The following is a 64802-nucleotide window of genomic DNA, read 5'->3' on the forward strand; positions in this document are numbered from 1 at the left end:
TCAAACCTAGCAGTTGGTGAAGATTCTGCCCTTGCTCTCATAAAGCACAACGCCAATAATTCAGATGAAAAACGTTTAAGGGTAGGTAGAGAAAGATTTTTCTATTAAAAAGGGCAACAAGCATTCCATTAACCTGAGTAAAATGTCACATTTCTTACCGAAGCAAAATTGCCATGACTTGCTAAGAATTTTGCACTTGTATCCGTGGTCTTGTCTTCGCCTTAAAAAGCATTAAAATGGACGTAATTCAAATACCAGCCACTTTCTTCTTTCATCTTCTTCCATCATATGTTTTACGTTTTCAGGATTTTTAACTGTCTTATCAGGTTTTTTTTTTCCTGAACTCAGAAACTTGCAACTATTTTGTACATCTTGACATAATAAAAGAATCCCTTTAATAGCTTTAATTTGTTTCAACAGTGTTATATATCATCTAACTATAGGTAATGGGAAATGAACTATCCTATTACAAATATTTTGGAGACAAATTGTTACAATGTCTACAAAAAATATGAATTTCCTTTTAAATATTGGGAGGATATCAGAAAGTTGGACAGGTGCAAATATAGCATTAATTCAAAAAGAAGGTCAAGTCCCAAGTTTATCAAAAAAAATATTGATCGATATATTTATTGAATAAAAAGTATAAAATATTTATGATGATTTTTAGCTGAAAGAATGAAAAGTGTTTGGAAAGACTTTATAGATGAAGATCAATGTGGCCTTTTAATCTAAAAGACAATTAAAAAACAATATTAGAAATATTTTAATGTATTAGAATATTTGGAATATCATAATGAAAAAGAAACCATGTTAATATTTCTTGACACAGAGAAAGTATTTGATAATTTGAACTTGACTTTCCCCTTAAAAAATTTATACAGTATGGAATTTGGAGAAAATTTAATTACATGGGTTAAATCAATATACCACACAAATGGCACAAATTATAGTTAATTGTAAAAAAAATTAAAACCCTGTGAAATGTAGAAAGGAACAAGGTGAAAACGACCACTATTGCTGCTGTTATTCATTTTGGTTCTGAATAGAGATACAAGACAAGATGAGAGAACAGCCAGAGTGAAGCTTAAAAATAAAGTATACAAACTAAGGGCATTTGGAAACGACTTGGTTTTAATTCTAGAAAATCCTATGAAGGTAATAGACATAGAGAAGAAATGAGTAGGAAATTAATTATATATATTAATAAATTTTATATATTGAACACCAAAGGAATTTGGTGTTTTTGTTAAATTTAAATTAATGAGAAAATGAAGATTTTAACAAAAGAATAGGATGAAAGAACAAAAAGAATTAATAGTAAAAGCTGGTTTCCAAATTGAGAAAAAGTAAAATAATAAAAGTGAGATACTTTGTCATTGCTATGATAAATATGAACTATATTTTATTTCAAAATAATTATGTCAAGGTAGGGAATGAAATTAAGAAAGATTTATTAAAATGGGAAAAATTACAATTATAATTTTTGGAAGAATTTCTGTGATAAATATGAATGTATTATTTAGAATGATGTTTTTATATAAGACAATATCTGTTTTGAAAAATGATGAACCTTTTAAGCAATGCCAAAAGGATATATATCCAGATTTATATGGGAAGGTTTAAAAAAAACCCAGAAAGTTGTTTGGTATATGGATGAAACATTGGGTGTTGCTGAAAAATAAGACAATGTTAGAATTAGAAGAACATAACGTAAAGTTGGATGGCATAGGGTTTTTTTAATGATACAATGAAGTCAAAGTTATAGATTTTAAAAATAATTATGTAGAAAGTACCATACTAAGGATATGGAATAGCTATAAACCAGATTTTTTCCAAAAATACATTTATTGATCTCAGCACAAGAAGCTTTTTTTTAAGAAAGAAAACAGTGGATTTTTAAAAAGGATCAAGATCTGTTAGTATAGGAACAAACATAATTTATAATGACTGCAGAGGGATACAGTTTTCACTGGTTTTCATATGCACAATTAAGGGAAAGACTTAATGAGATAAAAAGGAATTGGAATTGAAGAACATAAGATGGAACAATGTACAAATGATGAACATGTGATTAATAACATGTATACATTTTTGTTGAGATTTCAAACAGAAAAGGAACAAATTAAAGTCAAAATGGGCTAAGAAATTTGATTCTGATATACACATGGATCAATGGGAGAGAATGTGATTAAAAGGACCAAAAATCACATTGTTTTATAATTTAAGAGATAATAAGTTGATGTACCATTGGTATATGTCACGAAACAAATTATCAAGGACATATAAAGTTACCTCTAATCAATGTTGAAAATGTGAAAAACCATGAAGGGATATTTACCACAAATGGTAGACTTGTGAAAAAAGCAAAACAAAAAACAAAAAACGGACACAAATATACAGTATATGATGATGCAAAGAATTCTAAAGATGACACCAGCTTTTAAAAAAATGGGACTTAAGAATAGCCAATTAGAATGTTTGCCACTCATAGAAGATTGATTTTATTTATGTTCACTCCAGCAAGATTATTACATGAACAACTAAAAAGAAATATTGGAATCCCACAATGAGTTTTGGATTGTGAAGATGGTAGGATTTGTAGTAATGGCAAAAATGACCTGTTTAGTCAGGGAAAGAATAATAAGCACTTTTATAAAATGTAGAAACCTTTTATACACTTTTTGCTGAAAATAGGGGGGAAAAGAAATGATTATTTCTAGATTTGCTGATTAAAATGGGTTGAATATGGGATGGAGGGGAACTATGTTATATAATGTTAAGGAGGAAGAAATGGCAGTAAGTTTGTAACTGCTTTAAGAAGATTGGAAGTTGCTTCTTTAATTTTCTGTTTTCTTCAAGTTGTATTGTTTTCTACACTTTTTTTCTTTTCTCTTTAACTTTTCTTTATATTGTTTACCTTTTATCCCTGTAAAAAAAAGTTCACATTTTTTTTAAATGAACTATTTGAAGTTGAACTCTCTTGCTTGGAAGGTTCATGTATATTTTTTGGCTTATCAGCCATTTTACAAGGCTGTGCAACTTTTGCTTTTAATGGGAACTTGGCTATTCCCATGCAAAATAAAATTTAATCAGGTAATTTCAGCAGTCAAGCCAATCATTTGTTCAGCTGATGACTATGAAGCTTATTGAAATGTAGGGAGCTTCCAGCATTGCTAGCTCCTAAACAAAAGCATTAAAAATAACAGAAAGCATGTATTCTCCAAATTGGAGAAATGAACAGCAATATGGCAAATATAGTTCCCGAATAAAGACAGGAAAATTGGGACAATGTCCTAGTTTCACATATACGCAAATGGAGTCTAAACTATGACTGAATGGAAAAAATACATTGGAGTTTCATTGAATAGCTCTAATTAAAATGTTTACCCAGCATAAACCCCTTATGAAATATGCAAATACCATTTCAGGAAGCCTTAAGGCACACCTACAGTCATTCTGACTATACTTTATAACTGACAGGTGTGGTCTTGCCCCAAGTTTCATCTGCTGCTCTGTAGAAGAAAAGCCCTATTGAAGCTCAGGCTGGGGGAAAATTGGCTAGAGCAACGTTCTCCGACCTAGTGCCCGCTTCCCCAGAAATTCTGAATTACAGCTATACAATTCAATGCATCAGAAGAATTGGAAGAGCTGCTCGTGGTGTCCTAAAAGTAGGGCAATTGTATCCAACGGATCTGGAGAATGCAAAATTGGACACAATTGTATGAAGAATCTGCCCTTCACACAGTCACTGGTCCATGACATGACAACAACCAGGCCACGCAAACAAGCGAAGGCCCATCCATGGAATGCAGGCAGCACACAAAACCATGCCCTCCTCCAGTTCACAGAAGGACCTTTCTCCATGGAACTGGTCCCTGGTGTCCAAAGGGTTGTGGACCACTGGATTAAATCATATAAAGTATTTGGGAGTATTTAGGAGGTATAGGTAGTCTTACACTTACGATCACCATTGAGCCCAAAATGCCTATTGCTAAGTGAGACAGTTGTGAAGTGAATTTTGCCTCTGTGTTACAACCTTCCTGCCAGAGTTGTTAAGTGAATCACTGCAGGTGTCAAGTTAGTAAAACTGTCGTTAAGTGAATCTGGATTCTGACTTGGCTTGTAAAAAGGTCACAAAAGGTGATCACATAACCAGAGGTGGCATTCAGCAGGTTCTGACCAGTTCTGGAGAACCGGTAGCAGAAATTTTGAGTAGTTCAGAGAACCAGCAAATGTCACCTCTGACTGGCCCCGCCCCCATTTATTCTCTGCCTCCCGAGTACCAGCTGATTGGCTGGGTCTTCTTTTGTTGCCCTGCATAGGAGAACAGAGCTGGAAAGCAGGTTAGTGGGGTGGGGAGGGAATGGGATTTTGCAGTATCCTTCCCCTGCCACACCCACCAAGCCACACCCAGAGAACTGGTAGTAAAAAAAACTTGAATCCCACCACTGCACATGACCCTAGGACACTGCAATCATAAATATGAGTCAGTGGCATCTGATTTTTGATCGTAGGACCAGGGGATGCTGCAACCATCATCAATGTGAAAAACAGTCATATGCCACTTTTTTCAACGCCACTGTTAAGGGATCACTAAATGAAGTGTTGCAAGTCAAGGACTATCTGTAGTTAGTCATCGTCCCAAGACCAGGGGCCACTCTTCTTTTGAGGGTGGGTTGTTCCACTCCTGAGAGCCTCTCTCGTTCTCTTTCGCTCTTCCTCCTCCTCCTCTCCCCGCTTCTCCCTCACATTGCTGACAAGCAGAGTTTTACCCTAACATGGAAATTTAAGCCTGGCAGGCATGGAAGTTTCACAAGTTTCAATTGTGCATAATAGGCAACTGTTACAGAGTTGTCAGAAGGAAAAATGGTAAACCCCTGCATATTTTAACAGCACATGGTGTTTATATTAAACAGAAGTATTCTGGTACTTTATGTTTCCTTACATAACATGCCTGTATTTAAAGGACAACAGTTAACATACCCACACACACACAGCAAATAGCAGACCACAATGCTGTAAGGTGCTATTAATTTATATTTAATTAGTTTAACTAATATCTAGGGGTATTTACAAATACAAATATAATTTGTCTCTGTTTTGATTGTTTTTTTCCAGCTGCATTCTTTATAAGTATAGAACTTATAACTACATGCGTCAGGTTCCCACCCCCCCACCCCCGGCCTGGAAGTAAATAAAGTCAATTGTGCCTTATCCAAAAGTTTGAAAGTGTCTTTTGGGTAGAGCTTTCAATTGAAAGAAGTTCTACCAAAACCAATTTGAGGCATTTTTATTACATCAGAGAGGTATAGCTAAGATTAAGCCACAGCACAATTGAAACCCTTTCTTCCAGAAATGTATGTGCAGCGTTGTTTTCTTGTACACTTGTATACATTAAACTGAAATAAACATTTGCATTCTTCCACCAGTTCAGAAACCCGTGAGGGTCAGTTCCTCACAATGAGGTTTGTTTCAAATGGGTAGTGGTGGTGGTGGCTGGCCAGGTTGCTTCAAAGGAAAAAGAGAGTTTGGAAAGAAGTGAGGAAATCAACGCTCATGAGTGGCAGGAAGAATGTGGCGTAACTGTGAAACCACTGCCCAGGGGCATGTGGAGTCACAACTTCTCCAGGTGACAGGTGCTGAAAGCATGAACAGGCAAAGGGCAAATCCTTCCTCTGACTGGCTGCTGAAACAACTTGGGTGTAGGAGAAAAGGCAAGAAGCATGCTTCCTTTTCCTTTTTCCGGGCCCTCCCTCTTTTGCATGTCAATAGGAAGTGAGAATGCATGCCGCACACTTCCTCCGTTTGCTTGTTCCACTTCTTTCTCTTGTAATCCAGGGGCACCCCGGTTCAAACGATGCTACACTCAGGAAACAACCATGTCAATTGAAAAGCCGATTTCAACTGATTCTAGAAAGCTGACAGGGAGGGAGGGGAATAATTTTAACAAAATAATTTTGGGAAGATGCTGAGTCAGCGCAGGGGGGTGGGTAGTCCGGCCCTGCCTACTGGAACTTCACTTCCAACTCTGGCTGTCGGCCATTTTTATTGTTAAGCCATCGAAATGCCTAACTGGTGTTCACTTTCTTAAAATGTAATCACGCTTCCTTCTTTCTTTCTCCCACACCCTCCCCCTCACCCCATGTTTCCTTTGAGCCCCAAATACAGAGGGAGTAGGGAACGAGACAGTGAGGTTTAGGACTATTTAATGTCAAGTTAAATTATTTTCTAATCCAGGGAAATATTAACTAAGATGTTCAATGCAGCATTTAAAAGCAGCTTTCAACAAAACGACTTGATCTGTTTTTAAGGCAGTATAGGCTTGGGCAAATCTAGCCTCGGGTCAGCTTGTGACAGTGAGGAAGCAGGCCAGAATGAAGCAGCATTTCAGCCCTACCTGCTTGGCATTCATATCTCAACAGTGCTGGCCCATCAGATAATTGCAATTTATGTAACCATTCTTTTATTTTCCCCCTGAAAAGTGGGAGCTCCTTATAGTGGGGTTACTAGACTACAGGTCTGGGCCTACTATTATACAGGTAGTCTTCAACTTATGACCACAATTGAGTCCAAAATTTCTGTTGCCAAGATATTTGTAAAGGCAATTTTTACCTTTCCTGCCACATTTGTTAAATGAATCATTGCAGTTGTTAAATTAGTAACAGTTATTAAGCAAATCTGACTTCCCCATTGACTTCTCTGATCAAAGGGTTGCAAAAGGTGATCACATGATCCCAGGATATTGCAACCATCGTAAATATGAACCAGTTGCCAAGCATCTGAATCAGAGGTGGTATTCAGCAGGTTCTGACCAGTTCTGGAGAACCGGTAGCGGAAATTTTGAGTTGTTTGGAGAACCAGGAAATACCACCCGACTGGAGATTTTACAGTATCCTTCCCCTGCCACACCCAAGCCATGCCCACAGAACTCGAAGTAAAAAAAATTGAATCCCACCACTGATCTGAATTTAGATCATGTGGCCATGGGGATGCTGCAACAGTCCTGTGAAAAATGATCATAAGCCACATTTTTCAGTCCCACTGTAACTTCGGTCACTTAAAAAAACTGTTGTTAAGTGGAGGACTACCTGCAATGTGTTAAGTTGTAGAAGATCCAGCAAAGGTTTCTGGAATCCAGATCTTCTCTGACGGAGAGACCATGGGATGATGTGATTGTCATAAATGTTCGCCTGTTGTCAATTGCTCGTCACGAGAATGTGATGACACAGTGACAGCTGCCACTTCAAGGATTGATCATAAACCACCTTTTTCAGCACCATTATGACTTTGAATGATCGGTAAGCGAGGACTCTCTGTAGTCTCTATGCTTCAATTATGACTTTGAATGATCAGTAAGCGAGGACTCTGTAGTCTCTATGCGTCAAAGCTGCACTGCTGCAGATCACCGATATGGCTTATACATAACTGAATTCTATCAGTGCCGCACAACACCCCCCCTCCATTAAAGCATTAAATTATTAAAGAGATATACCTCCCTTGGGGGGCACAGATAGAGCCCAGGTGGGATGTGAATATTTTAGTTACATTGCTACAATAAATCCACCTTTGCCACATATTCACTGTATTGTTTTCTTTATTCATTTGTGCTCATTTTGGTTTTTGGATTTTTATGGAAGGTATACATAAGAGGTCCCCAACTCCAGGGCCACAGACACTGTTGGGAACCTGGCCACCCAAGCAAGCAAAGCTTCATCTGCTCATGTGTGGGATCTAGGTAGCTCATAAAACCAGGCTCCCCATGGGGGGGGGGGGAACCAGGTCCCTGGTTCCCAAAAAGATTGGGGGCCACTGGTGTATACATTGAGATTATACCAAAGGGAGGTGAGTTTAGGACACTGATCATTAAAGGAACTTAGCTGTGCATCATGGGAAGCCATGGCATCTAGTAGAAGCCAAAGACAACATTCTTGCGGAGAAAAAAAAATAGTAATTCAATTGGCCATTTGATTCCAACATACCTGAAGGACCCATTAAAACTAATCAGGTATTTACAGGATAATCCTACTTGTGTCAACTTGAAAGGAAGTTCCAATAACTTAGTCCATGAGATTTCTGTATAAGAGTGAATCCTTTAATAAATACTGGGGATATATGAACATACGGCCGCCTAGTAGATTTAAGGAAGATTTCCCTCAATTTTTGAACACTGACCAACACTGATTGGAGTCTCCCATCTTAAGCATCACAGGTTGCCCATCACTGATAAAAATATGCAGAACGTAAGGTCCCAGGTAGATTTCTTGGATCACCCAGCTTTAAGAAGACAAGCTTACGATGAATATTGAACAAGTAACTAAGTACACATTGTACACGCCCAAAGATCATTCAAATAGGTTCCATCCAAAAGGATTTCTTTTCATTTTCTGGATTAGTATTAGAGAGAAAGAGATGAACAGCAAAGCCCTCCCGAGTTTCTCTGGATAACAAGACAATTGGTTAACTTGTCAACTCAGACCCACATCCCACTGAGCTCAGTCCAACTTTGCTGTCAGGAAGCTGGATATTCATTTTCCAGGACTGCAGCTGATTCTGCGGCATCTAAAAGAGAAAAAGATATTTTTTACAGATTAACAGAGGTGGAAGGGACCTTGTAGGTCATCTAGTCCAATCCCCCACACACACCCTACCTACACCATTTCTGACAGATGGCAGTCCAGTCTCTTCTTGGAAGCTCCCACAACTTCTGAAGGCAAGCTGTTTCCATTGGTCGGTTACTCTCACTGTCAGAAAATTTATCCTTTATTTCCAGGTTGAATCTCTCCTTATATATGCCATTAGGGAAGAGCTACAAACCAGTTAATCAAATGTACACCTCCATTTCCTAGACTCACACTTTGCTGCACTCTGGAGGAAGGTTAGCTGCTTTGACATTAGGGGATCACCTCCCTCTCAACTCAGCACATAACCTTCCATCCTTCCTTCCTCCCTCACTCCCTTCTTCCTCCCTTACTCCCTTCTTCCTCCCTTACTCCTTTCTTCCTCACTCCTTCCTTCCTCGTCCCTCAATCCCTTCCTCCCTCACTCCTCCCTCACTCCTTCCTCCCTTCTTCCTTCCTCACTCCTTCCTTCCTCCTCCCTCAATCCCTCCTTCCTCCCTCACTCCTTCCTTCCTCTCTCACTCCTTCCTCCCTTCTTCCTTCCTTCCTCACTCCTTCCTTCCTTCCTTCCTCACTCCTTCCTCCCCTCTTCACTCCTTCTTCACTCCTTCCTCACTCCTCCCTTCCTTATCACACATGCTCCTGCCCCAGCCTACTCTACCAAACCGTCCCAACCTGCCCCGGTTGGGAATTTGGGAGAGCCGTCCTTGCAACCCTTTCAGAGAGCATCGGGAAAAGAAGCCGGGCAGTTCGAAGACGCGACCCTTTGTCTTTGGGGCTGCAATCCACCCGCGGAGGCAAGGAGGGCAAACTTCCTCCCAGCGCCACGCGTTTAAGAGATTACGCCGGATTCTTTTATTTCACCACCACTACCACCACCACCACCCAAAAAAAAAAAAACAACAACCTCCCCGGTCTCTCGTATCCTGACGATCAAAAGTTGGGGTGGGGGGTGGGGAGAAGGCAGGCGACGAATTAGCGGCGCTGGGGAGGGAGAGAGGGAGGGAAGGGAGGCAGACCCCGGCGATTGCTTTCTCCGGGGAAGCCTCGCCCCCCTCCATTCCGTGCCGAGTAAGCCCTTTATCACGGGGTGGCACCGGCTGCGCCTGCAGCCAAACTTCGCCTGGAGGGCTGGGGAACGGCAAGCGGGCCGCGCTCAGCAGCCTCCCTCCTTTAATAGCACCCGGGCTGCTGCAGCTGCGCCGTGACCCCTTTTGTGCCGGCGCCGCTAAGCGCTTGGGAGGGGATAATGGCCTTCTCTTTGGGGTGTGAAATTGCCATGTTTATTAATTGAGCGAGACATTATTAACTCTCGCCCGCCCGCCCCTCCCTTCCCCTCCTTTCTTCGCCGTAAAACTTTTCAAAGAAACCTCCGCGCCCGGCACACGCCTCCCTCCCGGCTCATAAAATCGGCCTTCGCCTTTTTTTTTTTTTCCCTCCCCTTTCTCTTTTTCCTTCCAAAAGGGCAGCGAGCAGCTGGGAAAGAGGACGAGGCTCCGGCACTTTTCCGAGGGACGTCCCGGATGGAATTTGCTCTGGCGGCCCTGGGTAACAAACAAGGTGGGCCTGCCAAACTCTGGGCCGTTTCTTGGAGATACATAGCTTTAAGTTCCCGAGTTTCCGGGCTACGTGGTGGGGGGGCAAGAAAAATCATTTTAATCGATGCCGATTAGTGTACTAAATTTAAAGGGACAATAAAGTTATTCGAAGTCTTCTTAAACTTTAGATCCACTCCGTTGATTGTGCCTTGGCAAAATTGGTTTATCAACACAAGAATCGGAATACCGTAGAAACGCAAGATTCCCGCCTTTTTTTTTAAAGGCATATTAATGTTTGAATTGACCAGTCCTGTTCTCCAGGGACTCTTGGCTCACTACAACTGGGGGGAAAAAGACAATTTGCAGAAATCCGTTATTGGCTGGGTTGCAAAGTTGGGTTTGCCTTGTCCCTACCACCTACTACATCCTGTTCCTAGAAGCTGCGTTCACACTGCACTGTAATCTCTGCTTAATTGAATCGTGATTTAGTCAAGTCATTCAGTCATCACAAGTTACCACAACTGAGCCACACCATAGTCTCAGGAGCCGCATACATTAAACACACTAGACTAAAAAGTAGTTAACTCATGTGGAGTTTGTGGTATCATTTTAAACCTACCTTAAAAAGTAGATCTATCATGAATAGAATGGTCCCCTCACCTTATGCTGAAGATGCTTTATCCATGCCTCTAAGGCAGAGGATCTGAAGGACAGACAACTTTTTTTCTAAGAAAATAAAATCCAAGTGTATGACAATGATGACTGGAAAGTTAAAAAAAATAAAAGTCACCTTCTCCAACCAAGTCGTCGTCACCCCACCCCTCCCAATGTATATTTGCCATTTTCTGCTTCTGGTCAACTCAATTTGCAGCCCTATGAATCCCTCATTCATTGTTTTAAAGATGAACTCCATATAAATGGTAGGTTGCTCTACTGAGGCAAGGAAGAACAAAACAAGACAACTTCCTTTGATGATGATGATGATTCCAGATCTTCCTGCCTCCTACAATTGTGGCTGTAACTCTGCAATCAGGTATCCACAGTTCAACCCACATAAAGAACTAATTGCCCCATCCTGGCCATCACTTTGGCATTCAATAACATCTTGAAGATACCTCTATTTACAGTACTGAGCATGTTTCCAGTGAAATCACTGAGCTATGTTTGCAACCATACTATAGCCATTTTAGCATATCCTATTGTACATCTCCAGTGCATGTGATTAAATTAGAGTTCAGTGTATTGTCCGAATGCATGCAACCTGATTGACGGCGGAAAGTGTAAGCATATGATGTAAAGTAAGCCTAATGCAGCTTTATGTATTCAGTGGGAATGGTTGGCCCTAACTTTGTGTCTAAACAACAAGCAAGGCAACAACAACTCATCAATTTGTTTTAAATTTTAAAAATTATGAATTATATGTGCATTTTGAAGATTTGTTTTAAAGAATAGTTAGCTACCATTAGACAGTTTGATGTAGTTGTTAAAGACATCGTGCTAGAAACCTTTGTAAATTGGGGGTAACCCACTCTTTGTCAAGAAGACAGTGGGATTAGAGGACTGGAGACTAAAACATATAAAGAACTGTTGCTGGAATTGGGTATGTCTCATGTAATGAAAAGAAGGACTAGGCGTGACATGATAGCAGTGTTCCAATATCTCAGGGGTTGCCACAAAGAAGAGGGAGTCAAGCTATTTTCCAAAGCCCCTGAAGGCAGGACAAGAAGCAATGGGTGGCAACTCATCAAGGAGAGAAACAACCTAGAACTAAGGAGGCATTTCCTGGCAGAACAATTACTCAGTGGAACAGCTTGCCTTCAAAAGTTTTGAGTGTTCTAACACTACGTTTTTAAGAAGAGATTAGACAACAAATTGTCTGAAATGTATAGGGGTTCCTGCCTGAGCAGAGGGTTTGACTAAAAGACCTCCAAGATCACCTTCCAATTCTGTTATTCTATTCACTACTGAAAATCTCACCAAGAATTGTCAAGGACTAGTCCAGGCAGCGGTCAGTGAAATAAAAGTACCTCCCCTGCAAAATACCTAAATTGCCTAACAAATTCTTTCCTAATTTTATTTAAACATTTTAAAAAATTTACCTACTGGGTTCAAAACTATAGATCCAGGCAACAGCTAGCATTTAATCAGGCCCAAACAATTGTATTCCAGACAAACTAATGCAGATTATCAGCAGATAGCCCTATTCAACAAATAACCTCACTCCCAAATATTTGCAGTTAAGTGGCCATTCCTTCAAAGAATAGCCTACTACAGGATAGTGTTTCTCAACCTCCACAGTTTTAAGACGGGTGGGCTTCAACTGGGAGAATTCCCCAGCGTGGTTGAGAAGCATTGGTCTATATAGGCTAGTATGGATTAGAGGAAATAGAACAAAGACTCAAAGACTCAAAAGTCTGAACTTTTCCAGTTATTTCCTTCTGCCCACTGACTTCGAAGGAGTTTCTTCAGAAACTTCCTCCGAAGCTAAGCCAGTCGATTTAAAAATGATTCCAACGCTCTGGACTTAATTCCAAGAATTCCAAGTTTTAAGGAAAAGCTGCCTTACTGTCTGAATGATGCCGAAATACAGCGGCCACATATGAAGAAATTCCCAGCGCCGATCCTGGGCATTACTCTCTCCTCAAGCACAGAAGATATAGGACGTGCTTTTTTTCTTTCCCCTAATAAAAAGCGAGGACGCTACCAGGAATTTTTAAACACGATTGTAGAAGAATCTGAGCGTCCGAGGTTCTTGTGGTAAAGCGGCTAACAGGGGAAGCGGTTGGGAGAGCGGTTTAAACCCCCTGCTTATTTCTTTGGAAGGAAAGCCCGCTTAGTTTCCGGAGGGTGGAGTGCAGAGGACAAGAGCCAAGTCTCTAAGGCTAAGACTTTATAAATAAAGTCTTTATGTTTTGGTGAAAAGCGTCCTCCTACTTTTATACCTGCAACGTGGATGTGGGCGGTGCTTTCTCCAAGGGAGGGCGGAATTGCTGCCAAGGAAAACGACCCTCGCCTTTCAAGGGCTGTTTCCAAGATCAAGTGGGAGCCCGTGGCGCAATCCCGTAAACACATTATTTGCCGTGTGTGTGTGTGCGCGCGCGTGTAAAATGACTACGAATAAATAAAGTTGCACATTTATATAGAAAGGACTCCCCTTCACAGGGCGCATACCTGGGAGCACAGCATCCAAGATTCTCCCCCCGCCCCCATCAAAACGCATCAGGAAGAGTTTGCCTTGACTGGAGTTCTGCTTGCAAACCACAGTCGCTCCTCTCCTGGATCAGGGCCAGGCCAGGGGATCCCTTCGGTAGAAGCGCTGGGATCCAGACTGCCAGGCCACTTGCAAAGGAAGCAGTTGGAGATCCTTCAATTTCCCTCCTTGCCTCCTCATGCCCTCCCCATGCCAACGATGGAGAATCCTTTAGAGCAGGGGTCTCCAACCTCAGCCACTTTAAGACTTGTGGAATTGAAGTCCACAAGTCTTAAAATGGCCGAGGTTGGAGACCTCTGCTTTAGAGTTTCCAGCCACATTTGGGCCCAGCATAACTTAGTTTGTTCTGCATTCAGCTGGTCCTGCAGGCTGGCTCAGGTTAGCTCTGGGCTGGCAAAGTGAGTGACATTTGTTCCTTCCCTGCCCAATGAAGGTGAAGCAGGCAAAGGGGCTGAGAATAAGGCTGATAGTCTGGTACACCTGGAGAGGTTTAGTTTGAAAAACAGATGTGTTGATTATCCTTTTGAGAAAGAAGGATCAGATTAAGCCAGGACTGAAACTTTCCTGTAGTGACCATGTTCCCCCAGAATCACATATCAGGGACCAGGTATTGGGAATGTCAGGTCCAGACCAGTAACATGTCAAGCCAAAGGCCAAAACTGGGCATGGTCATCTACTTTCTTTTTTCTCCGATATTTTATTCTTCCCCACTCACTTATTGTTGGTGAACTGGAAGGGAAGTTAAAAATATTTGACTCTCGCCAGAAATTTGACAGTTTTTGGTGCTATCTGAGCTTGGTTGTTTTCTTGCAGACGTTTCATTGCCCAAACTAGGTAACATGATCAGTGCTTGCTTTAATACTGATGATGTTACCTAGTTTGGGTAATGAAACGTCTGCAAGAAAACAACCAAACTCAGAGAGCACCAAAGACTCCTTCATTTCAACCCTGGGCTACAAATATTCTTTATTGGTCCAGCTTTTGAAATCAGGCCAATCTTCATAATGGACCCACCTCAAAAATAACCAGACTGTGTTTATATGAATAATTATGCATTAAATCTTCCCCACAGAACAAGTGTGTGATTCAGTAGAACCTTGCACTTGACATATAGCTGTGCAAAGCAGATGTGGGTGTACATGTTTATTTCCACCTGATAGAGTGAAGGTTGCCACTGAACTAGGTCTTTTTAAGTGGTTGGGAATCTCTATCTCCATTTTAAAACATAATAGTTAGAAACTGGGTTTTTAATTGATCCCTAAAACTTTGCCTGTAGCAGCAACATGACTCTCAGTAATTGCGAGGGGGAAATATTAAAAACCTGCTGGGAATAGCTTTATCTCTTAATTCCTGAAGTTCATGTTTGTGGTTAAAACTCAACTAAGGTACAGCTTGGACAGTTGGCAACTCTGCTTTTCATGTATAATCAGGACTTGACTGGAGTTCATTTGTGTTGAATGTTTTATTTTTTTCCTTTATGGGAAGTTACAAGCTTTGTATTTTTTTAAGGAAAGGGAAGAAAAGAAGCTGTAATCTCTTCCAATCCATCTCCCCCTGCCTGTCATCTTGTACCTCCCAACAAAAGGAAGTGGCATAACAGCTGTTTGGTGGGCTGGGGGGGGGAACAGCAGTGTTCAAATGCGTTTGCCACTAGAAGTCTTTTTAGCTCAAATGTTCTATAATTATGCCTCCTTTATTCAATATAGCTAGGGTTAGGCTAAATGGCTTTGGTAAACCACATGAAATACTTTTTGGACTCTGAATATATGCTAATGCCTTTAAACATGATTCCCTCATATTAAATGTACAAGCTTACTCTCACTGAAACAATCTGTCCATGGAAATACTTCAGCAGGTTCCCAGTCACTGGAAAAATTGGAGTATTTTGCAGCTCAGAAATAGCATGTTAACATTTTATTTTGTTTTTCTTGCAGTCACACACACATATACACCAAACATTGGGTAATCAGAATTATCTTGGAGATTTCATCCCTCCCCCTTCTATTCTGAATGACATTACAAAGATTTCTGTTAAGGAAAGCCAGACTAATTGCTGCCAGAAAACTCTTTTCATAGGAAAGTCTGGTTTTCATAAGGCAGCTTGTGTGGGAGTAGTGGTTACATCAAAACGTGCAGGATTTTATAAAAAGTAGCTTTTTCTTAACCACCATAGGAAATGATCTTGTTTTAGTGAAAATGGCCCATGACAAAGTAGAAAAATGTAAAATAATGCAACCAAAGTTCTTCCTGGTTATGTTCCTTTCTTTAGATGCTACATAAATTGGAGGGGGTGACAGCCTTCTTCATTACTTATGAGTAGATAACTCACAGGTGCCTCCCCAAATCCCCAAGAACATATCTCCAAACATTGGTGACAAACCACCAAAATTTGTTTGTGATTCTTTCCCCCCATCTCTAGTGGAGAAAAAAGATGTTAGGCTAAGACCTAAATTTGAATTAAGAAAAAATAACCAGAAACCTACAAACTAAAGCCTATCTCATCCTCCTTGTGGCTCTGGCATTGAAATAATAATAATGTAAATTCTTAAACTGACAATGATCATCAGGAGCAATATAGGCAATGTGTGGACTAAAGGAAATGATCTGCTGTTATATTTTGTGATAGTAGCATAAAAACCAGGGGAGAGTCTAAACTTGGCAAGTTTAAGACTTGTGGACTTCGACTCCCAGAATTCCTGAGCTACCATGACTGGAGGAGGAATTATGGGAGTTGAAGTCCACAAGTCTTAAAGTTGTCAAGTTTGAAGACCCCTTGGTCTATACTGCTTGTGACTAGCCAAGACAAATATGGTCCCTTGGCCAAATATACCACACCTTGTTCTGAGACCGAAGGCAGAATTCCAGACTTGGAGGTTTGCTCAGCTCCTATTGAGATGTCATTTCATGGCATCAATTCACACATTGACACATAGACCATAAGTGCAATCAAAATAATTTCTAGCACATCTTGAAAACTAACATTGCTGGTCATCACAACAGCATGATTTCCGTTGCATGAGCATACAGATGACTTTTCACTCATTTTGGCAATAAGGGTACCTGTCCATCAAGACACTTTAAAAAAAAAAAAAAAACCACTGCAGCAGAACTAGCCAAAACATTTGGCCACCTGAGAAGAAGGGCAAATTGGCACCTGCTCTTCCCTTCAATATATAGAAGCTGGCTGGACTAAAAATAGAACCACATCTTCCTCTTTACTTGAGCTGAATGGATCTGGGTAAACCACAAGGAACACCAAATTCTGCTCCCCAACACACAGAGGAAAAACAGCTAGGAAAAGCATTAAGCAGAACTGTATTGGGATGGCAACTGTCCTTGCCAGTATCTGCTACTTAAAATAGCTGTATCATATGCCAAACACTAGAGCACGCCCTGTTCTGGTTTGCCTACTGTCAATGTCCATTTACTGGCCAAAACAGTCCCAACTCTCCAATTAAATATAAATGTATTGTTGGTGGTAGTCTTGTTTGCTATAGGCCCCAAAACAAGATATTCTCCAGGGATGCTGAATGCAATTTAGGATCCAAAGTTCATTCATTCAGTGAATTGTCTCCCTGGGCTAAATAGCAGTCTGGTGCTAATTCTCCTAGTTCCTCCCTCCAATTACTGTAAAGTGGCTTGGGTAGGTGGATATCTTGCAAAATTGCACCAGACTGAAATCCTTAGTCAAACTATCTCAGCAGGTAAGGTTGGTCACTTAACCATGACCCCACTACCTCTTTAGGTGTGAACACTTTTCCAACTGGCCAAGAAAAATAAATGGTTGGTTGTAGACAGAATCCTCCAGGGGGGGGGGGAGGTGTTTCCTTGTAGTAGGAATTTTTATAACAGAGATTAATGTATCCCTATTAGGAATTACATTGATTTGTTATGTTGAATAGATGCATTGGAATGGATTATTTGACTTTCCTCTCAAACTAGTGTTGTTCCTCCGATGTGTGGGATTACAATACCCATCAGTCCCAACCACTGTATCTGTTACAGGTAGTCCTTGATTTATGATCACAACTGAGCCCAAAATTTCTGTTAAGCGAGACATTTGTTAAATGAAATTTTGTCCCATTTTACAACCTTTGTTGCCCCAGTTGTTAAGTGAATCACTGCAGCTGATAATTAGTAACCTGGTTGTTAAGTGAATCTGGCTCCCCCACTGATTTTGTCAGAAGGTTGCAAAGGGGGATCGTGCAACCCTCCTATATATGAACCAGTTGCCAAGCATCTGAATTTTGACCACATGACCATGGGGAAGGTCGTCATTGTGAAAAACGGTCATGTCACTTTTTTCAGTGCTGTTGTAACTTTGAATGGTCGCTAAATGAACTGTTGCAAGTTCAACTACTACCTGTATTTGTACTGGCAATCATGAGGATTTGGGGGGTTTGGGAAAGGCACCAGCCAAATTAAGGCTGATTTTTTTTCACGGAAATATATCCCAGAGCAGAACCTATGAGAATTCCCCATCCCAAGAGATTCCCAATGAACTGAAGTGCCAACAATATTATTATCAGATTATTAGCGCAGTCAAAGGCTGCCACAGCCTGCATAACGGTACATTCGGGGTCATCTCAGCTAAACCTGGCAGAGTCAAGAAGTCAGGGAGAGTGAGATCTGTACCCTAAAGGTCAGAGCAGATGTGAAGGCTCTGGCTATTCCACTAAAGTTTCCAGAAAACATCCAAAGCTGTTGTAAACAGAGATACAAAAGGGGTTATAGATATATTTTAGAATGGGGAAGAGCTTTCTAAAAACAAAAAAAATATACACAGAAGCATGCTCAATCAAATAGAAAGTTGGGATTGGTGGCATTCATTACAATGGTGGGCCCACTGTTGAGCTTTAGTACCTCACCAGTTGCATAATATCCCATTTTCATTTTTTATCAGTCTTAGTAAGTGTGTCTCTAATTTGAACTGCGATTACGCAGGGATCACTCGTACACAGGTTATGCATAGAATTGCAATGGTCTAAATAGCTTAATGGGACTCAAATTAACAATCAATGAAGTATTTGGAGGCTTTAAAATAAACCCAAATATTGTTGTATTGTTATATCTGTTCAATCAAACCATAAAATAATGAGAGACCTTTGGGGAGCAGTAGTAGAGTTGAGACTAGGCATACCACTCATTCTGCCTGTAAGTTCATAATGGCCACTTTCTGGATTCTTAAGTGTTTTTTTCTATTCTCTGCACATTTTCCATCATCTGGCTGTAACCACAATATTTTGTGACATAAAATCATGACAGGCAAGAAACCATTATTTCTTGTGCTGTTGCTGATCCTTCTTACACTGAAAGTACAACAATCGACAGGGAATATGTGGGCCAGTCTGATTTTATGATCCTTCTTGAATTCTTCACTCTTTAAATTATTAATATTCCAAAATCCTAGCAGGGTTCTTACAGCCTGCTGTGAGGATTTTGAATTCAATATCTGAAATTTCCTGCCAAAACAGTTCTGATTGCAGATGATAGAAAAGGCGAGATTCTTATTCCAATCTAATCTGACAAAATCAGCTAGGAGGAAGAATGGTCTAACTTAAGATAAGTCAATTTCCTGTGTACCAAAGTTTCAGTGCTGCCTTAACGATTCTGTAAAAGAGAAAATAGGAAGGTTTCATAAGTGTTAAATGAGCATTTAAGGATGATAATCAGAGGCATCAGCAATATGTGAATTCAGTTCTAGAAAGGAACCAAGATTATGGAGCATTACTCGTTTGATCTTTGTACAGTACTTGCTATTTTAATATCACAAGCTTTAATACTGTCCAAGAATTGTTGCCCGCATAAAAGGCAGCTTTAAATCACATCTTCTGCAACAGCACAGGCTAGAATGGGGTCCAAAAAGTAATGGCAACGTTTTAAAAACAGATTTTTACATATTAATATTCCTTTTCATATTTTCTAAGTGCACAAAGCATTTCACAGCTCAGTTATGCTTCCAATTATCACATCGTTGTTAGTAAGTTGCATTATTTCAGCCACTTCCCGCTCCATGCATATTGCAGGTGATGGTCTGAAAGGGATTAAATTCACGTAAGAGATTTCACAGTGAAGACATGGTTTAACTTAATCTTCTTTGACTTCCAAATGCCAGGGACCATGCCTTTGAAAATTACAGCAACTGTAGATGCCCTATTGGAAGAGCTAAATGGTGAAGACAAATCATCTTGTAGAAGGTCCATCTATGTGGTGGCGAAGAGTTGACCCCAAGCCAATAGCACAAAATCAGTTGTAATCAATGCCTTTGAAACAGTCAATAAGGAGGTGGTATGTTAATCACAGAGAGGCATCTTGTATATAATATCCCAGTTTTGAAGCAATAATAAGCGGATACCATTCCATTAACCTATACAGCGGCTTTCCCCAGCCTGTCATCATCAAGTCATATGATCACATCATCAATTAGAAAGGTCAATAGTCTAGGATGATGGAACTGTAATCCAATCTGAATCCAGAGACATGAAGCTGGGAAAACCAACTATGTATACTTAGAGAATTTACCCTAAGTACGATTTCCTTCCATATGTCATGAACTGCCTGGCCATTCAAATCAACCTTAGAAGCCCTATTTGGTATTGCTCCCATCCACCGAGTTAAGGCGGAAGATGTCAAAAAGCCAGCCCATCTGTCTCTAGTGCTTCATATATGTTATTCTCCCAATGGGATTCTATCTCTATTTTCTTTCTATAACCAAGTAAATATTTCTCAAAAAGTCCATGCTATACATATATTGTGCTGCATTTGTTGGAGACGGCATCTTGCTGTTATTATTGATAATTATTTCCTTTTGTACTAATCACTTAGAATTTTGATGACTTGTATTGGTTTCATGCAAGCTGCTCTGGGAATCTATCACCCAGGAAACACGGTGTAACTTTTCTAAAGTACACAGAATATACGATGATGGAAAACCATGCTATAAAAGCACAGAGAAGGTACAGTGTAAAAGTGAAGCTAGAGACTAAGACTGAGGTTGACTTGTGAATATACCTTTTTTAAAAAAAACTGGTCTTCCCCTTCTGAAGCTTGCAGGGGGATTAGTCATAAAGTAATAGATTCAAAAATTATTTCATGAAATAGGATATTAAGCTTTTCCTAATAAGGAGGAGGGAGGCGGCAGAGAAATACCAGCCTAGATTAATGTTAAAGGGAAATTAAATAAAGATATGTAGTAAAAGGATGTGAATGCCTTTAGAAGGGTGTGTTACAATTTTACAGAGGGACACATTTTGCTATGAATTTCACTCCACTTTACTTCCAGAAGTTTCAAAACCAAAACTTTGTCTTTTAATTATGGATGTTCTGATTCATTTCCTAAAACCAGCTCCTGTCTTTACTTGTCAGTTTTAAACTCCCAACTCATCCCTTTGACAGTGTTTCAGAAGTCTTGGAAGATCAAAGGAGGAAAACAAGGCTTCCTCTCAAATATTGTAACCTAACAATGCAAACCACTGAGAAACAATGACTAAACTGACATTGCTTGCCTTCCAGTAGCTGCTTAATATGTAGGCCCAAGAACTCTGACTAGAAATGGCCCTCATGCCTGGCATCTGAGGGGTTTAGTTGTTTTTAAAAAGCCATTCTTGCATGCGTGGAAACTATTGACAAATAAGGCCAGAGCCATGGTGGCACAGTGGTTAGAATGCAGTACTGCAGGCTAACTCTGCCAACTGCCAGGAGTTCAATCCTGACCAACTCAAGTTCGACTCATTTTGACTCAGCCTTCCATCCTTCCGAGGTCGGTAAAAAGAGGACCCAGATTGTTGGGGGCAATATGCTGACTCTGTAAAAACGGCTTAGAGGGGGCTATAAAGCATTGTGAAGCGTAATTTAAGTGTTATTGCTATTTCTACTTCACAAAGAGGAAAAGGAACGAATAAAGGTGTGCTATGGGCAAGTTGTGCTTTCAGATTGCAGGCCCGGGGGAGGGGAGATGCTTTCCACCATGTGATAATGTATTTTATGGAAAAATTGATCAGGTTTGAGGCATATCCCAACATTAAACAGTATTTTTAAACCTGACCTAAAGACTTTATATCCCAAATCCCTGGGGATATTATACAGATATGTTTTATGTAACTGCATAGCTCCATAAATGGAAGCAGTGTAGTGATTATAATGTTAAAGTAGGACTAAATAGAACCACATTGAAATCTCCACTGAGTAAACTTGAGCCAATAATTTACTTTTCACTCTAATCTAATCTCAAAGGCTTATGCCAATGATAAAATGGCAGATCAACTATGTTTACATATCTGGCTATTTTATGAAATAAATAAACCCAAACATTTATTCATGGAGTTTGTCTAAATTTGGCTAATATATTTAGAAAATAAGTTTAAATCTTATGGTCATGCAATGCAGTTTGTTTTACCACCTAACTTCAGAACCAGAACTGAAAGAAGTACGCTGAAATTGAGAATTACAAAAGTACATTTTTCAGTAGACAGGGTACAAAGATATCTTAAAAGGAGGGTACCAGCCCAAGAGCAAACCAATCTTGGTCTGATCCAAAATTTCATTTTCAAAGCAACAATAAACAAGTTCAGATCATTCATTCCTTATGTTTTTAACGACTATTCCAATATTACAAATGCAAGTTAAGCATTATTTGTTTCACGATGAGGAGAAGGCTTTCTGTGGTTGACATTCTTCTCTAAGAAATGACATTCTCAAATCCTGCCTTAAGTCAAGGAGAACAAGTCCACATAGATTCCCAGTTTGCTGACCACTTTTTCTACCACAAGAAGCTTGAGTTTGATGTGGTGTTCTCTGACCGGAAGTGATAAAATTCATAGGAAGATCTAAACCACTGGATTTATTTAATCTCTGTTTTCTCTCTCTCCTCTTCCACTCCCCACTGCAGTAGATCTAGATTTGAGAAATTCTGCTAAACTGACTATCGCAGCTGATATGGAGAACAAGTTGAGCCTCCTTTCAAGCTTGTATCAATGAGAAAAGATCATTTTTAGCAGACTATATTTATATACTGAGGCGGCAGAAGGGAAGTGATCCGCATATTGTTCATGTCCCCAAGTGTCATAAATTGCCCCCCTTCACCAGTGACACAGTGAAGCTGAACCTCACTGTCTGGTTTTCTCTTTCCTTTTCCTGGGCCCCTCCCTCATTTGCTGAGGCTGGGGGTTGATAAAAGCAGGCAGTGAGAGAGAGAAAGCCTTTGATTGAAATGGCGTATGCCAAGCGGATGGAAGCCAGTGAGGGACAAAAGCGCCCTGAATCCATGGCCACCCAAGCAATTATTCCTCCACGCTGAAGGTGGATTAGTGCTATGGAGGAAAACAGCATATGTTTGGCCTGGGGCAACTCTCCCCTGACTGGCTGGGGAGAATGAGAGCCAGGAAAAGAGGCTGAACCTGGAATATCAGGAGAAGGCCAGGCAGGGAGGGGAGGGGAGGAGAGAGAAAGAGAGGCCAGGATTCAACCTCCCTCTGACACTGACGGGAAGCCGGGGTAATCAGTCGGTTCTGAATCTCTCTCTCTCCGCAGGAGCTGAATCTGAATCATGGAACCAAGGAACCTTGCCATGCTTCTGCCTAGCTCTAGGGCAACCCTGCAGTAATCAAAAGCCAACCTTGCCTTTTTTAAAAGAAAACAGAACAGTGATAATGCTTAATTCTGGGAGGGGGTGGGCCTTTTGATTGCTTTTCCATGGTGGAGGAAGGGCGGCTCCATGCATGACGTTAAATTCATGTTTTTGGCATGCCCTGAGCGCTTCTGCCGGTCTTTGTATAAAGGTCTTGTCTGTATCTCCCTTGAACAGCCCGAATTTCCTTTCTAGCAAAGATGGGGGAGGGGGAGGGGTTGGCTTTTAAGCTGCCCTGGCCTGAGCAGTTTCAGAAGGAAAGGTTCACCGCCTTGATTTAGAAACCACAAGGAGGCTTCCAGAGAGCTTCTCTTTCTGCTCCTAACTTTCCCAACTTTTCATCGCAGGAAAGAACGTTAAGAGATGTGGGCGTGCTTTTTCCTGTCTTGGATATAATACTATGCACTGGACTTTAGGATAAACTTGATCAGATGTAATCAGACTGATTTCTGGGTAAGTACATCTGATCGTGACTCCAGGCAAACCAACGTAAACTATTTCTCCAAGGAGAAGTGGTAGGGTCTGAGGTAACAAAGGATGCTGTGGAATTTCTCTGTTCAGTTCAGATCAAGCATGGTCCTGTGTGGTGGGACCCTTTCCTTCCTCACTGTTTCATCACATCTACTAAGATGCCACTGAAGTTAAGGAGTAAGTTAATAATAACAATAATTCACACCACAAGGGATAACATGATAAAGGGTGAAAATGTAAGGCAAGGATGTAAAAAAGGATCATAAAGAAGAGGAATTGCTTGAATCCCCTTTTCCTTCTTTTGAAGCCTATATAGGTGCATCATCATTACCATTTAGTACTGAAACCAAAAACTTAACAATGGAGCTTAATCTGCTACCAAAATTGCTGGTTATTTTCTTAAGCAGAATGGAAAACATTAACCCACCAGTCTTTTCCTAAGGCCTGCACCTAGGGTGTGTTGGGACTACAACTGGGAATTCTGGAGATTGCCCCCAAAGTATCTCTAGAGGCCATCTAGCTATGAGCCACATACCCAGGAGTATTGACGTAGTAAGAGAAATTTATTGGGTGAATTAGCAAGGAAGGAATGATAGGAACAGGAGTAATTAATTAATATGGAGCCGGACTTAGTTGTACTCACATAGTTCACATTGTTTCGTAGTAGTTTAGCCTGTTGTGTGAACACAATGGATTTGGGTTAAACCAACTATAGTTAAATTTGTGAATCATATTTTAGAATAAACTCATTCAAATGAGACTGACCCGTTGTATCTAATTAAAATCCCATTGGTGTCAATTAGTTTAAATAAGGCCAAACCTTGAATTATACCAATTGGGGAGGGCAAGTACTTGGAGAAGATCTTAGTAAAATGAACTGAGCAATGGCCAAAATAAGTCATGTAAATAAGGTTTTAAGGTTTACATTTAGAGAGACGTATTTCTAATAAAAGTACTCTGGGGATAAACAGACTTCATAATTTGCACATCTATCATTCTTACACCACCATCACCACTGGACATTTAGAACTCAGAGTTCCACCACACGAAACCTATGGCCAAAGAATATGTGTATTCAGTGAAATGGCACTGAATTAGTAGACCTAGTTACTTTAACTTTAAGCAGTGAGGTGGCCACCATCATTTTAAAAAAGTGCCACAACTTTATTACTAAAAAGAATCTAAGACTTTTGCAGATGTATTTCAAACCATGGCTGAACCAAACTCTATAATCTACAGGAAACTTATTCATTGAAATTAGCTCCAAATAACATTTGCAAAGTGAAGTCATTGTAATAGTGCTGTAATCACAAAACGGTAGAGAAAATCTAAAGGGAAGTTGCTAAACAGAGTGGTAAAACAAAACAATTCACCTCCTGCCCTTCTCTCCCAATTGCATAACCAGCTAGAAACCTTTGATATATGTAATATAGGAAAGAGGGAGAAAATATCAGAATTGGAGTTTCCAAAACAAAAGAACGTGTTCCTTCTTTTATAAAGGGACTTGGTTTAAAAACCTAAGGTACATGCACCTATACAAACATTACTTAATCAAAACATTGTTCAGCTTCTAGAATGGAATACAAAGAAAGCATGATGAATATAAGACTTCTAGCTCAGGAAGGACCAAGAGCAAAAGGCATGATGCAACCGCAGTTAGGATATAATAAACTGTAGAATTCATCAAGACTTGCTTCTGAATAAACCCACATAGAATTAAGAGGTTTATGTAAATCTAGAACTATTTTACACTCCTAGTAATCCAAAAATTGAACCAGTTCTGCCTTTAATATAATTAAAAACCATATGTTGGTAATACAGACATACTAATATATGATCCTGACACAGAACAAAAAGTATTAATTGATAGGAAGAATTAGATTTAGTTTCTCCAAAACACTGGCAATCTAAGCAAAGAACAACCTCAAAACAGTTTTCCTATACATATTTATTATAAACACTACATTCACCCCAAGTAGCTTCAATCATATATATTTTTTGCCCTCCTTTGGAACACATGCTGTTCCAAGACTGCCACTTAACCAAAAGCAAATTGCCAATAATGTCACCATGGGGAAAAACTTGTGCATTTTGAATGCACTTGTCATTTTGCCTGAAAGTCTTTTCTCTGCAGAAGATGTTGGGTCTCTGACAATGAGCCACTGCTTGCAGTTGCTGGAACCCCATGAACTTTTGTCTCTCGTGGAGTTAACTGAATCAAGGGGGGCAACTGGAGCCCCCAAATCTTTTAATGCCAAGCCAATGGTTCTGCTAGGATCGCGCACTCTGAGTAGCTGGCCATTCTCAGTGCTTAGGCTGGGGGCTTTCCCCATCACCTGCAATGGCATCTTTTGTGTTGAAACTGCCCACAAAGCAAAGCAGCAGCCGCCTCTGGCCGCCTCTCATCCTGAAATAGATTCTGGTTAGGGTAAGATATTCTGAAATAGAGAGCCCAACAAGTTATCTCGAGAGCATAGAAATCAGGAATCCCTTTTTACTATCAAAATCCCTGAAGCAATCTGGCTTGCTACAATCAATGCAACAGAAATTATTTTATTCCATCAACCCAAACAATGCATACATCCTTGCTTGGGTAGCTGTTGTCACATACACCCTTGCTGGGTTAGCTGAGCATTTCCAGTTTCAGCAAATTGGAAGATGTTCAGGAATGCAAATGTCTTAACCTATAACAGTTGGTCGCGGTGGCTGTGGGAGCCAATAGCATCCCATCCACCCACCCACCCAAATTGATGGCCCCAAGTTTTGGGGAAGGCAATAGCATCGGCTCTACAACAGAGCTGATGGAGGCTGAAATGCAAACAATATGAACATCACCAGTTGTAAGGAATCTCCAACCCAGCTCCACAAAATGCTGGCATTTAATCTGGCATTCTGAGCATGTTTATTTTCAATTAGGTGCCATTGAGTGAATTTAGCAGGTGTGCTATGGGTTACAGCAGCAGGATTACTCAAATTGGGTTACAGTGTGGTTCAGGTGGGAAACAGACTATGGTTTTTTATTTAATACATAACTATAGCCATAACTAGTGGTGTGGGGGGATGTATTGGGGAAAAATGATACATTGAGTACATTTTTTAAAAAAAGCAATTGAACATTTATTTTCAGCCAGGTTTCCTGGCTCAGAAAAAGAAATCATGCTATCTGCATAAATCACTACTAGGTGAGTCAAACCCTTTATACACCCTCAAGAAAACTTTTTCTCCATATGCTCTCCCTAGTTACAGATTCCTATTATCTACAATCCGGCACCCCCCAAACACCAACAGCGTTTTAGAGTCACGATATTACCATAGCCCCAACCTGCTCAACCCCCGTTTTCTTGCAGTAGAAGTGTTATAATAACTTGCTAGAAAATTATGCCGGTTGTGCTCCAACTATTCTAGAGAGCACCAGCTTAGCAAGGGCTATTTGTCACCTGGGAATACATACAATCAACTCAGTGGAACTTCCCCTGTAAGCTGTTCCTTATTCTTTTTTTTTCTCCTAATAGGATGGTTGTTTTAACCGGGAAACGCAGGAATGAGCAACAAGTTTCTTGACCTTTGTTTGCTTCCTCAAAGTAACCAGGGATAACACGTGGGTTGGAGGAGCGAATTCGTGGGTGGGGAGCTTCACAGGCCCTCCCGCTGCGTTTCCCAAAGCTGCTTCGGGGCCAGAAGAAAACCCGGAGTCGCAGCGTGGGAGAGAAAGGAAAGCATCTCTCCGGACCTTTTGGTCCCTCGCTGTTGCAGAAGAGAGGGCGGCCAAGAAAAATCTGCTGTTATCTCCCACGCATTTCCCCCTCCAGCCTGGATCGAAACGCTCCTCCCCGGCGCTATGGCCCTGACCCTCCCGGCCAAGCCTTGCCTGCTTTTCAATAACGGGGCGGGAAAGGGGCTGAAATGGAGTTGGGAAGAGGAGCAGATGTTGATTCCCAGCAGTTGTCTAACCCGATTATCCTCTGGGCACGTTCGGTGTGCCGTCAGGTCTGAAAGAAGCAAAGAGGGCGCTAATCGGTTCTTTTCTGTCCCCCCCAAAACAGGCAAAACTACGGCCGGTGCCTGGAAACCCTCCCCAGCAAAGTAGCAACACGCAATTGCAAACTTAAAGTCTCCTTAACTCGCTTCCTTCCCTGACATGGGCCGGCCGAGCTCAATGAAAGGATAGGAATGGCAGTCCAGCGCTTCGAGTTATAGGGAAGTTTGATGACGCCGCTTTTGATTTTAGAGGAAAGAGGTGGGTGTTGGAGGCATTTTATGGGAAATAGGGAGGACTTCTTACTGTAGAAAGGACAGCCTGAAAACAATACCCTTCAAACCGTTATGATTCAGAACTCGACTATTCCTTCATCAATATTCTATTTATAAGTGTCTATACAGTTGAGATAGGAGATGAACCCGAACTTCTTGGAATCGATTTCCAATTCACCAAGTGGCTTTCAATTAAGTTATTCCAAAAACTTTGTCACTTTAAAGTGAACTTTATTGACCTACTGTGCAGATTTGCTTCATGAATCACTGCCATAAGATAGTGAAACTTTTTGGACCCCTCCCCAAAATTAGAACCACTACCAATTATTATAAAGTATACTAGCAGTATTAGTAATATTGGTATTAGTAACACTAAGCATCATATAAGAACCCCAAGGGTGAAATGGCATGGAGATCTGTGCAACTCACATTCCAGTAAAGTCATGACAACCTTCTCATTATATCCTGGTTTGGGCTGTAATATGGCCCCACTCTAGCACTCTTTCAGAAGGCACTGAAGACCTGGTTTTGCTAGCGGGCCTGGGGAACCTAGAGCGGGATGCAGCCCATCAAATAGCTAGTGTAATCTGCTGTCTTTGGGGTGAGGGGGGGGAGTGGGAGGTGGTTTTTATTTTATTTTTTCCAGATTTTGTTCTATTGTACTTTATTTATTTATCTGATTCTTTTTGTTAGTTTTTATTGTTTAGTTTTTGTTTCAAATATGGTTTTACGTTGTGTAAGCCGCCTCGAGTCCTGATGGGCGAATAGGCAGCAATATTAGATAGATAGATTAGGTAGGTAGGTAGGTAGGTAGGTAGATAGATAGATAGATAGATAGATAGATAGATAGATAGATAGATAGATGATAGATAGATAGATAGATAGATAGATAGATAGATAGATAGATAGATAGATAGATAGATAGATAATTGATCAGATAATATAGAAAGCAATTGAGTCTTTCTTGTTGAATGATGAACACCAAGGAGTTCAATGGCAAAATGGAAATTGTAAACAGCAATTGTAAAGCTTTGCATGCTTAACTTCCTTAAACTACGGACTTCCCATTTTATTTCTGCTGCAAACTTTTTTTAAAAAAAAGCATATTCATTTGCTTATTTAGACTGTCTTGCACCACAATAATCAATATGCTTTGTTTTTTTGTCTATGACTTAAAACTCCACAGGCTCAACTAGAAGTAAATGTCCATGTACACCAGCACTTAACTTCTGATAAATCTATATAGGATTGTATTTTTTACATGCTAGTTATATACCTTCAATTTACTGCCAGGGAATAAAGCTCTAACATCAGTGGGGGTTTACTTTGGAGCAGGAACCTATAAAAGGAACAGTCCTCAAGCTTTAGGTCATTACCCCACTAGCAATTTACAGTATCGTCTAAACTCTAAAGTCATTCAACCATCATCGTGCCAAAAAACAGCAACAAGGGCAGGTTTTCTATCACTTCAGAGATGACTGGATGATGCTCTGTGCACTCCAGATGTATTGAATTACATTTCCCAAAATTCCTGCCACTGTGGCTATGCAGGCAGAGCATTTTGGGAGATGTAATTTAAAACATCTTGTGGTACCAGGTTAGGAAAGGCTACATTCAAGACAATACTTGAGAGGAGAGTATATTAAACTGATGGTGCTTTGTTTTCTTGGGGTTTATTTGTAAAGAAAATAACATCCTAAACCTGGTTTTGTCAGGAGTTTAATCAACAGCCTTGTCAACAAATCAGATATGACTAAACTAAATATTTCATTCTAGAAGTATTTCAGAATTCCAGTCAGACTTATCCTAAATAGAAACCTGAGGAGTAACTTTCACTAGTTTTAGAGAATTTAAATTCACCTTAAGTGATCTAAGACCACAGTTGTTTTAAACAAAATTCAGCAAAATTACAATTTGCTGAAGTATGCATTGTAAGGAAAACAAGCTACCCATTATAGAATTTAGAGAGAACCCAAGCAAACAAGCATGCCTTGATTGGATTATGCAGTTAAATTTAACACGGACAATCAAAGAAAACTCCTTTATATTTAAAGGTTTGGATAAATGAATATTCCTAGCAAATAAAATGTATTCAATTAACTGAAAACCTCATGCACTTCTGAACTGAAGTGGAATCGACTGTAATTGATTTATTTGAAACCAGAGGTTAAGGACTGAATTAGCTAAGTACAACTGGGTATTTCAAGCCACTGACTTATCAAATGTCAAATCTCTTCTATTTTAAATATTATTTCAGCTGCAGGGCATTGCTGTCCTGATGGCTGTTCCACCAGTTAAATCTCAAATTATATTAATATTCGATTTTGGAGGTTGGGAGAAAGGAGGGGTAGATTATGATTTATTACAGAGGAGGGTGGTAACCATTCAGCTTGAAGACACATTGTAGTACATTTTTTAAAAATGCATAAATTAACATAGCATGAAGGGACTACACTATAGCTCATTAACATTTAACCATTCATACTAATTTCTATTACTCTGTGTGTGTGTTAAGGTTAGCAGCTAAAAGCATTGCCTAGAATTTGAAAGGCTGCAACAGTGATTGATTACAACACTTAAAATACATCCCCCCTTCTTGAAAAATACTGTGAAAGTAATTATCATGATTTGGTAACTGCACTTTTGTCACAGCAGATGAGCCCCAAACTGTAATGAACCCATTATTATCTCCTGCAATAAGCTCTTTTTTAAAAAGGTCAAAATGAAATAGTGAGATATATTCTCAATGTTTACTGCAGGTTTCTAAAGCAGAATAAACAAATAATTTCAATAATCATCGGACTTATTGTCTTAAAGTTAACTGAAAATAAGTTTCATTTTTCAAAAAAGTAAAACAAAATGGAGTGTTAATAATTAGCATTTTAACTAAACCAATGATCAATATTTTAACATATGAATCAAGCAATGCATAAATGTCATTTAAGGTTTAATGTTATTTTTACAACTCTAATTCTTAATTGTTTGCAATAAGTAACTATGCAATATTTATTAAATTTCATTTCTGAAATTGTATTTTACTACCGGATACATTATTCATATCTTTTAAATTATTAGGAATGTTGTAAGATTAAATATGCTTTACACATTCCCCAGTTACAGCTAAAAACTATTAGGCAGATATTTTTTTTAAAGTAACAAGTATCTGTAAATCCAGATATGAATGAATGGTATTTAATAAGATTGTTTTTCATTTAAAAATGAGTATTTATGCATTGCTGGAGAAAGAGCAGCAGTGTGTGCATGGCTGTTTATGAATGCCATTGTGCCTGAGGTTAGGATCCCCCACACAATCTGAGTTGCAGCCAAGAAAAACAGCCCAGATAGACAATGCTTCACTTCACCTGCTACAATGCTGTGCATTTCATTTATGTCAAGGCTGCATGTACAGTTAGGGTTCATTCACCTCATTATTTTGTTACATCCGCTTTGCAGTTAACCAATGTATCTGGGGCAAGGGGATGAATAAGCATTTTCAAAAAGATATGCAGAAGATCCACTTTCAATATCTCTCAGACATAACAGCACATTCACATATGCCATCAGAGGAAGAATATTTCACTGTAAAACTGCATTTTAAAAGCAGCAAACCAACTATCTCGGTTTTCTGTTGCCTTCCCTAAGTAAAGGAGCAGTCAGGAAGAAACAGAACTTCTTCATCTACTGGATTGGCTTCCTCTCTCAACAATCAGATAGAAATACCAGATCTAAATTTCTCTTTGTTAAGAAAAGGTACCAACATTGTGCTTCTGGGGTAGCATTCGGCACTGCCTTATCAGGTATGCCACCACACCTTTAACTTTTTGCAACACTTATCAGACAACTAGACACAATTGATCTGGATTGATATCAATCATCATGCTGGAAATAAGTTTCACAATGTTTGCTCAAACACTTCAGCTTCAGTACTCCAAACCAGCATTGTAAGCATGTATTTCCACAAAAATAACACTTTAATGTAAATATTTCATTCCCTGCTTCTATTTCTATCAAACTACATTGGCATAAAGCCAATTTTGTATCATACAAACCCAAAGAAAATGAAATAATCAGTTAAAAGTGCAATTTTCATAAGAGTGCACTTTGAGCCAATTTATAATGTAAAAAGCACGATACCAAATGAATTTCCTCATTCTCTGGAACTAAAATCTAGCCAATATGAAAATAAAATATTTCATGCGTATCTAAAAGTTTGAGTTGTATTGCTTATAATTCAAACATGTATCATTTCAAAATAAGATCTTCCTCATCCAAAAATATTGGAAAAGTTACTATCACATGATTAAATATTTACAGTAATGTGACCTGCACACATTCATAAAATCCAACCTAAAATAAATCTGAAGTAATATGTCAGTCAAACAAGAGGAATATTATTATTTTCCCTAATATGAAAATGTATCCCATGCATTTACATAGACACAGTTGATTTTTTTTTAAATGTGTTCTGTATGAACATTGTATGTATACATAGTTACCCACAATTCTCTTCCCCATATCTTATCTTCCCCATATTTTAAATGGCATTAAAATTAAAAAGCAATTCATATGTCAAACATTTTAAATGGGTAACCCTGATATATAATTATGAAGCAAGAACAAAACCTAAAGATCAAATAAATAAAATAAAACTTTATTTTTTAAAAAATAAAATCACCTTTCAGTTAAAGGAAACTAAAATGCCATTTCTTCAACAGTACAATATTTTTTTTTAATCCAAAAGAATACATTTTGTTTTATTGTGTAATTTGTCTGAATACAGACTCAGTGGAATATCTAAATGATACCCTGCTCTGAACTCCAACTTGAAAGTAAGTTTTTATTATACTTGAGGGAAACAATGGGTTCAGCTGCTTATTGCAAAGAGCAATTGTCAAGGGAGAGTTAAACTCAATTACTGTAACCATACTGAATAAAAAATACTGCCAAGAACAAAAATACGCCTGGGTAAAGACAGCCACTGAATAAAAAAAAATCGACATAAAGCGTATCAAATATTTATTTATCTGGGCAACAAAGGACTATGATACATTGACAGGCATGGAAACTACTGCCAGCACAACTCAATACAATACAACTGTAACTGCTTCCAATATGGCCGGTGGAAATAGAGGATACCAGGTGGTCCCCAATGTATGGAAGTTCTTTGAACCAAAAGGCAACTCAAAATGAAAAAGGGGAGAGGGAAGTGAAGATCCCCAGTTCTTTATCTGAATAGACAATATCAACTTATTGCTCTGATTATGCTTTCAATAGAAAGACCCTGGATATAAACTTTTTTAAAGCCACAGCATACAAAGAGTTGTTAAAAATTATCAACATGCGGAAAAAATGTTTTTGGAAGGGGAATCTAAATTATTTCAGTGGAAATGGTAGTCGGTCTGGTTTGGATGGTTGATTTATTTTCCTTTATCAATGTGGAAATTAAGTATCATATTAATAATATATTTGTAAAAATCCAAGTTGCTTCAATCTCTTAGCTGCTTTATTGTCCTCTTTTTATAACATGCTACAACAGGGCTGAAGTGATGAATCCCAAAAAATACCACCCCACCTCCCCCTAAAAAACTCCCCTTCCATTTTCTAAATAAGTAACTATGAACCACAGTGATGGAACTAAGATGGGAAAGACTTAAAAACCCACTAAACAAGAGGTAAACGAGATCACCAGATAAATAATAAAAAAAGCTTCAAACAGACTCACCATATTTACAGTTCCCATTAAATTACACATAAATAAATATATACATACAGAACACTGATTCCCTTATAGAAGCACTACGAATCGGTGTCACCATAAGAAAGTTCAAATTAGTCGCTTTACCTTAGCAGGAGAGAGGTGCTAAAACTGAAGACATGACATGGAACTGCATGTGGTTTGTGTTCAAGTTTATTCACAATACTGATAAAATGTCATCATCATCATCATCATCATCATCCTTTCTTTCCTGTTTTGTTTTGTTTAAATATGGCTACAATTTTAAACGGAAGTTTGTATCAGAGAAGGTGGTGATCCAGTCCGATGAAGCTCATGTTTTTTCCCCCCAAATTTCATTATTAACCTTTAAACTTAGTTCTTTTTCTTTTTTTTAGAAAAAAAGTTGTTTATTTTCATCAGTTTATTTATTTTTGTTAAAAATAATAAAAGTTCACACAGACGACAAAAAAATGTTTTTTCTCTTTTTCCTCTTAGGATGGCCCAATCGCCACCTTTGTTTTCTCGGGCTCCAAACTGGGTAGCAACTGGAAATGAACTGGGAAGTGGTGGAGGTAGGGAAGGAGAGGAGAGAAGAAAAAGAAGAATGGTGGGTGTGGGGGGGGTGAGAGAGATGTGAATTAGCCGGTCCTCCTGAGTGAATAGGCTGGGACAGATTTCTGAGCTTCTCTTGCTGTAGCCTCAGGGTGAGGAGGAAGGGGAGGGAGGGCCAGGCTGGCTGGTCTGGTTGGGGCTGCAGGAAGAAAATCCTCATTTTCTGTGCTTCTCTTCTTTGTCGCTGCTTTTGGTGCTGTTATCTGTGTGACTGTTAGGGTTGTTGCTGAGGTACATTTTGTCCATGGCCTTGAGTGCCTCGGTGAGATAGTTCTGCAGGGCAGTGACTGCTGCGCACACAGCAGGGCTGCCAAAGCCGTGAGAGATGAGGTTGAAATGGGTCAGGCAGCTCTGGATGCCCGGCTCCAATATGGGGGTGGGCCGAGAGTTCCCCAGTGGAGATCGATCCTGAGCCAGCAGGTCGGTGAACTCCTTACAGATCTGTCTGCAGCATAAATGGAGCAGAGAGAAGGGGAGGGAGGAAAATAAGCCAGTCTTGTCAGCAAGCAGGCGAGCCAAGGAGTCAGTTGCCTCCACAGCAAAGTCATACATGCACGCACAGAAAGAATCTCTCTGCTCTTTTACCCACTCTCTGACGTTCTGCACCGCTGATGCCCTATATAGAAATATGGACATCAGTATAACAGCCTTTCTCTTTCTCTCGTCTCCCTGGCTTCTCCTCTGCACTGATTTACATCCACTTCTTCCAGGAACAATATTTTCCTTTTTTGCTTTTCAACACACAGATGCATTTTTACGCTAGATCACCCTCTTATCTTGTGGCATTTACAATCTTTCCCCCACATTTATCTGTGTGTAAGTGAGTGCATGTGCATGCATTACATACAAGTGCATTAGATACCTATAGGGTGCTACTAATCCTTAAGCTATGTGTCAGAAAATGAGGGCCATGTCTTTATTTCATCCCAAGGATAACACTTAGAGATTACTATGTGGAAAATATGAAAATGTAATACAAAGCTACTACTGTATCAATAATGACTGGAACAGCAGTTTGCATCAAATGTGTTCTTCATCCCAATATGCCCTCACATTTATTTACTGATGCCGATTTCTGAGGTATCTCTGTCATACTCAATACTCTTTCAATTTAACTCTTTCCTCTCATATACAACCACATCTTCATAATCACATGAAAAATGTCAGAAAGTTCTATGGAAATCACACCAGCATACACATTTCTCCTTGATACAAAACACACCTCCCACTTCCTTCCTCCAGAGTAATACCCACTGTTTACCCCATCAAGCTTGTTAATTACAAGTTCTGTAATTAGCATTCATATCTAGTCTTCTGGATTTAAATCAACAGTTTTTTTTAGCTCTAAGCATCACCATAAGATTACAATTTTCCTTGAAAGTAAGTTGCATTGATCTCAATAACACATCCATTACATTTTCTTTTCTTTTTTTTTCACTTAGGACCCTCTACATGTTTTTAGGAAAAGTTCCATTATTCCCAGCAAGCAAATTGGCAATGAAGTGTGAGAGTTGATTTTAAGGACAAAACAAAGCCCCAATTTAGGAAGTGAACAGTTCTCAAAGCTACTTCTTGAGCTTATCAATCCCAGGACTCTCATTTCATATAAGATTTGATGGCATTAGAAAGATGCAGTAGTGTTTATGTAGGTCACAAAGCACTGGAATAAAGGGCTCCATTCAGAAATTAGATTCATACCAGTATCTAAATAAACTGCCAGCAGATAAGAAAAACTAGGAGCATATATATGGCAGCAGTTGAGTTTCTAAAGGGCAGTATTGAGACATATTTCAGCTGTATCTCTCTCCCAATAACTGGGTGCCCTCTGGCCCACTGTTCTTAGTTGAATCACTATCTGTAATTAACTATGAGGGGGGAAGCATTTTAATTTCCAGCAAACACATCATTTACAATAATTGAGAGTTCCCTCTCCTCTTCCCCCACCACCTAACCTGAATATTCAATATCTTTTCTATTAAGTTATCCCTAGAGTCTTTCTCTTAAAATAAACCCCCACTGGCATTTTAGTTGCTTAGAAGTGAAATACTTTTAATACCTGAATTCACAGTTAATCAATCTTCAGCGTTTTTATTCAGCATGTAAGTTCCATTGAGATCAATTTTACTTACTTCCAAATAACTACGCAATCTTGTCTACAATCCTCAGAATAAATCCCACTATACTTAACAGGGCTTACTCTCTGATAAATCTACAGAGCCTAGCAATTATGTGCCGTTTTCTTCCCATTTAAACGCCTCTAGTAACACCATTCCAGGGAGGGAGGGAGGGAGGGGGAATCATTCTCCTACGTCTGCTTGATTTCAGCAATAGCGTCGTTGGCAATAACATCGCTTTCCCTCGATGAGGAATTTGTGCTTTTTAGTTACCTCGTCAAGGCAATCACGCAGGTACGGAGAATATATCCGCAGCAAACAAATGTAAATGCACCAGAGGAAAAGCTCAGAGCACAACCAAACATAATAAACAAAATCTTCCTTAGGAATATTCCGCAGAGGTAAAAAGTCTTACTTCGTCGCTAGAAGCATGTTTTTTCTTGTGACTTGCTCGTTGGGATCGGAATGTTGCCGGTTGAGAAATTCAGCTACTGCTTTGGCAGGAAATTCTGTTTCACAAACGTAACCAAAATCTCTCGCGAGATGCACGGCTTCTCCTGAAATGCGGATTGGGAGGAAATACATAATTAATACCCAAAGCATAAGCGGGCGACAGGAACGTGGGAACTCGCGCCAACAAATCTATGGGATTTGTTATTAGACTTTGCTAGGTGCATCTTTGGGTTCCTCACGTGATATCCAGTCAATCAAGATTAACTGGCACTTTGCAATCTACTAGTGAAGCGCTGCTTTAGAAAAGACTAATATCTCAGTGTGCTAAAGAAATTTCCTGAAGGCGATGAGGGGGGAGGCGGTCAAAATGCATTGTTTTATATCAAACTATGAGCGTGTTAATACTGATCCTAAAGAATCCTTTGGGGGCGGGTGGGATGCTGATTAGGCAATTCATAAAGTGGTAAATGTAGTCGGCTTTTAATCCTAAATTATATTGCAATATATTTATGGCATTTTGTTCAACTCACTAACAAAAGTGTCCCAAGTATTTTATCTCTGTTTTGTAAAGTTTAATGTTTCAATTTGTGCTTTTAGTTTATATTGCATTACGGAGAATTATGTATACACAGAAAAGAAAAACATGCGAAACATATAATTATTCTGTTTCTAGAGAATATTGATCATTGATCATTATTTCAATCCCCACCCTATAGACTGCATTAAATAGTTAAGTGCTTAAAATTTAACTTGATTGCATATAATTATCCTTCCTTCCCTTCCTCTCTCCCCGCCCCCCCTTTTTCAAACGATTAACCATAAGAATTTTAGGGTCATTCCGTTGAGTCTGTCTGTTTTGTTGATTTTCAAATCTTTGGTTTTAATTTCCTGAACCAGTTGGTTTTCACCGCAGGGCTTCCTGCCATTAGCTCGAGGTCCGGAAGAACGCATGCGCCAATTAGAGCTTCAAAGCCTCAGTCCACGGAGCTTGTTTCCATAAAATGGAGCGGATCATAAACAATAACAGGACTTTGGAAGCGGCCTCATCGCGTAAGGACCACAACCCAACAATCGTCTATTATCTCTTGAGAGGGGGGAAAAATTAGCCACTATTATTAGTTTATCTATGCATTAGCCTTATTCCTGTGTTTCTCTTCATCGTAATAGGATGATCAAACCGTGGCTTTAAAAAAAAAAAGATCGCTCCTTTTAAATTATAGGTTTTATTAAACGTTTAAAATATTCCCTAACATCACGATAATATTAGCATTTGTCTCCTTTTTCTCCTTTTTCCTGCTCTCCTGTTGTTTTTCTTTTTCTTCAGCTACTTGTAAACTTTCTTTCGCTTTCCTTGATTACCCATTAGTTGCTGGTGGCATTTAAATACGCTGTTTATTAATGGCAGGACTCCTTGATGGACTTTCAGTGGCAGTTGGCATTTTTATAATGTAATTTATATAATTTTTATAATTTGTATAATAATTTTTATAAACTTCACTTCTTTGAATTTAAAAAAAAAAGGAAAGCAAAAAAGAGAGAGAAAAGATGGCTATAAGCTGATTGTAAGCAAAACTAAAGCTAACTTGGCATGAAGAATGGACTTAAAATTCACTCTACATAACCAAAATCAAGGTTAAAGACCTTCGAATTAAAACCTAGTGAAGACTGCATGTATCAACTTCCTTGGGTCAATAGCTACTACAAAGTAATTCCCAATTTAGCATGCCCCCTGCATTTCTTGTTCTCATTATAAACTTTGTAACTATTTTAACATAAAGGAAGATACATGCCCACCCCTTTTGACTTCTTAATGTTCAAACAGTACATTCACCCAACCTCTTTTCACAATTAAAATAGAAGGAAAATAAAGCATTTCTATACTGCTTAATTCTACCAAGCAAAGAGGAGATCAGAAGCTTGCAGTAAGATTAGGACACTATTAAATCATGGTGTAGGTCAAGGATTCCCAAATTGATTCAAGAAGTTAAGGTTCTATATTTTTCAAATGCAGATGTCAAAATGATTTAAATATAAATAAGCTACTGGTATGTAGCTTAAAATAGCAGAGTTGTATCTTAAGTTAGCTGTAGGAGCTAACTTTTTAATGCGTATTAAGGTGCAAAGAATGAGATCCTGAGCACTGGAAACAGATCTTAAGTGTTGTTGGGTACAATAAACTTCCATCCTACTTGTTACAGCATATAAATGCAGCATGCTTTATATGTGTCAAAATAAAAAATATTCCTGAACTCAATTTCTAAACAAATTTCTTTTTCTCAGTTGGACTAAAATTGCTCCTATAGTTAGTTTCTGAAGCAACTGGCATAGATGGTAACTCCTTAGAGGTCACGCTGCCAGTAATGCTGGCAGTCATTCTGTATCTCTTGTACTGAAGCATACAGACAGAGAATAAAGAATAGATATAGTGCTTTTTCTGGGGTTTTTTATCTGAACAATGTTTCCATATTTGATTGGTAGGCCACTATATATGTGCATACACATATTCTGTTCAACTCTGAAAACACTAGAAAATAAAGACAGAGCTAAACAGAATAAAAATAAAACCAAAGTTAAACAAAACACATTATTTGGGATTCAATTAATAATTAACATTTTCACCCAAAGAAGGTGTTTTTTAAGCCTTTACTCATATAATAGTGAACAGGGACTTGTTCTCAGAATTCATCCTTATATTCTTAATGTTTCTCTGGATTGGTGTTATACTGTCTATAACTAAAGAGTCATTTTGAGTTATTTAAGAGTTATTTAAGAGTCATTTTGAGCTATATTCATTTCAGCAGAAATAATGCAATAAATGTATGGACTTCAAAGGCATGGCTGTAGAATTTGAAGTGACTAATATTGTTCATACTTAACCTGATTTTCAGTCTGAATTAATTTTATAGGACTTACAATTGGATCTTCTGTTAACTACATAATATAGATGAATATTTGTATTTAATATATTTGTAAATATTAAAATCCATTCATTTCTCAAACATATTTACAATAACAGGCATTTAAGAAGCAGCTATCTTATGTTGATAAATGGACTAAATAATCTTCAGCATGACTGTTTTCTAATTCTACTAGTTTATAAATTATAGCCCAATTATATGTTTTAGCATGATAATTAATCTATTAAATGTTGAGATGCTGTTGAAGAGCAGCAGTTTCTTTTAAGAAAGTAGTTCAGTCAAGTCATGCATTATATGGAAAATCATAACCCTAATCCTTGTTATATAAATCAAGATATATACAATAATGATACGTGTCACTATTTCACCCCTTTCACTTGGGATTTCACTGATTAAAATCCAATTAAAATCTACCATGTCAATCAGTGATTAATAAATTAACCCATTAGTTATGTTTACTCTGTTAATGTTTTCAGTCCTACTTTTTAATCCAAGTGATCAATCAACTAGCAACCCAGTTAAAGTGAAGCATCACATAGCATGCCAATTTGGTTACATTCATTTCACTGAGATTTAGCATCCAAGTCTGAAATGCATTACAAGGGTTTAAATCCAAATAAATATCAATAAAGCCACATCCAATGTTTTGACATCAATGGATTTTGGCTGGGAGTCCCCTTTAAAAAAATACAAGAAGAAAAGGTCACATTGACCAATAATGATTGAAATTAAACAATATTCATAAACATTTCAGGGTCCACAAGTTTGTTTCTCAGCAAACAAAAAGAAACATTTCCAAATAATGCCTTTCCCACTGCCAAAAAGCCATCACTTACCCTCCACTAGTGATGTCAGCAGGGTAACATTAGCAGCTTTACGTCTCCCGGCTGGCAAATTTAATCCTATTTTGTCCAGTTTTTCTCTCAAAGATCTCCCTCCATTTTTTGATTTTGCCCTGTTCCACACATTAAAAAACAGCACTTAACACACAAGTACCTTCAGGTTCATAGTGCAACTTATTCAGATATTTTGCCACAAATGTATATATTATGCTTATTAAAATCTAATAAGTTTAGGAAAAATTTAAATTTGGGTGCTATAATTAGAGTTATGCACAAGATTCACTGAAATATATAATTCACTAAAATAACTGCATGTTAAACACAATTAAATCTTTTGTATTCTTACAATATCAGCTGCAAATCATATATGGACACCAATTACACTCACAACGTTGTAAAATATGTTTATATATTGTGATCAAAAATATAGCTGTGAGTTTTTTGCATAGTTGTGAACCAATGGGAGATGTGTTTCAGCCAGATTTCCTTGCATTATGTAAGATTTACAATCATCATTTGCCTTTCATTATAGATACAGTACTACATTCAATCTGGTACACAGATTAAACAGGAAAGATATCGCTTATCTTGCACACTAGTATGAGAATTTTTTTTTATGACTTTCTCATAAATGTGTTCCTAGCCAAATTCCCCTCTTGCACTGGCCTTCCTCAGGAAAGTAATGCTGGCAGTGCCCTCAGCTGGTGTGTATGAGCTTTCAACACGCTATGCTAAGATGAGTGACCTTGCTACACTAAAGGGGCCTTCCTGTGATTGCTGATGTTGACTGTATGAGTGGGTCTCATTAACAGGACATGCTGCCTGCTTTTAACTGAATGCAGCCTAATTTCCACAGATACATGATGCTGTGCTGTAATATGGTCCAGCTTACAGATAATGACAGCAATGAAAACTCTAAATACTAATTATTTTAACTGTCTCTGCATTTTCAATAAATATATTGCAATTCATACTTGGTAATATTTTAAATCACAATCCTTTGAAATGGCTAGTCATTTTGCTGTCATTTTGTTTCAGGTGCAGATTTATTATTGAGATGTAGGTAGTTTCTCTTATATTGTCTACTCTAAAAAAAAAAAGACCTGAAACTCAAATGCAAGATTTAGAGACTTGAAGAGAATAGTAAAACCAAAGATTCCTAGACCTAGAGTCATTTTTAGAGGAAAATGTGGAAGGAGTGAGGCTCCGATTACAAAACATGGAGCTTTGAGGTATATTCTCATTAACTCCACCAAATTTTTAAAGAAGGGGAAATGGTTAATTAATGTGAGGGAATTATGAGAAAACACTTAACACAAGAATACTCTCAACAGTACTTTCTTTTCAAAAATTATTAACCCTTACAGTGAAAAATAAATAAACATAAATGAATGAGCCAGGAGAAGCACCATGAAGGGCAAAAACAAAACAAATGTGGGTTTTTTAAAAAAAAGAAATGTGAAGCAGAACTTAAAACCAGCAATGTCTGAGGAAGCCCAGAATGTTGCAGCAGTTAATTGACAAAGTGACATTTGGGGATATTGGGAAGAAAGGCTGGTATCCTGCTAGTAACAGCAGCTGCCTTCTGTTAAAAAAAGGGGGGGGGCGGAGAAAAGCAGCTTTGGTGGGAAAAAATGAAGATGTGCGCAGGGGTGAGGTGTGGGCGTTAAAGTGTGGGGTAGTGTATCTACTGTGAGAAATTAAAAACAATAGACGGGAGGAAGAGAGGTGGGAGCTGGAGCCTTTGGGGAAAGAGATGATTGGCTGAGGCCGAACACGGCAACCACGTGCCCACCCCTCTCTGCCAATGGGCTCCCTTCCCGCCACATTGCCTCTCGCACCGAATCCGCGGCTGCCTTTTCCCCCTCCTCAGTTTGTCTGCCGCGCGCCTGAGGAGAAGAAGAAGGCCAGTTTTGGTCGGGCCGCCTCACCTCCGTAGCACTCCGCCCAGCAGAGACGCGTTGAGGCACTCCGGCGGGGACAGGCGCCTCTGCACTTCCGCCACGGTGACTTTGTATTTGGAGGTGGAGCTGAGCAACGACAGGCGGCCGGGCACCGAGCAGAAGACCTCGTTGGGATTCACCACGCCGCCGAAGAGCGCGTCCTTGTTGATGGGGATGGAGGAGACGGCGTTGGCGTTAGACTTGGAGAGGGACACGGGGCCTGCAGAGGGAGGGACGGAGGGAGGGAGGGGAGAAGGGAGGCCGAGGGAAGGCAGAGCCGCGTTAGTGCACAAACGCTGAAGGGATTAGCAGCTGCTAAGGAGCCTGAGGCGATGGTGGGGCGGCAGGCTTGGGGGACGTGTGGGGGGAGGCGTGGGCGATGACAGGAGTGGGGGAAGGGGATGAAAACAAGCCAGGAAAGGTGGCTGAGAGATGATGGCAGATGGGCCACAACGGGAATGACGGCTCGGGGAGTGGGAGGGAAAGCTTCTTGAATAAGGGGTAGTAGCCCCGAGGCTGGAGGCCCCTTCCTCCATTTTGGTTTCTTCTTCCTCCTCCTCCGCCTTTTTTTGCTTGGAAGGCCAACAACCGAAGCTGGCCAGCACCCTCCCCCGGACCTCCCTCTCGCGACTTCTACCCATCGCCCACCCTCGGCAGCCTCGACTTCGGATGAGGAAACTTGGAAAGACGCTTACAAACCGGGGTGGGGGGGGTGGAATAGGCCAATTTCCTTCCGCAGCAACTTGGGCAGGGACTACATCCCTTGGCCCTACATCAGGGGTCTCCAACTTCCAGAATTGCCCAGCCAGCAAAGCTTAAAAGGGGCCAAGGTTGGAGACCCCTGACCTAGATGATGACCTTCGAAGAGAACCTCAATTTTAAATTCTCAGTTGTCTGAGGGAGAAAGGGAAAGCTGGGCGGGGGGGCTCCGAGCCCTTGCTTAAAAATCTAGCTCTTACGTTTAATTTAAAAACTAAGTGAATCTTTTCAGGCAGAAGCGCACACAACGAGTTTCAACGTCTGGACTGGCTACTTCCCAGCCCCCATTGAAGGCCCAGTCTAAATCAGGATTGGATCAAAATTAAGGATTTTCCACGAGGGGAAGGGAAGAAGAGGTGGGGTTCAAATTACCTTGTCTGTCCTAAATTATTCTAGGAACAACAGTTCGCCGGTTATCTTAAAGATAGCGAAAGGGTTACCGGAAGGAGACGTATTCCCTGTTACTAATATTTATAAAGGACGGCCACACAATATATCCTTTCCCTTGTTTGGGGGGGGGGGATGTAATGCTACAAGCTACACGGCTATGGGCTTAATTTGTACTAGAATAGCCCCTAGTACTTCCAATTGAATAGTTTCAAAGTAATTGGATTAGATGTCACGTTTTCTGCAATTGCAACTTTTTATATTGGAAAGAGGCGCCAGAGGTATTTTCATTACTGTTTTCAAAGGTAATAGTACAAGTTTCTTTAAGTAACAATTACCCCCAAACAAAATAAAGGAAAACGGATACATTTTTTGGTCTGCCTCCTTACTACCATCTGCTTCCCAAAGAGAAAATCTTCCTTGACATAACTTTCACTTTCCCCCTAATGACAAAAAGTTCCAGGACATTATTAAAATAATATGCAGGAGAAGGGTAACATTCTCCCAAATCTACCAAAATTCCATGTTTAGTTTGGCTAGCATCATTGAAAAATAAGGGCAGTCTTGTTTGGAGGAAAATGGACCTGGCATTATGTTCCAACACTATAAATATTTACTCTTATCAGCATCTGTTTATTCCTCTTGTCCTTCATCCTACACTCGTATACTTTCCATTTTCACTTTAATAGGTCTAATCCAAATGTTAAAGGGTGGAGCGTGGAGGAGGGATATCTAGGTTTTGGATAGATCACTTGTGACATTAATAGCTCTGGGGAGGCTAATAGAGACAATAGGAGTTAAACGAACTCTTGAGATTACTAATAAAAGAGCCAATTATCATGTCGACTTGGAAAGAGCATCACTTTAAGATTTATTCCTTGCACATCTAATTTGACGTGACAAAGACTCTCCAGACAGGGAGGAGGGGTAAATTTTTTAGCTTTCATTGTGTAATGCTGAGATTTTCAAGGAAGTATTGTTTTGGAGAGCACAAGACCCTGCTACTATGTAAGAAAGCCGCATTGATCCTTTCTCAAATCTTTCATACCAACTGGTCAGAATCCGGCATTTCCCTGAACACGGATTAAAATTAAAGCCAACCGTTCTGCTCTGCTGCCAACATCGCGAATACTTTCAACAACAACAACAACAACGAAATTCTGAAGCCAGACAAGGTTTGGGAGACGGGAGGACGCTTTCTTCCAGACCAAAAACAAACAAAAAAAAAACACAAGTGCAACAAGACATTAGGAGGAAGCAGCAACTGAAATCATAGGAAAAGCCAAACCACACAGCCCCCGTTGCAGAGAGCAGGCTAAGCAAGCGACTACCCTTCCGCCATCCTGCTCGCTTGTTACAACAAAGCCCTCAGATGTAAACAATCCAGAACAATCTCCTCAACCTGAAGCCTGGGGGTGGGTGGGTGAGGAAGAGGGATGGGGGGCGGCTGAACAGGATTGGCTCTTTCTTAGGTAATGAAACATACTTTCAAGGCAACTGAAGAAATTAGAAATCAGTTCTGAACCACAATGTCATTAGGAACTGCTAAAACATGGATCTGTTTAGCTCGATAATATAATCATACATATACAGAGGGTACGATTAAGTAAAAGGGTTATCAACCGAGATTGTCAATTTCGTTTTCCATTTTCAGCTCTGTTGTAAATTACGGGGGGAGGGCAGGGGGAGAAAACAATCGCTTTCGTAAGTTCTCTCGGCTGCTTCGGTATCAAGCTTGTGAGGACATGCTTGGAATGCTAAAGAAGTGGCTTACCTTTCTTAATTACAGTTTGATCTGGGATGTTAATACCGGGGTCCTCTACGTGCTGCAACAAAAGCAATACAAAAGGGATATGAATTTCTAAACACACCAAGAGAAACCCGCGAAGCTCTTTATTTCCCTGCGTCTTATAACTAGTTTGGTGTTTTTAAAAAATAGAATAATATTCATTTCCCCATGTTGACGTTTTTTAATTTAAAAGGCGAATATTGGGTTCCAATTGCACATAATCTTTGGAAAGCAGAAAGGGCTAGGTTTGGGGACCTTTAGTGGCATCTGCTCAGAAGTAGGGGCCGCTGGTTTCAATAGCAATTACCTTCAGTTAAGAATGCCTGAACTTGGTTATAATTCAGGCTTCCTGCATTAAGGGCAACTCCTGAGTACATGTGCATAAATTGTGCATAAATCTCACCGTGCTTCTTAAGGCACATGGGCTTAAACTGAATTTCTATCAGTGCCTCTCCCTCTGAAATAAGCATTTTAAGGGAAAGCCTTGCCGGCTCTTTGTGCTTTTAAAATTGAGGTTAACACTGTAATAAGATTCTAGAAGAATGTGTTTGTGCCACCTATGCATACAGAAAGGGGGTGGGGGAGGGAATATCCGGAAAATTGGGATGGGGGAGAGAGGGAGGGGGAGGGAGGCTATCCCTGCGAGCTCCTGAAGGCCGTGGCAATTCTGGCTCCCCTCTAGTTCCAGGCAGCGTTTGCCGCTGCTTTTAAATTCTGCTCGGAAGGCTTGATGCTCCGGGCACGCGGGAGCTTTCAGACGTGATTAGAAAGTAAAATGAAAAGCGTGTTTTCCAATTCCCAAACTGACAGTCAATCTAATGTGTCTGCCTGTGTTTACAAAGTAGCACTAACGCTGCTTAAGCGAGAGAATTTCCTCTCGCGCTGCCGAACTTCAGCGCTACTATTTAGCGCAGGTGCGCGCCCCCATAGGCTCCTATGGAGTCCCCCACCCCCCTCCCCAAGAAACCACCCTCTTCTTCTCCTTCACCAAGTCTCCGTCCAACAATAATACCGAGTCTATCATTTTTCCATTCTGCCTTGGATTTATGCTCCTGTTAATTGTGCCTGATCTCAATGATTCCGGGTGGATGGTACGAAGTTGCTTTATTACAGGTTTTATTGTACTCAATGCTCTCATTTGTAACTTGCCTAAAGTGCTTCTGGATTTGAGCATAATTAAATTGAGAAATGTGCAGAAATGACTATGGCTGCCGTTCTCTTGGATTTTTTTTTTTTAACTATGTAGAGAAATATCCCTTCAAGCAAACAGCCTTCAACCTTTTTTTTTTTTTAAAAAAATGTAGGGGTTGGGGCAACGTTTTTAATTTGTCTGATTTCTTCACCTAGACAGAATCCACGGAAGCCACCGGCTGTTAGGTTTTTAAAATCCCACCCAGATACTTAGTTTTAAAAATAATTCTCGTTCTCAGCTTAAGCAAGTATTCCGTATCAAGCAGCTGTCCTTGTTATCAATGGCTAACTGCGGTAGCAGGAGAAAAAAAATGAAAATAGCCGTTCCTATCATGAAAATTTTCAACGAACTTCATTCGCTCCGCGATGCCTTTGCAAGGCCGCTCTCTATTCCATTGTCAAAGCAAAGCATGCATCCTAAGGTGACGCCGCCCGCCTCTCTCTAAGATCAATGCCCTTCCCTTTTAAACGGATCAGATTTACCAGCTTTGGGAATAATCGACCCCAAATAAAGAGGGAGGTGTTCCTGTTACATGTTTTTATCTAAAACTACTTGACAACGGCCTTTCTTAAAATGGGCCAGACATCTGTTAACTGCTGGGATAGTAAAAAATAACCTATGTTTATTATTCGGGAAAAAAATGCACATACAATTCTCAACGCAACTGAAATCCCAACAAAATCAAATCGTTTGCAACTTGATACCTAAAACAAAACACCAGTGGAAGTTCCCCCTGATTTCGGTGCAACTGTTTTTAGTTAAGTGATGATTCAAACTGGGTTGTTGTTTTTTTCCCCCTAAACAACCCTAGTTCCAAACCAGGTATTCTTGTTGTTTGGGGGTTGTTTTTAATTAAAAGAAAACTGGTTGGTGTGGCTTTTTTTTTTTAAGTGCCCAATTCCCACAGAGACATGGATACTTTAAGTAAGGCATGGCTTTTTTTTTTTTTTTTTGCAAACCAAAACCTAAGCGCAATTTTCTTGGGGGGAAAAGAGAGTTGGAGCTGTAATGAATTCCTCCGTTTCCTTCAAATATGGATTAATAAAAGGGAATGGAATAAAGGAGGTGGGGAAATCACTTTCTGAAAGGAACCCGTGGCAAAATTATCCTTGCAACGTGCAATTGGAAATCATTAAACTGTCAGTATTATGATAATATTGGATTCAGTAATCTGCGGTGACATTTTAGTAAGGGGAACCAAAACAAACCCTAGGCTAATATTAGAAACTTCCTTTCTCCTTGCCCACAAATGTTTTCTATCCAATGTAACCAGCACAAGAAGCAGGAGTAAAATTACTGGCTTGTATAAATTCTGCATTCAGTAGGAGAGGTTTTTTTGTATTTTTTTGGAGAAGTGACCAGCCAGACTCAGATGGTGCTTGCCCCTGGCTAGAAAGGGCTCTAGGCTGTTAAAAGATGGGAGGAGAGGCATCATTCCCCCCCTCCAAATTATATTTGTGGATAAGAGAAACCAGACCCTGACCCGAATAATAATTTAAAAAAAAACATTTAAGGCACTCCAAAACCTTAGTTAAAATAATAACAGCCACAATAGCAACCGCAGCACATTGTTCTCTTTCTCTGTGTGGGGGGTGATGGGCCTAGATTTCTTACGCCATGTTTGCAATCCGAAGAATTGCAATTCACAGAGATTCTTTTCTTCCTCCTCTTCCTCCTCCTCCTCCTCCCCATCGTCCAAACAAGCAGGTCCGAAGTGGGAAGAAAAGCTTTGGGTCGTTTTTTGTTTTCTTTTTCAAGCCAGCCAAAATCCGACTGAAGGCCAGGCTTTCTAAGAGCCTTTCCCAAAGAGTTACCTCGCTTTGTCACCAACAAGGCAGCAAGCAGCCAGTCAGGGGTATTCTGATCTTGCCAGCTTTCTTCTCTCTCTCCCCCTCCTCTCTCTCTCTCTCTCCTTCCTTCCTTCCTTCCTCCACTCCCCACCAACAAAAGCAAAGAGCTATTTTTTCTGCATTAGCAACTGAAGACATTGGCGGGAGACCATTCAACTCTGGTTGCCAACCGCGAGACACCACCGCTTCTTGCCTTCGCGGAGGGTGTGCTGAAGGCTTGAAATGCACACTGTAATTCCCATCCCCTGGTGGGGGGAGGAGAAGAAGGAGAAGAAGCGTGGCAGGGGGAGGACGAGGGGAGGGGGGGAAAGAGCCGACAGGAAGCCGCCTGCCTCCCCGCCTCACGGGTCTCCTTACCGGCACGTCTTCCAGCGAGTGAGGTATCGAGTGGATGGGAATATCGCCTAGTCCTGAGCTCAAGCCGTGAGGTCCGTGCAAGAGATCTTCGTGCCGCCGGTAATCCCTTCGGGGATCCAAGCCGGAGAGCTGGTGGGGAAGTCCGCGGTGCGTATGCAAAAGGCCCGTGTCCTGGTTTTGCCTCTGTCCCGGCCAGCCCGGGTGCTGCGGCTGAGGCTGGGCGTGAAGTGGGTTCAAGCTATACGGATCGTTAACGTGAGAATACGGGTCTTGAGACTGCGGGTAAATGGGCTGATATGGAGGTGGGAAATAAGGGGGCTGGAAGTCGGCGTTCGGTGTATGGGAGAGCGGAGGTGCGCTGGTGTAGGGGGACTGGCCCACACTCCCCAGCTGGGGTAGCCGGGCTGTCCCGTTGCTGGTAGCGTCGTGGCGGTCCTGATGAATAAGAACACGAAAAGGGGAACGGGGGAGACCAGAGAAGAGAGAGAGAGAGAGAGGAGGAAGAGAAAGTCAAAATTAAACATGATTAGGCCAAATGTTTATCACCCTATTTAAGAAAATATATGAGCTACAATATTTGCGCTCAGACTAGAATCAAACGCAGCCTTCGAGATATTCCCGTCTGGGCAGAGAACAATCTCGTCTAAATGGAGCTGCATGAATTACAAGTTAACAAACTGGAAGGGAGGGGGGGAAAGGCAAAACTCCCAGTGGGGGGAGAAAACGAACAAAATTCTCCTACTAGGACCACATCCAGAAGATTTTCCTTTCGAGAGGAATGGTGTGTATTCTGCTCTTATTGTGGGCGTGCGCAACCTTTGTTTTTAAAAAGCCTACGGGCATCGTTGTCAAAAAAAAAAAGAAAAAGAAAAAGAAGTGAAAGAGCAAACAAATGCTCTTTTCCTTGTTCTAAAAAAAGTGAAAGTGCATCATTGCTTCATCCGTCCTTCTTTTCTCCTGGAAAACGACACCCAAAACGCCATGAAAAAGAACAGCGTTTGGGGGAGAAAAAAATACTTAAATATAAGTGTTCCCGTAAGCCAGCCATTTACAAATCTAGCATGGGATCAAAATGGATAAACCAATGGTGCTATTCCATGGATTGAAATCAAATCATAATGTAATACGGGACACCCAGCCTCGTAGGTATGTGCGCGTGTAAATTGCACACTCAGACAGACACACATCCATATACGTGTACATGCAAATCGTATTTTAGGTAAATAACAAGGCAGCAAAATTAAAGAGAAAACAATTTGGAAACGTAAAGATGAAGCCGAAGAGGAGGAAAATGTCCAGAGAGGTTTTGCTTTTTGTACAACCGGGACTTGGTAAATTGTGAAATGATAGCCCGCAGGTACGTCTCAAGGAAATTAACAGCCATCCAAAGAGAAGTCGGGGGAGGGGAGGGGGGAGGCAGAGGGAAATAATAATAAAAAGGTGGCTGTTAAATGCCTTGGACTTTAATCTCCCGGGGAGCGTTATTAACCCGGGAAAGGACAAGAACGGAAAGAAGAGGTGAAACCCAATCGGAAGGGGAGGGGAAACGCAAAGCAAAACAAAACACAATGGACGGGTGTGGAAGCATGGCTAGCCTTTTGTAGTTTACTTGAAGCAGCCAAAGTAAAAGGGGAGCCGGGAAGCTTTTGCAAAACGAGCAGAGAGGGGGGAGACACGGAGAGAGGGGAGGTTTCGGCGGGAGGTGAACACCCGGCCAGCCGGCTATCCGCCTCCCCACCACCAACCCTCCCCCCTCCCCAGAAGATGAGGAAAAAAGCATGACGGTGACGGGGTTCCCACCACCCATCCCAGATAGAGAAGTCTGAAGCACACTCACCATCGCTGAGAAACTGTGAACTAACATCTGCGCGGATTCGGGGGAACCAAGTCAGGGCAGGAAAAACAAAAAGGCAGAGAAAAAGTGGGCTCTTTAGGTCTCGCTAGCTCGCTTGCCCGCTTCCTAGTTGTACTCTTGCTCTGTCCCTCTTTCTCCCTCTTGCACACAAGCGCTCTCTCTCTTTCTCGCTCTCTCTCTCTCTCTCTCTCTCTCTCACACACACACACACAATGGAAGGAGCCCGGGTCTAGACCACCCCGAGTCCCCAACGCCCAGACTTGTCCGCCAGCACTGGGCAAGCGCGCCTATAATCCATCAGTCCACAACCGAATGCCCGACGTTTCTGCAGCAGCGAAGGCGAGAAGCCGGATCCTTGGCGTGAGAGTTCACGATTCAAAGTTGAGCGGGGGTGCGCGCGCGCGCGCGCGCGCGTGTGTGTTCCTTAATCCGTTTGCGGGTGGTGTGCGTGTGTGCGCGTTGGTCCCCACCTCGCTTGCGCACTCTCCCTCTCTCTCTCTCTCTCTTTCTCTCCCTCCCTCCTTTTGCTCCTGCACGTGAGTTCCTAAATGAGAAATAGGGAGGGAGGGAGGGGAATTTGCAAGCCTGCTTTCCTTTAAGACTCCTAATAGCAGATATTCATGACAATTAATACTACACGAATACTTAATAAGGGAAGAATGGCTGGAAATCGAGCGTGAAGCGAGGAAGCAACTCAAGGCAGAGGCTGTTCTAAATGACGTCCATTGAATGAAGAATCAGTGTATCTAATCAGAAGTGGAGGAGGGGGGAGCGAGAGAGAGAGAGAGAGAGACAAAAAGGGGACGGGGGGAGAAGAGAGAGTCATGCCGTTGCTGCGTCTGACGAATCACAGGAAAGGGGCAACATTTTAAAAGGTTGCAGGGCTGGCAGAAGTGAAAGAGAAAGAGAGCCAGGGAGAGCAAACGGGTGGGTGCAAGGCAAGCCAAGGCAGGCAGAGGAGAGCGGGAGAAGGTGCAGAGGGGAATGGGTGGGAAAAGAATCTGGAGAAGACAGGGGGGAGAGGAGGGATGGGAAAAGGGAAGGAAGGGAGGGAGGAAGGAAGGAAGGAAGGAAGGAAGGAAGGAAGGAAGGAGCGCCCGAAAGCAGGAGGAGGAGAAGGAAATCGGAAAAGAGGCCAAGCTGAAAAACTTGCCGAAGCAGAGGGGGAAAGAAGGGCGAATGGGAGAGAGAAGCCAGTAGGGGTTCCCCGGCAAAAGAGGGGAAGCCCAGCCGTGGAGAAGCCACGCGCAAGGCAAGGGAGGCGCACCTCGGGCGGCGGCGGCGGCGGCGGCGGGAGCGGCGCCTGGGTGAAGTCAGGCTCCTCAAAGGCCAGGGCTAGCAACTGCCGGGCCCCTGCTCCCCTCTTGACCCCAGAGGTGCCGCTTTCTGGCTCCGGCTTGCTGTCCCCGGCTTTCAGCTGTCTGTGTTCAGGCGGGCCCGGCAGTTCCGCTCCGGCGGCGTCCTGCTGTTGCTGCTGCTGCGTCAGGTCCATGGCTCCAGGGCCCGGAGGAGGAGGAGGAGGAGGCGGCGCTGGCGCTGCGGGCCTAGGCCGGATCCCCGAGCAGAAGAGCCAGGGCTATTCCCTCCCTCCTAAGGCGCGTGGGATCCCGTCTCCCCAGGCGTTCAGTCCCCCCCAGGGAATCGGGGCTCTGGAAGCTCCTCTCCGCCTCCTGGGAGCCCAGAGGCGCCTTCCCCCTTTGGGACTGAAGATCGGGGAAGAGGCTGGCGAAGAGAGTGGGGGGAGGGAAGGGAAGGGAAGGAAGGAAGGGGGGGGAGAGAGAGAGAAAGGGAGGCGACTGCCGCTTTACTGGCCCTGACAAGCTCGGGCTTCCAAGCTGGGCCCAACCCGTCCAACTGGCTGGGCAGCTCCCAGCCAGCGAATCCGGAGAAATGACAGGCCTCTTTCCACTTTTTCCTGCCAGCTTATCATAACAACAGGCATTTTGCCGCCGAGCAAGCAGGCCTCGGCACAACTCCTGGAGCACACCTCACCAGAGGCATGAAAGGAAAACCCAACCCTGCGCCGTCGCGAGCTGCTTTTGCACCCCCATCGCTTTCCGACGCTCCTCTCCAGGTTCCCTCCCAGCAAAAAGGGGCGCTGAGCGGCAGCCGAAAGCTCCGGCAGCCAAATTAAAAGACTCACTCATCTGTGGGTTTGGTTTGGTTTTTGTTTTAATGAAGAAGAATCTGGCACCTGGCAGAAAATATTAAGGGTGGAGGGGGCGCGTAAGAGTGCACTCCAATGTCAACCGCGTTTGGCAGAGGAAAAACCCGGGGAAGCCAATCAAAACACACGCGAGTTTCACCAAGGCTGCTTCTGTGGCCCAACTTTACATAAATAAATGCAATCAAATGTAATCGGAGTGATTATATTTTCGCTTTATCTTCCGCTTCAGGTACATTTACCTAGAAATACAAACCGCGAGGCTCGGTGCAGTTATTCCCAAGTAAACGGGAAAAATAAGGTAACTTCCAGCAGCCTGGGTCAAGTTTAAGCCCTTGCTAAGCTAGTTTTAGACGCTGACTCTCGGAGACGGGCGTCCTGCGAAGCCGTTGGGTCCAACCAGCCACGCACCCTGCCCCAAAACACCACTCAGTCCAGCCACGGAAGTCTCACCTCTGAATCTCTTGGTCTGAAGTTCCAAGCGTGGGAATCCCCAAACCCGGCTTTTGCAAAGCCTCTGCGAGGAAGGAAACGGTTTCAACCCGAAAATGACAAGAGGAGGAAAGAACCGCGCAACTTTCTCAATTCACACGTTCGATGAAAGAGGGAGCCTGCCCTGCTCCCTCTACATTTATAGACAGGTTCACCCCTCCAAAGCAGCCATAAATCTCCGCGCCAACCGACGCTGGTTTTCTTAATTAATGGTTTTCCAAAGTGGCGCTCGCCCGGATCCTAGTGTGTGTGTGTGTGTGTGTGTGTGTGTGTGTGTACAGAATTAACAAAGGCAAAACTGTATGAACGCGCTCATGTTTGCATTGCACACCTCAAATAGGGTTGGAATGGAAACGAAGAGACCCCTTCCCCCTCCAAAGAATTTGGAAGACTCAGACCCAATTAAAGATAGCGCCATTCTTGCAATTCACAAAAAGAACAAGCTAGCCCTTAACTCTTATCTTTCTACGAGCACGTGGAAGTTACGCGATTATTTAATCATCAAACTACTTTTACTGCAGTGATCCTTTTCATAAACACTTCCCATATATCCAAATACTTGTCACTTCTTATACTCTGCCCTGTGATAGGAGACGTCTGTGCGAGATCTATCGCCAAGGCACCCGAGGGGCACAAATTTACCAACAGATTGTTTCTAGCACCTGACTGACTTAGGCGGTGCTTCTCCACCTCTGCCTCTCTCCACACCACCTGAATTACTCCGAGCATCTCCCACCCGCTATGCCCACGAGGCTCCACTTTCGAAAAGAGAGCTTAAAACCACGCTGCCTTCCCTCAACACCACCCTTTTCTTCCTTTTCCTCGTGTAATTCTTAACCAAAGAAGAACCAGGGAGCTGCATGCAGAAATGACAACTACCCCTATCAGACAGAGGTCTCCCGAGCCTGCACCACCAGACCTGTGGATCCAAGGCAACTCCTTGGAGAGCGGATGAGACGGCTCTCTTTGGGAGATCCTGGGAATCTCGGGAGTGACTAAAATAAAACACATTTTAATATACATATATTCCTTGTGGTGCCTTTGCTCGTCCGCATTCACTTTGCTCATCCATTCCATCTTCTCGACCCTTTCTTTCCCTGTAGCTGTTGGGATACGGAGCCTTTGCAGGAAGATCCGCGTGGGTGTATTTTCTTTCTCCCCTCCCGGTGTGCTTCGGCAAAGGTCTTTTCTCTCTCTCTTTTTCCCCCCCTAAACCACCCACCGCACAGGCGTGCATCCTCCGCCTGCCCCTTTTCGGTTCCACCCGCCCTCGCCTCCCCAGTTGCCAAGTCGGCAAGTGAAGAAGTTGGTCGCCCAAAGCTTCGTTGGGTGTTGCAAGATGTTTTCCTATCGCAGCTGGCAATCTTTCTTTCTTTCTCTCTCTCTTTCTTTCTCTTTCTTTCTTTCTTTCTTTCTCTCTTTCTTTCTTCTTTCTCTCTCTCTTTCTCTCATTTGGGGGAAGAGAGAGACGGGGGCGGGAGGAAAGGGATGCTCTTTCCCAATTGCCCCAGTCGCCGGAAAGCGCTTACCTCACATTCCTCATACTTGATATTATCCGTCAGTTTCCAAAGCATTTTCATGGATTGGCGTGGCGAGAGGCGAGAGGGCGAGAGGGGAGGGGGAAGGGAGAGAAAGAAAGAAGGAAAGGAAGAAAGAAAAAGAGAGAGAGAGAGGGAGGAAGAAAGAGAGAGAGAGAGAGAGGACGAGGCTGTTTGCCCTGCCTGCCTGCCTGCCTTGCGCTCTCCTCTGGCATGCAGAGCGCGCCCGCTGGAGTGCTGGAGCAGGCGGAGGCGGAGGAGGAGGAGGAGGAGGAGGAGGCGGAGGCGATCTCCCGTGCCCGCTCGGAGATCTCCCTCTAATGGTCGAAACTTTTCCCTTCTCCCACTCGTCTTTCACCAACCGCCCAGCCGCCACCTCATTAGCATAGCAACCCTCGGCCAATTGCTCAGCAGCGCAGCAACTGGCCCGCGAAGGGACCAGGGGTCGCAGAGACGCCACTCGCTCGCGCTCTGCCTCCCTTGGAAGGGGGAGGGGGTGAACCCCCTTTGGAAACCACTGGGCCCCGGCGGGGGAGATGGAAACGGGCCCTTCTCTTGGGTGGGTGGGGCGCGGAGGGTTTCCACGCTTTGCAAGCAACCGCCTTCCGGGCATCTGTTTCTCTCGGCCACCTTCCACAAGGCGACCCCTCCACCCCCCCCGTGGGAGACCCTTGAAGTTTGCTTCCAGGCTCCGCCTCCCTCTGCAGCCGCTGCCCCTCAATGTTCTTCAGTGGGGAATAGCGTAGAAAAGCCCCCTTTCCAAGCGATGTTTCCGACGGGGGCCCTTTTCTGTTTGGAACCAGCCTCCCGGGGAGCTCTTCTTCGAACTTGAAAGCCACCGCAACCTGCCATCCCATTCTGGACCCTTGGAATCTAGGGGGAAGCGGGTGGATTCCCGAGAGATCCGTCTTAACGATCTGAGTCGGGCCTGACACCCCACCCCGCCCCCCATTTACTCAAAAAAGTTCCCCTGGGCCGAACCCCACCACCACCACCACCCCAAAAAAAGTTAAAATGCTCAGGTTTGGACTTCAACATACTTTTTTCCCTCGTTCTCTGAAGTCATTAACTTTTGTTGAACAATGATCGCCTCCCCGCGACACACGCTTTTTCTCCAAAACCCAACAGGCGCACACATACACACCATTTGTGAATCCCAATTTGTTTAGCAGCAAGGAGAAAAACACTGCAGGCGACTTTCTGGAATTTTTACACTGATGAAACTTTCTCCCACCCATTCAGTACCTTGTTACCTATTCACATATGTGGAGGCCACGAATTGGCCCTCTGTGCTTTCTCAGCTCGTCGGGAACAGTGAGGTGTGTTGCCCAATTCTCCAAGGTTGTGTTCTTGAGTAGAATTGACTTGGACTCGATTCCAAAATGGGACTTGTTGTTATTAGAAACACTTTGAACAACAGGTGGTTTCCAGGGGAGCTCAGGCAGGTAGCATTCAGACTGAAATAAATTTGACTCCAGGCCACAGTGTAATGTTTTTAACAGACAACAGCTATTTTTTTTTTTTTACAGAGAATAGCTCTTCATAAGGGACAAAGAGAGGCGAACAGAGCCATATGACTCAGGGGGATTTAGGCTCAAGCAGTGAATTAAATAAAGGCAGAGGTGTGGATTTTCCTACCCAGGTGTTTTGTTTTGTTTTTTCTGTTCGAAATCAACTCCCTTTTTCACGGCTGGGGAAAGCAGGGAGAAAGGCACATATTGAGTGCGAGCAGAGCGGGGCCAAGTCGCCCAATATCTGGAATCGAATTTCAGGCAAGATTGACTGATAGGAGATGGGAAAGAGCCTAACTTCTATTCAAACGGTGTGGACCTTGGCTACACCTCGGATCTTTATTTCCTCCTTCATTTCATTCCTTGTTCAAAGCTGTTCGTTTGGATTCCCTCTTCCTCCTCCTCCTCCGTTTACCGCGATTGTCTCATTGCTCGTCTGTTTATGCGAGTCCAAACTGATTTCTTATCAGGCAGGTGGGAAGTTTGAGCTGGCCATTCTCTTAAAACCAAGCCTCTTCCCTTATTCGGACGCTGACACCCGCAGCCCAGAAATGTGGCTGGGAGCTCCCTTTTACCGCTTGTGCCCTTCCACCGAGGACAGCCGCAGTGGCAAAGGAAACAGGCTTTGTAAAAAAACAGCAAAAGAGCAAAACCTACCACTCCAAAAAAAAAAAAAAAAGCAGAGGCTCTCTTCCCCGAGTAACCCAGCTATAGTCCAGCCCGCCTCCACCTCCAACAAGGCCCTGAACAGATTGGCGAATTAATTGGGAAGCAAATGCGTTCAGATTCTGGGGGCCCATTCGGAGATTTAGCAGGCACTACACACTCAACCCCTTAAGTTGGTTAACCCCAACTGAAGCAGAGAGCAGAACTGGCTGGTGGAAAAACTCTTCAAGCATCTGGAAGTTTCGTATCAGACCAAGAGCCGTACAACCGGTTTCTTGGAGCAGCCTTCCCGGGTTCTGGAGGGAGCACCTGCCCAATTTATGCTCGGTCTTTTTCCTCTCGTTCTTCCTTTTCCTCCGGACTCCCTGAAGAGAAGGGGCGTTTTGCTCGCTCTCTCTCTCTCTCTCCCCTCGACGGTCAAATCCAGCTGCGGGGAGGCTCGCTCCGAGGCCCATCGTCAAGCCGCTGGCAGGGCGAGTCAAATGCGCACACGCACACACACCCCTCTCCGCTCCCTCTTTCCCATGGCACGCTGTGCCTTCCAGCGGCGAGGCTGTTGCGCCACTCGGCTCCCAGGCACTAACGGGAATGGGTGATTTCTCTTCCCCCGGGGTCACTTCAGCAGACGGCGAGGATGTGGTGGTGGTGGTGGTGGTGGTGGGGAGATCTGCCGGCAGGAATCGGAAGCTCGGCCTTTCTTCAAGGAGGACCGGCAGTGGGGTAACTGCCCTGCATAGATTGGCTGGCCAGGCCTTGGGGTGGGGGTGGGGGGGTCAGGATCCCAAACCCAGTAAAGAAAAGAAGGGGACGAGTAGTGGAAAAAGAATATGGCAGAAGAGCTTCAGGTACGCTTGCAGGTGAACCAAAAGGGGCCTTGTGAGGTCCCCCTAACATTCTGGCATACGCGATGGGCATCGTCTGTCTCTCAGCTGTTCCTACTCAATTATACCAGTGGGATCGGCCATCTCTAGCGTCCCAAGCCTGTAAGGGAGCAGTTGGTCGGGGACTTAGGCCTCCTGATCAGGGTTTCTGGAAGGCAAGGCAGACAGGTTGCTCTCTTCTGACCATCCCTTTAAAAATGAATGCTCTGCCCATTTTAGACCAGTGGAGGGGGGGGGTCAGCCCCCTAGGCCAAAAGTTGGCCTCCAAGCCCCTATGGCCTTTGCTCTAAGAGGAGTGGTGGCTTGGCCACCACGGTGTTCAGATGTTTTTGCACACCTGAAACGCCATTCCCTGCAGTACAAGAAAGAGCTTTTACTGCAGATTTGTCTCTGACTGGGACCCCGTTCCAGTTCAATCCTAAACATTGTAACTTGAAACATTGGCAGCTAAGACTGTCGCGCTTCGGCTCCCGACTTCCATAGGAAGAAGCCAATGACCCAAAAGAACAAGGACTCGTTTTAAGGTTGTCTAAGACTCGGCTGTGTTTCCCCCGACACAGACATAGACACACATTTTCACAGATTATCTAGAACTGGGGAGCATTGAAACTTTTCAGAAACCGAAAGAACTTTTTTTAAAAAAACTTTTTTCTCTTGATCCGGACCTGGAAAGAAAAAGAAAGCCACCAAGCTTCCTGTGTAAAAGTTAACCTTTTCTCTTTCTACAGAAACAGCCCTGAAATTAAGAAAGCAAAGGAGAGGCAGCACATTAGGAGCTACAGGTTGGCTGCTGAGATCTGGAACAGTGATAAAGGTGAGTAGTGAGGTTCAGCCTTTTTTGGGGGTGTCTTCACATAGAAAGAGACCTCCTCGTTCATTGAGTTCATAGGCAGCCCAGAGCCTGTAGTTAAATTTTCCCCCTTTTCCCTTCCTTTTCTCTTTTTCCTTTCCAGTGGATATATATATATATATCCACTGGAAAGGAAATAACATATATATATGTTAAGCTTTTTCCCCGCTCTGAAGGATGGTGGAACCTCTGACCGCAGTCCAAGCATCCTCCGCCTTACTAAGGCCTAGAGTCTGAAGCAACATAGCTTTCGCTTTCTGGCGCCTTTTAAGTTTCTCCCGACCCCCACCACGCCAGAGAGGCTAACCAGGTGCTTACACAATGTACAGTATATGCTCCTTTTTTTGGAAACACCTTTGTGCATTGCTCTCCTGCTTTTGCTCTCTCGCACACCACAGTCACCTCGACCCACGGGGCTTAAAAAACTTCTTTAAAAAAAAAAAGGTTTAGTATGTGCAATGGATTTCATAAAGCCATGCTAAAAAGAACCAGCAAACCAGCCAACTCCCAGACAGGAAGACTCCAGTGAGGGTGACTTATTACTGTAAAGACAAAGCTACGGCCAGGCGATGTTGCTCCTTTTTCAAACGTAAGCGTCTCTCTCTCTCCCCCCACCCCCACCTGTTGAAAGGTCACGGAGTCTCTTTGCATAACCGCGTAGTATCCTAATCAGATTGCCTTCTTTTCCCTTGCCCTTAAGACTATTGGATTGGTTACTCAGCCTGCTGACCTGGATCCATGCTTCCTTTTCCTTCTTTAAATTACAAGCCCCCCAAAAAAAATAATAATAACCCTGCACCGAGAAAGAAGGAAAGAAAAGAAAAGAAAAGAAAAAAGAAAAGAAAAGCGAAAAGAAAAGCGAAAGGAATAGAGGAATTGTGTTACCTGCCAGTCCCCCATTTTTGCAAGAAGTGACATTTTGGCTCCGGGCTGCCTATTACCAGGTCCCCGCTGGTCATGGAATGAGTGATCCGCCCGCTTGCCTCTTCTGCGATCTCTTTAGGCAAAGACTTCTTTTACCTGCCAGAGGAACTGCTCACCTGGTCATAAAGTGCAAGGCGCTACCTGTCCGCGCCTGCGCATTGACTCAGGAATGCTCACAAACTGTCTCCGCGGATGATGGATTTACACCGCCACGAGCAGCTCCAGGAGTTGTGCGTCTCGCCTTGGTCTCCTTTCAGGGCCCGGTTTCTCTTGGGAGTCGGCCCGGCTTTCCTAGCCGGGAAAAATCAGAGGACAAGCGAGCCAGAAGAGCTGCCAGGATGATTTCCGCCCCCCCCACCCCGCACCTTCGTCTTCGGTCCTCTCCTTCTATGGGTCAAGCTTTGTGGGAGGGTAGAGGAACGGAGACCCGGTTAAGCGCCTGGCGCGCGTCTCCAGGGAAGCCGAATGAGCGCTTGCCTGAGTGGCCCTGGCGCTCCTGTGCATCGCCAAGGCGATTTTGGGTGGTGGGTGGTGGGTTACAGAACGAATGAGCGAGGGAGAGAAGCGATGACCGAGCAAGGAGGAAGCGACAGAAACTGGGCTTCGCTCTTCTGACGCATCGCCAAACGGCCCTGAGCCGGAGCTTCTGGCGAACTGAGGCGCTCTGGCACGGAAAGTGTCCCAGAAAGCCGCCGCCGCGTCGTCTCCAAAGTCCAGTCGGTTTACCGGCGAGCCACCTCCTTCCTCGGCTTGGGCGGCAACCGTAGACCTCCGGGGCAGGAGGACTGGCTAATCCGAGCGCGGGTCCCTCCTGGCTTAGAGCAGCCACAGGGCTGGAACGGGACCTCGCCTGGTCTTTGGCCGAACTCAGCCAGGTGAGTCCCTGGCCTTTCCCGAAGTCGCTGCGGACCTTCATTGACTTCCATGGGCGGCGCTGGGCGGCGGGCTTCGCGGGCCGAGCTGCGAGTGGGCTTTGCGTTCAAATAAAGGAGAGGGGGGGTCGTTTTCAGCGGCGTAAAGTGCAGCTCGGACGCAATAAGAGATTTCTTTTTCTTTATTTGAAAGAAACGAAGACCTTGGAGGGAGAACTTGGCTGGAAGTTGTGCGCCCGGACTTTTTTCTACAGCAAAGAGTTGCAATCCCGCTCGGTCTGGATCTCTTGAGCGAAGCAGAATTGGAATGGGGCCGCAGGGTTAAACTCTAGCGCAGCCCCGAAACTTGGCCACTTTAAGACTTGTGGGCTTCAACTCCCAGAATTCCCCAGCCAGCGATGCCCACAAGTCTTAAAGTGGCCAAGTTTCGGGAGGCCCTGCTCTAGCGTTTCAACTTCGCTTGCCTCGTGGGTCACTTCGCAGGGTGAGGTGGTGGGCTTAGTTTGAGTTTTCCGCTAGGAAAGGCTGGACGGGAAGGGGGGGACGTGTTAATTGAGGGTTAAAAAGCCAAAGGAGGAAAGCGGGCCTTGGCTTAAGAAGGTCTTTGATCTTGCTTCTTTTCCTTCTCCTCTGGTGCCGTTCGAATGTGTTAGTTTACAACTGCTCTTGGCTGTGGTAGACGGAGATAGGAATTGTAACCCAACAGGTTGAGAGATGACTCACTTCAAGCCATTTCGAGACTCTGCTGTCGAGCGCTTTAGAGTTCATCCAACAATTGCTGTAGGGATTTAGCAGTAATGAACACAGAGAGAGAGAGAGAGATTTGGTACCACCGCAAGCCACGAGTCGGTGGCGTTACAGCACTCTATCAATTACTTGTGTCCCGCTGTATTACTGTCGGCTGCAATTTGAGTGACTTTTCACACAGATTGGGGGCAGGGAGGGGAAATGCTCTACTTTTTTTTTTTTTTTTTTAAAGCGGGCTATCTTATTCTGGTGTTTGGTTCCCAAGGAGGCGAATGCCACGTTTTGAAATTGGGTGGTGTGGGCCCTTTAAGAAAGAGAAGAGGAGCAAGGCTTAGAGAGAGAAGTTTGGCTGGGATTGTGCGTAAAGCATTTCTGAACGCCAGGCTTCTGTCAGGAATCATTTGGCTCCCTCGCTTGGTTGCCGGCTCAGATGTGCTTCGCTCAGCCGGTCTGGGCGCCAGCCTTTGCGAAGAGAGAAAATAGCTCCTTTCGTGGCTTCTTTTGTGCATTTCTCCGAGAATATGCCCACAGGGAAGACGGGGGTGTGGGAAAAGGGAAAGGGAGGGAGAGAGAGAGAGAGAGAGAGAAGGAGAGAGGGGGAGAGGGAGAGGGGAGGGAGGAAAGAAAAAGAAAGAGAGAGGGAGGGAGAGAGAGAGAGAGAAAGAAAGAAAGAAAGAAAGAAAGAAAGAAAGAAAGAAAGAAAGAAAGAAAGAAAGAAAGAAAGAAAGAGAGAGAGAGAGAGAGAGAGAGGGGAGGGAGGGGGGGGAGGAAAGGGGGAAAGGGGGAAAGGGGGAAAGAGAGTGGGAAAGAAAGAAAGAAAGATAAAGAGGGAGAAGGGGAAAGAGCAGGAAGGAAAGACAGACAGACAGACAGACAGACAGACGAAGCTGCAGCTGCCATGGTATATGCGATCCAATGACCCCCTAGCTTCGTGCTCAGTTCCCCGGCAGAGGGCTGAGCAGTGCCCGAGAACCCTTCGGCGTTTTACCTGGCATTCATTCCGCCTGCATTTGACTACAGGGCGCAAGGCTGGATTCAGACCTTGCGTGCCAGGACCGAGCCGGCCTCTTCTTTGATCCCAAGTATCTTTCTCTAGTCTAGGGCGGGTTGAAAGCTCAGGAAGGAGGCAGGTGAGGGACAAAAAAGGGAGAAAAACCAGATCGGCATGAAATCCGGATTTAGCGAGAGGAGAGATCCTGGGCCGGTCAAAGAAGCGCTTCGTTTTAGCCTTTACCGCGATTATCAGGGGCCAGATATTCTGACCGAAATGGTTGGAGTTTAATCGGCCCCGAGGTTCTGGGCTCTGAATGAATGGGGGCCTCGTTTGGCTTCCTTTCCAAACTACACGGTTACGATAGGCTGGCTGTCCGGTTTCAAAAAAGACAGGCCTGCAACAACCTCTTAGAACTGCAGAGACCCCTCCTCCTTCTTTTGAAAGGCAGAAAGTTTCGAAAAGCGGGGCTGGAGGGGGGAGGGGGCGAGTTCTATAATGGAGCGGCTGCAAAGGTGAGCAGAAGCAAAGGAACCCGAGAGTTGGCTTTTCTTGTCCCGGCGGGGAGAGGAAGGGTAGTGTGTGTGTGTGAGAGAGAGAGAGAGAGATGAGAGAGGGAGGGAGGGAGGGGAGGGAGAGAGGGAGAGAGAGAGAGAATGAGAGAGGGAGGGAGAGAGAGGGAGGAGAATGAGAGAGGGAGGGAGGGAGAGAGAGAGAAATGAGGGAGGGAAGGAAGGAGGGAGAGAGAGAGAGAGAGGGAGAGAAAGAGAATGAGAGAGGGAGGGAGGGAGGGAGAGAGAGAGAATGAGAGAGAGGGAGAGAGAGGGAGAGAGAATGAGAGAGGGAGGGAGGGAGGAGAGAGAGAGAGGAGAGAGAGAGAGAGAATGAGGGAGGGAAGGAGGGAGAGAGAGAGGGAGAGAGAATGAGAGAGGGAGGGAGAGAGAGAGAGATAGGGAGAGACAGACTGTGTGTGTGAGAGAGAGGGAGAGAGGAATGAGAGAGAGGGAGGGAGTGAGAGACAGAGACAGACTGTGTGTGTGTGAGAGAGAGAGAGAATGAGAGAGAGGGAGGGAGGGAGAGAGAGACAGAGACAGACTGTGTGTGTGTGAGAGAGAGAGAGAATGAGAGAGAGGGAGGGAGGGAGACAGAGACAGAGACAGACTGTGTGTGTGAGAGAGAGGGAAAGAGAGAATGAGAGAGGAGGGAGAGACAGAGACAGAGTGTGTGTGTGAGAGAGAGAGAGGGAATGAGAGAGAGGGAGGGAGGGAGAGAGACAAAGACAGACTGTGTGTGTGAGAGAGAGAGAGAATGAGAGAGGGAGGGAGAGAGAGGGAGAGACAGACTGTCTGTGTGTGTGAGAGAGGGAGAGGGAATGAGAGAGAGGGAGGGAGGGAGGGAGAGAGACAGAGACAGACTGTTTGTGTGAGAGAGAGGGAGAGAGAGAATGAGAGAGATGGAGGGAGGGAGAGAGAGACAGAGACAGACTGTGTGTGAGAGAGAGAGAGAGAGAATGAGAGAGAGGGAGGGAGAGAGAGGGAGAGACAGACTGTCTGTGTGTGTGAGAGAGAGAGAGAGAATGAGAGAGAGGGAGGGAGGGAGAGAGAGACAGAGACAGACTGTGTGTGTGAGAGAGAGGAGAGAGAGAATGAATGAGAGAGAGGGAGGGAGACAGAGAGACAGAGAGACTGTGTGTGTGAGAGAGAGAGGGAATGAGAGAGAGGGAGGGAGGGAGAGAGAGACAGAGACATACTGTGTGTGTGTGTGAGAGGGAGAGAGAGAATGAGAGAGAGGGAGGGAGGAGAGAGAGACAGAGACAGACTGTGTGTGTGAGAGAGAGGGAGAGAGGGAATGAGAGAGAGGGAGGGAGGGAGAGAGAGACAGAGACAGACTGTGTGTGTGTGAGAGAGAGAGAATGAGAGAGAGGGAGGGAGAGAGAGGGAGAGACAGACTGTGTGTGTGTGTGAGAGAGAGAGAGAGAATGAGAGAGAGGGAGGGAGGAGAGAGAGACAGAGACAGACTGTGTGTGTGAGAGAGAGAGAATGAGAGAGAGGAGGGAGAGAGAGGGAGAGACAGACTGTGTGTGTGTGAGAGAGGGAGAGAGGGAGGGAGAGAGAGACAGAGACAGACTGTGAGAGAGAGAGAAAGAGAGAAAGAGAGGGAGGGAGAGAGAAACAGAGAAAGACTGTGTGTGTGTGTGAGAGAGAGAGAATGAGAGAGAGGGAGGGAGGGAGAGACAGAGACAGACTGTGTGTGTGAGAGAGAGGGAGAGAGGGAATGAGAGAGAGAGAGGGAGAGAGAGACAGAGACAGACTGTGTGTGAGAGAGAGAGGGAGAGAGAGAATGAGAGAGAGGGAGGGAGAGAGAGGGAGAGACAGACTGTGTGTGTGTGAGAGAGAGGGAATGAGAGAGAGGGAGGGAGGGAGAGAGAGACAGAGACAGACTGTGTGTGTGAGAGAGAGAGAGAGAGAGAATGAGAGAGAGGAGGGAGAGAGAGGAGAGACAGACTGTGTGTGTGTAAGAGAGAGAGAGAGAGAATGAGAGAGAGGGAGGGAGGGAGAGAGAGACAGAGACAGACTGTGTGTGTGAGAGAGAGGGAGAGAGAGAATGAGAGGGAGGGAGAGAGAGAGAGACAGAAACAGACTGTGTGAGAGAGAGAGAGAGA

The 64802-nt window shown here is 43.0% G+C and overlaps 1 protein-coding gene across 7 annotated transcripts; it reads right to left on the reverse strand.

The window, feature by feature from the left end:
* Positions 1 to 6882: 6882 nt before the first annotated feature.
* TFAP2A (transcription factor AP-2 alpha) lies at positions 6883 to 60161 on the reverse strand. 7 transcript variants are annotated; one of them, XM_087961286.1, is made up of 8 exons: positions 51772 to 52915; positions 50487 to 50513; positions 48650 to 49084; positions 45236 to 45287; positions 42304 to 42535; positions 40367 to 40485; positions 36575 to 36716; positions 6883 to 8562 (listed from the first exon to the last, which is right to left on the reverse strand). In XM_087961286.1, exons 1-8 carry the CDS (start codon positions 51994 to 51996, stop codon positions 8529 to 8531), a joined length of 1266 nt encoding a protein of 421 aa, XP_087817412.1. In that variant the 5' UTR covers positions 51997 to 52915; the 3' UTR covers positions 6883 to 8528. The 7 variants fall into 7 exon arrangements, with proteins under 7 accessions (XP_087817412.1, XP_087817413.1, XP_026532465.1 ...); XM_026676680.2 differs by lacking the exons at positions 6883 to 8562; positions 51772 to 52915 and adding exons at positions 32717 to 34490; positions 54690 to 55016; XM_026676678.2 differs by lacking the exon at positions 6883 to 8562 and adding an exon at positions 32717 to 34490.
* Between the last annotated feature and the right edge of the window lie 4641 nt (positions 60162 to 64802).

The sequence above is a fragment of the Notechis scutatus genome, chromosome 3 (assembly GCF_049901735.1).
Source record: "Notechis scutatus isolate UNSWTSFEM ecotype Mainland chromosome 3, rNotScu1.2, whole genome shotgun sequence".
Lineage (NCBI taxonomy): Eukaryota > Metazoa > Chordata > Lepidosauria > Squamata > Elapidae > Notechis > Notechis scutatus.

Excerpts from the sequence above, each read along its gene's own strand:
- TFAP2A (XM_026676678.2), bottom strand. The coding sequence starts at position 51,996 with ATGGACCTGACGCAGCAGCAGCAACAGCAGGACGCCGCCGGAGCGGAA. Across the intron at positions 49,085-50,486 it reads TTCACAGTTTCTCAGCGATG|GACCGCCACGACGCTACCAG; the intron begins GTGAGTGTGCTT and ends CTTATTCATCAG. Across the intron at positions 45,288-48,649 it reads ACTCGCTGGAAGACGTGCCG|CACGTAGAGGACCCCGGTAT; the intron begins GTAAGGAGACCC and ends CTTTTGTTGCAG.